General features: G+C 47.5%; 2 protein-coding genes across 14 annotated transcripts in view; one reads left to right on the forward strand and one right to left on the reverse strand.

The window, feature by feature from the left end:
- Positions 1–13,596: 13,596 nt before the first annotated feature.
- Positions 13,597–59,442, reverse strand: EMSY (EMSY transcriptional repressor, BRCA2 interacting). Of its 13 annotated transcripts, none has more exons than XR_014525162.1 (24): positions 59,293–59,442; positions 51,442–51,550; positions 50,035–50,134; positions 48,320–48,394; positions 46,725–46,906; positions 45,122–45,274; positions 43,825–44,084; positions 42,272–42,566; positions 39,141–39,458; positions 37,752–37,901; positions 36,629–36,802; positions 35,456–35,491; positions 34,743–34,879; positions 33,844–34,017; positions 32,342–32,540; positions 30,729–30,893; positions 29,784–29,939; positions 27,721–27,780; positions 25,607–25,753; positions 24,761–24,915; positions 22,739–23,323; positions 17,992–18,089; positions 16,772–17,278; positions 13,597–15,405 (listed from the first exon to the last, which is right to left on the reverse strand). XR_014525162.1 is itself a non-coding variant. In XM_083499231.1 (24 exons), the coding sequence occupies exons 3-24, from the start codon at positions 51,509–51,511 to the stop codon at positions 15,214–15,216; spliced, it is 4,290 nt and encodes a 1,429-aa protein (XP_083355357.1). In that variant the 5' UTR covers positions 51,512–51,550; positions 52,688–52,810; positions 59,293–59,417; the 3' UTR covers positions 13,597–15,213. The 13 variants fall into 13 exon arrangements, 10 of the variants coding, with proteins under 10 accessions (XP_083355357.1, XP_083355358.1, XP_083355355.1 ...); XM_083499231.1 differs by lacking the exon at positions 17,992–18,089 and adding an exon at positions 52,688–52,810 and having other exon boundaries at positions 59,293–59,417; XR_014525160.1 differs by lacking the exon at positions 25,607–25,753 and having other exon boundaries at positions 46,731–46,906.
- Positions 59,443–67,767: 8,325 nt separating this feature from the next.
- THAP12 (THAP domain containing 12) overlaps positions 67,768–70,913 on the forward strand; it is a 17,938-nt gene continuing 14,792 nt past the window's right edge. The window contains exon 1 of the mRNA XM_083499548.1: positions 67,768–68,030. Within this exon, the coding sequence (XP_083355674.1) occupies positions 67,942–68,030 (89 nt within the window). The 5' untranslated portion in view covers positions 67,768–67,941. The remainder of the gene's footprint in view (positions 68,031–70,913) is intronic.

Here is a 70,913-nt window from a genome sequence, read left to right on the forward strand (position 1 = left end):
ATGCCTGGACTAAACTGTTCTCAGCCATTGCATTGGGACTGAGGCCCAGCTCAAGCCATTAGACTTGCAGGACTTAGATGATGGCACGACCCCTTTAAGACATCCTGCAGGATCCGGCCAATGGCCCATTAGTCCAGCATCCTGTTCTCGCAGTAGCCAACCCGATGCTTGTAGGAACCCTGGAAGCAGGACCTGAGCACAACACTACAGTGGTACCTCGGGTTACATATACTTCAGGTTACATACGCTTCAGGAAACACACTCCGCTAACCCAGAAATAGTACCTCGGGTTAAGAACTTTGCTTCAGGATAAGAACAGAAATCGTGCTCCGGCGGTGCGGCGGCAGCGGGAAGCCCCATTAGCTAAAGTGGTGCTTCAGGTTAAGAACAGTTTCAGGTTAAGAACGGACCTCCGGAACGAATTACAGTGGTGCCTCGTAAGACGAAAAGAATCCGTTCTGTGATTCTCTTCGTCTAGCGTTTTTTTTGTCTTGCGAAGTAAGCCCATTAACGGATTAGTGGATTAGCGCTATCAGCGCTATTAGCGGCTTTTAGCGGCTTATCTGCTGATCGGATCAGCTGATAAGCGGCTTAGCAGCTTAGAAAAAGGGGGGGAAAGGAAAAAAACCAGCAGGAACTCGCAAGACATTGTCATCTTGCGAAGCAAGCCCACAGGAAATTCGTTTTGCGAAGCACCTCCAAAACGGAAAACTCTTTCGTCTAGCGAGTTTTCCGTCTTGCGAGGCATTCGTCTTGCGGGGCACCACTGTAAGTACTTAACCCGAGGTACCACTGTATTCTCCTCTCCTGAAATTTCAACTTTGGCTGAGATCCCTGCATTGCAGGGGGTTGGTCCAGATGACTCGATGGGTCCCTTCCAACTCTATGATTCTGTGATCTCCCAAATGGCAGCCGCTCCCCTCCAGGGAAGAAGGGGTGAGGGAAGATCTACACCGGGAACGAGGGGGAAGGAAGACCAACATTGGGATCTGTTGCTCCAGGAAATCCTTCTGCCCCAGGAAGCTGACTCCCCTTGATCATTTGAGTGGACTGCCCCAGTCTACAATGTCTCTTTTGAGGTGCAGGGATCAGAACCCTACACTTTATTCCAAGTGTGGTCGCACCATAGATTTACCATACTTTTCCGTCAATAGGACGCCCCCATGTATAAAAGGTAAAGGGACCCCTGACGATTAGGTCTAGTCATGGCCGACTCTGGGGTTGCGGCGCTCATCTCGCTTTATTGGCCAAGGGAGCCGGCGTACAGCTTCCGGGTCATGTGGCCAGCATGACTAAGCCGCTTCTGGCAAACCAGAGCAGCGTACGGAAACGCCGTTTACCTTCCCGCCGGAGTGGTACCTATTTATCTACTTGCACTTTGACGTGCTTCTGAACTGCTAGGTTGGCAGGAGCAGGGACCGAGCAATGGGAGCTCACCCCATCGTGGGGATTCGAACCGCCGACCTTCTGATCAGGAAGTCTTAGGCTCTGTGGTTTAACCCACAGCGCCACCCGCATCCTGTAAAGAATGTATCTTATGTGAATAAAACAATAAAGGATTTGGAAAAGGGGGGGAAAGAATCTCAGACAGCATCCCCACCTCATCGGAAAGGGACACGTTGTTAAAGCAAACCGTCGTTCTGCACAAATCCTTTCACGTTCCAGAAAAGGCAGACCCCTTCAGGGCCAGGCAAGAGGCACTTCTCCACTGGCAAAACTCGTCAGCGAGCAATAGCGAGCTCACATCCTGTGGGGGCACATCTGGTTCTAGTAATGGAAAAAGATGGTACTTGGGAGCAGGACGCGTGAGTCAGCAGACGACTCAGCGAGAAAGCAGGGACAGGGAAAGGCTGTGGAGGACTCAGAGAAAGCGCAGTCGCTCCTGCCAAAAAGCGACTAAGAGGCAACATGATACAAGCTCATAAAATTCCTCCTCCTCTCTCGATGCTAGAACTCGTTGACCTCTCACAAAGCGGAACGTTGCAAGATTCAGGTCCATAGCTGTCAACCGTCCCTTATTTGGCGGGAAACTCCCTTATCCCAGCGCTGGGTCCCGCTGCTGTCCCTTATTGATGATGTCCCTTAAATTTCCAGGTTTCAAAGGAAGCAGCTCCTCTCCCTCCCTCCCTGCCAGCCAGGGAGGAGGGAGGCTCCAACTGTGTTGCTTGGCTGCGTTGCTCACCCAACAAGGAGTCTAAGAACAACTGGGGGGTGGAGCTTGCATGCCTTGTGCCTATCAAATCGGCTGCATTGCCTGGGGACTCGCCTTTGCTCAGCGCTTCCCAGCGGAGAGGTGACGATGGTTTCCCTTGCTGCATCCCCTTTGCCGGGTTGCTGCGCTGTGGGAACCACCGCTTGAGGCTTCGTTTGGCTGCTGGCTGGGCTTTCTGTCTTTGGTTCGGAGGGGCTCAGAAGTTGAACATACCTGTGCCCAGAAAATCCCTTATTTTGGCTGCAGATACCTTATTTTCAAGGTTGCTGGTCTCTTATTTTCAAATCTGTAAGTTGACAGCTATGTTCAGGTCAGGTAAAGGATAGCAATCCTTCACACAAAGTGGTGTGAATCTACGGAACTCACCACCACAGGAGGCAGCGCCTGCCACCAACCTAGATGGTTTTGGAAGGATATGAGACAAATGCATGGAGGAGATGAGTGCTATGGAGGAGAGAGACTTTTATCTCTTCACTTTCTCCATCCCAAACAGAATTTTATAAACTTGTATCATTCCACGAAAATGTCCTGAATGTTGCGACCTTTGGGGAGAGTCGCTCCATCCTCTTCAACCAAACAATGGTGGAGATGGGCCTTTAAACGTTACAGCAATGCTGTGGGGTGACCCCATTAAACCATTAAAGAATATATATATATATATATATATATATATATATATATATATATATATATATACACACACACACACACACACACACACACACACACACACACATCCACACACCTATGGAGGCCATCACTGCCTTCGGTGGAAGCGAGTTCCACTTGTAATTTGCTGCCAACGGGCTGCATTTGTTATGTGTCGTTGCAGCCTTGGCCAACCTGCCGTTCTCCAGACGTTGTTGGACTACAACTCCCATCAGTGCTTGGGGATGGGCTGATGGGAGTTGTAGTGCAGCTACCTCTGGAGGTTGGTAGCGAAGGCTGTTTTTATAGCATTTCTCTAGCTGCTCAAGTCCCACAGGCAGAAAGGCAGGATATATGTATGCATCTTGGAGAACATCATCTGAACAAAGCTTTAAAACCAGCACTGGAAACCCATTGACTGCACTGTAAATAGGAGTGTGAACACAGCAGCCGTTAGTTAAAATGGAGAGGGAAATGCAAGAACCAGGAGTTGTCTTTTTTCGGAGTCTTCCTTCATGCATGAAGCCCATGAAATGAATCATTAGAACCAAAAAACGAAATTAACATCCCAGGCATGGAAGCCCAATAGGCTTGCATGTACGTTAAGGCAGAAAAGTAAACGCACACATCCCTTTTGGAATTGCAAGATCTGAGAACAGCGAACGTCTCTCAAAATAAACACAGTCAGCCTGGGAAATTGGACATCAAAACAGGAATTTGGCTTCCCATCGCAATGCTCGTCGTCTGCTTTGAAGACAAGAAGCAAAGTTTATTTATTGGCTGTGGATAGACTGCTGAAGCTATTTCTGCAACCTATTTTGGACATAATCCTTTAAGCGGGGGATGGGGGAGAAGTGCGGTTCAGTCTGCATTGAACAGAGAACCTGCTTCATTTGCACTTCCCAGAACGAGACACAAATTGAAACACAGCCACCCCTTGAAAATTGCACTCCTCTGAATTCTGCACAGCTCAGTTCCCCGGCCTAGTAATGTGTTCTGATACGCACAGGCTAGGGAAAGGCACACCTATACCAGCAAAAATAATGATCAAAAATTAATTGTGTTAGGGAAACTTGTGTTGAATGGTCTCTTTAAATGTGAAGGTTCATTCTTGTTCCACAAGATGTGTATGTCTTTAAGGGCCAGAGCAAATAACGAGACCCAGTTTTACAGCTGTGAAACAGTATAGCAGGTGCTACTTGTTGTTGTTGTTGTTTAGTCGTTTAGTCGTGTCCGACTCTTCGTGACCCCATGGACCAGAGCACGCCAGGCACTTCTGTCCTCCACTGCCTCCCGCAGTTTGATCAAACTCATGCTAGTAGCTTCGAGAACACTGTCCAACCATCTCGTCCTCTGTCGTCCCCTTCTCCTTGTGCCCTCCATCTTTCCCAAAATCAGGGTCTTTTCCAGGGAGTCTTCTCTTCTCATGAGGTGGCCAAAGTATTGGAGCCTCAGCTTCACGATCTGTCCTTCCAGTGAGCACTCAGGGCTGATTTCCTTCAGAATGGATACGTTTGATCTTCTTGCAGTCCATGGGACTCTCAAGAGTCTCCTCCAGCACCAGAATTCAAAAGCATCAATTCTTCGGCGATCAGCTACTAAGTTGTGTTAATTAAGCTGTGTCAGCAATTGGGTATAGTATATAAAGAGCAGCTCCTAGCTCTCTCAGTACCCTGGTGGATGGGTCATGCTTGTTGATATATTTAATGTAAAATGAGTTTTTGTTCTTCTTATTAAAACCTGGTTAAAGTTATTTTTGAGTTCCTTGTAATGCGTGGTCTCCCCAGCAAGCTTTCTGCAGCGCAACTAAACTGCAAATAGCCAACAACTTGCACACAAAAATGTATGTAACAGAGACATTCTCAATCTGCAAAATGAACACAAAATTGGGAAAATGCAAAACAGAGAAACCGAAATCAACAAATTCACCCGATCCTTAGCTTCAACCCATGGCAGAAAGTTCTAGAAAAACAAGGCTGTTTTCAGGTGTCACAAGAAACCATGGTTTGCTGTAAAAAGAACAATGTTTGATATTGAAAACAACGTATTTACCGGAACCTAGGAAGGTGTCTAATGGGTCAGACAACTGGTCCATTAAGCTCAGTACTGTCTACACTGGTGGGCAGCAGCTTTCCATGGTTTCAGGGAGGGGGCATTGCCAGGCCTAACTGGAGATGCAGGAATTGAACCTGCAACCTTCTGCATGCAAAGCAGGGTCTCTGCCACTGAGCTATAGCCTGTGAAAATGGCAAGAAAGTACTATGTGCTGGTAAAAAGGTAAAGGGGCCCCTGACCATTAGGTCCAGTCATGACCGACTCTGGGGTTGCGGCGCTCATCTCGCTTTACTGGCCGAGGGAGCCGGCGTACAGCTTCCGGGTCATGTGGCCAGCATGACTAAGCCGCTTCTGGCGAACCAGAGCAGTGCACGGAAAAGCCGTTTTCCTTCCCGCTGGAGTGGTACATATTTATCTACTTGCACTTTGACGTGCTTTCGAACTGCTAGGTTGGCAGGAGCAGGGACCGAGCAACGGGAGCTCACCCCGCCGAATTCGAACCGCTGACCTTCTGACTGGCAAGTCCTAGGCTCTGTGGTTTAACCCACAGCGCCACCCGCATCCCACTATGTGCTGGGACAGTGCCCCAAATGTAGTCACTTTACTGCTGCAAGAAAATGGATTGTTTGCAAACGGATTATTTCTGGAACCAATTGACACGAAAATGAGCTCAAACAAAATATGGATATTAACCATCAGGGAAATGTCAAGGAAATGGAATAAACGGTCGTGGGAATGCAGCCACAGTGCATCCTGTAAGCCTGGGATCTGACTGCCCCTGGTTTACAGTACACCGAATGACAGCAGCTGTCCGGGACCTTTCCCAGTGCTAAGCAGAGAAGGCAGGACTGGAACTCAAGACCCTCTGCATGCATAGCAGATGTCTGCCTCTGGGCTAAAGCGGGGGTGCAGACGCATAAAAGTGTAGAATAATCTTGTTGATAACCACACTCCTTCCTTCAGTTTGTTGTTGTCATGAGGTTAATTGGGTTGTCTTCGCTTTTGAAATCCCATCCAAGCCTTCGAGCTGCAAAGCCCATAAAAACGACCAAGCTGAAGAGATTGTTTAGACTCCATATAAATGCAAACCATTTGTTCCAGGCATGTGATCCTCTTGTTTGTTAACCAGAGTGAAGCATTCCCCCTGCTCCGCTCCTAATCTCTGTGCGCTGCAAGTCTTTGCAAAAAAAGATGCGATTTTTAGCTAAGCTTGGGCATATATCTGATAAGGTTTCTCCAAGAGATCAAGTAGATCAAAAAGCTTCTGTTTTCCCAGAGATGAAGGCTCTTTAAGAAACGAAGCATGACTTAAACATCACTTTTCCCAAACGGAACAGCCGATGCAAAAGTTCTCCCAGATGTGCAATTTTCACAAATAAGAAACGAAGTGCTGTTTTGACGACAGACTCCCCCCAAAGTGTTACAATCCACTTCAATATATATTCAAAAGGCTTGGGGAGGGGAGGAAGGAGTTTTCCAGGTATAAATGGATCAAAGCTGCCAACATGAGGATGGGTTGTATGTTGTTGGCACCTGTCTTGAGAGACAATGGAGTGCGTTTCCAAGGGTGAACTCAGACTGCAGCACTGAAGGTGCAAGTCTGGATGTCATGGGTCTAGCATGAGAATTGGGGTGGGTGAACCTCTCAACTTCGGTTTCTCAGTTTCTACATTTTTGCAACCGCAAAGTTCAGGTCTCCACATTTCCACATCATTTTGTGTTTTCTTAAAAAAATATTTTAAAGCAATCGCAGAAGTCCATCAAACTTTAAGTGTGAATTTCTCCTAACATATACGTTTTTGCAGACCATTTTTCCTAATGTATTTTCACGTTACTTTCACCAACGTACAAAAGTATGCCTTTTTAAAAGCACACCTCACCCTAGAATATGCTGGTCTGTACACATCACCGAGTTGCAGAACCATACTGCAAAATTTGAAGGATGTCTGTATCCTGTATTCTGTGTTCTACCCAAGTTTGCTTCAATTTTTGCAAGCCTCCTCGAGTCCGGATTCTGGGGAGAAGGGCAGGGTATAAATAAACCAGGGTTGCCATACATTTCCAGGATTTCAAAGGCGGAATTGATGTCTGGGAGGGAATTTCCAAAAGGTGGCGCTCTGTCCTGGATCTTAGGCAGGTCAATCTATTTTTTCCCCTGGCGTTTTTGTAAAAAAACAGCTCAACAGCTCTCATGTTTTCCTTTAAAAAAAACTCAACCATTTTGGGGGTTCCTTTAAAAAGTTCAACAATTTCAGGGGCTTCCTAAAAAAAAAAGTTCAACAATTTTTGGGGTGACCTGGCTTTTACTTTTTGAAATGTGGAAAAATAGGAAGAGGAGGAGGGAGATTTAAAGTTCTGTATCATTTGGGGAAAGGGACGCGGGTGGCGCTGTTGGTTAAACCACAGAGCCCAGGACTTGCCGATCAGAAGGTCAGCGGTTCGAATCCCCACGATGGGGTGAGCTCCTGTTGCTCGGTCCCAGCTCCTGCCAACCTAGCAGTTTGAAAGCACGTCAAAGTGCAAGTAGAGAAATAGGTACCACTCTGGCGGGAAGGTAAACGGTGTTTCCGTGCACTGCTCTGGTTCGCCAGAAGCGGCTTAGTCATGCTGGCCACATGACCCGGAAGCTGTATGCCGGCTCCCTCAGCCAGTAAAGCGAGATGAGCGCCGCAACCCCAGAGTCGGTCACGACTGGACCTAATGGTCAGGGGTCCCTTTACCTTTATCATTTGGGGAAATGTGACTGAGGCAGGCTCGCTTCTAAACATTAAGTGTCAAAAGATGTCAAACCTGTGACAGCCCCACTGCACAGTCAAGAGGGTGAGAGGAAGAGCAGAAATGAAAGCCAGGCGAGCATATGAGGCTACTTCAGCGGAGGCGAGGTGTTCAAGGAAGGCTTGGAGAAAGTGGAAGCAGCCCATGCTGTCAGCCAGATATGGACCCCTAAAGTGTGACAACATCATAAGGCCCAGTGAGGAAATTGCAGCGGCTGCTATAATTAGATGCATAGCTGTCAACTTTTCCCTTTACTTGCGAGGAATCCTATTCAAAATAGGGGAATTTCCCTTTAAAAAAGGGAAACGTTGACAGCTATTATTAGATGCTGCGGAGGGGATGCAGTTTGTCAAATTAGGAACCATGCGACTGAAAGCTCTCTGTGGCGGGGGGAAATAATGTTGGATTTCCCCCAAAAGGGACCAATGGTTCCATGTGGCAGAAATTCCCTGCAGTTAAGGGTTTGCCACCTTTCCTGCTGGCCCTGTAACGGCGGCCTGACAGCCAGAAATCGAACGCGAAGCTTTTCCTTCCTCGCTTTTTAACCGCCGTAGGGGAAAAGCATCACAGGTCTGATTTCTTTGCAGGAATCTGGTGGGATTGTTCTAGGGCAAAACAAACCGACAGAGATGGGGCTCTGCAAATATAAGTAACACAAGACAAAGGTTTCAGGAAACAAAGCAACAACGAAATGATACGGAATAGGATGGCTATTTAAGCACGAGCATCTAAGTGCATGTGCACGGAATTGCAAAACGCAAATGACAAAATACATTTGCTCCAAACCACAGCCACAATGTGGAGAAGGGCTATAGATCAATTTGCAAGCAGAAGGTTCAATCCTCTAGCACCCCTTGGGAATGCCTAAAATCCTGGACAGTCGTTGCCAATCGGTGTAGACAATACTAAGGTAGCTGGATCAATGGTCTGCCTCGACTTCCTATGTTTCTATGACCACATTCACATCACACTTTAAACAGCCATGGACCTCCCTCCCCCCAAGAATTATGGGAGCGATAGTTCATTAAGGATGCTGAGAGTTGTTAGGAGGGTTCCTATTCTCCTCAAAGAGCTACAATTCCCAGAGCGGTTCACCACGCTAGGTGCATGCAGCCAGAGCCAATGGCAGGCAGAGAAAACTAAATCTAGCTTTGCCCCCTTGCAGAGTTCTGCAAGGGCAACGCTGAGAGCTCACCCAGATTTGTCCTTGCCCCGCTGTTTCCCTCCAAAGAAAACTGATCTTTATTGCTGAATCGGAGCAAACGTCAATGGGCTTTTTCCTCCAGGTTGACCTGTGCTCAGATTTATCACTGTTGTTGCTGTTTAGTTGTGTCTGACTCTTCGTGACCCCATGGACCAGAGCATGCCAGGCCCTCCTGGCTTCCACTGCCTCCCGCAGTTTGGTCAAACTCATGCTGGTAGCTTCGAGAACACTGTCCAACCATCTCGTCTTCTATCATCCCCTTCTCCTTGTGCCCTCCATCTTCCCAACATCAGGGTCTTTTCCAGGGAGTCTTCTCTTCTCGTGAGGTGGCCAAAGTCTTGGAGCCTCAAGCCAAAGCCCTAACTAGCCTGCCATCCGATAGGGTCACCATTATTTTGGGAGCGAGTTCCATGGATCAACTATGCACTGTGTAAAGGAGTCCTTCCTTTTTGTCTGCCCTGAAGTTCCTAGTGTTTTGAGGGGATGAAGAGAAGCAAACCTGTATCTTAAGATCAGTGTCTGGTTAGCTTTTGATGCCGCAAGCATGGTGTGGTCATGCCGACGGAACTCTAAAACAGTCATGCTAGCTGAGGCTGATGGGAGTTGTAGTCCAAATGATCTGGAAGGCACCAGGTTAGTCTGGGGAACCACAGAACCAGGGGTTTCAAATGATATTCCCAGCCCACGCCAGAGTTACTCTTCAGGGATTCCTCCGTGAGAACATCAGTGGTGGCCAAAAAGCTGATACAACTTTCCCACTGTGACGGATCTTTCCCCTTGCCACGTGGAGCCCCAGAAAGTGCTTGGTGTGTCAAACTTATAAGTCGTGCTCTCCGTTTTTAGACTTAAGGGGTGGGAGACATGGCAAATAGGTTTGTGGTGGTGTTGTTGTTTAGTCGTTTAGTTGTGTCTGACTCTTCATGACCCCATGGACCAGAGCACGCCAGGCACTCCTGTCTTCCACTGCCTCCTGCAGTTTGGTCAAACTCATGCTGGTAGCTTTGAGAACACTGTCCAACCATCTCGTCCTCCGTCGTCCCCTTCTCCTTGTGCCCTCCATCTTTCCCAACATCAGGGTCTTTTCCAGGGAGTCTTCTCTTCTCGTGAGGTGGCCTCAGCTTCAGGATCTGTCCTTCCAGTGAGCACTCAGGGCTGATTTCCTTAAGAACGGAGAGGTTTGATCTTCTTGCAGTCCATGGGACTCTCAAGAGTCTCCTCCAGCACCAGAATTCAAAAGCATCCATTCTTTGGCGATCAGCCTTCTTTATGGTCCAGCTCTCACTTCCATACATCACTACTGGGAAAACCTTAGCTTTAACTATACAGACAAGGTGATGTCTCTGCTTTATATCACTAGAGTGTGGGTTTTCCTGGGCACAGAGAGTGAACTGCTCAGACCTGAGCCTAGAAGGCATGGTAAAAGCAAAAAACCACTCAGACCCATGTTTTCCAGGCTTGAGACAAACAAATGAATCCCAGTCAACTGCCCAGAAAAGTTGGGACATCCCATTTTTCCCTGTGAGAGAATGGCAACCATTCTCGGGCGCCTTGGTCTAGCACGATTTCAGAGCGACATCTTGACCTGAAAAATGAGTGATTATTTCCGGGTCCACGATCTCGAACAGGTCACGTGACTCGCATGGCATTTCAGACCTGGAAGATGGCTTCCCAGACTTGGGCCACGTCGTGTCGGAGGGTGTGGAAGTCACCGCTACCCCCTAGATTGGTTGAAAGTAAGAAGGCAGGGCAAGTATGCACTAGCTAAGAGAGACTTAATTTGGCAAGGCTGTGCCACACTATGGGCCAGACTCCACTGCCTCTTTGTGGGGTGGGGAAGATTGTGATAGTCACCGTTTCCTCTTCTGTAAAACGGTTATTCTGTGATGCCCGCGACAGTTTTAAATTTCCAAACGTACCACAGCTCCCAGGCCCGAGAAAGGTTGGAGACTCCTGCAGACCTATTGAACACTCAGCAGCAGAAAACAATTACAGTGGTACCTCGGGTTAAGTACTTAATTCGTTCCGGAGGTCTGTACTTAACCTGAAACTGTTCTTAACCTGAAGCACCACTTTAGCTAATGGGGCATCCTGCTGCCGCCGCGCAGCCGGAGCACGATTTCTGTTCTCATCCTGAAGCAAAGTTCTTAACCTGAAGCACTATTTCTGGGTTAGCGGAGTCTGTAACCTGAAGCATCTGTAACCCGAGGTACCACTGTACAGCTTATGGAACTGCGTCCACACAGGGCGCAAATGAACTTCTCATAACTGCATGCAAGGCGAAGTGCTAAGTGATTTCCGAGCCAGCCTTTTAAAAATGAAATAGACGCTGTTTTGCAGCCAGCAGATAAGGCGGCTGTTCTTCCTTACGAAGACGCCTCTTCTTTCCAAACCTGCCTACACAACTCGGGTTTAGTCGTTGCAAGAGTGGAGGGGTTTTTGTTTTGCTTTTGGCTATGCCGATTCCGGTTTCCTGAGAAAGGCTGCAACCGGAGGAGAAACAGAAGACAAAAGTCCACCCAACCCACTCATCGCGAGGGGCCCTGCGGTGAACAGCGTGGGTGATGTTGAGAGAAGACACTGATTTAAACGGAGGTAGGAAGACTGGAGTGTCTTTGGCACACCCTGTAGGACAATGAAGGAATTTCAGTCTCAACAAAAAGTACCTAATACCAGCATGATCGTGTTATTTTAGGATAAGGTGGCCACAACAAACACAGTACCAAAATAATGAAGCTGGTGATGATGTATTAGCAGAATACAGAATACATAAAATCTGCTGTCAGGGGATTGGCTGGGCACTGAGAAATAAAGGCCAGATACAGTGGTGCCTTGCAAGACGAAAAGAATTCGTTCCGCGAGTCTTTTCGTCTTGCGATGTTTTTCGTCTTGCGAAGCACGGTCCGTCGCAACTGCGCCTCTTCAAACGGCTTTTTTTAAAAAGCGCAAGAGGTTTTCATCTTGCGAAGCAAGCCCATAGGGAAATTCGTCTAGTGAAGCAACGCAAAACCGAAAAACCCTTTCGTCTAACGAGTTTTTCGTCTTCCGAGGCATTCGTCTTGCGGGGCACCACTGTACTGAGGAGTGGGGCACTGTGAGAAAGGGGGTGTTCGAGACTGACTTGGGAGAAGGGATCAGGAGGAGATGCAAGCATCAGCAGTGGGTTTTACCAAGACAGTGGGGCCCTGGCTTCTGCTTGAGGACACCAGGTCCTGCATTGTGGAATCAACTAATCTACACTTTAGACTGAACTAAAGGTAAAGGGACCCCTGACCATTAGGTCCAGTCGCAGATGACTCTGGGGTTGCGGTGCTCATCTCACTTTATTGGCCAAGAGAGCCAGCGTACAGCTTCCGGGTCATGTAGCCAGCATGACTAAGCCGCCTCTGGCAAACCAGAGCAGCGCACGGAAACGCCGCTTACCTTCCCGCCGGAGCGGTACCTATTTATCTACTTGCACTCGCGTGCTTTTGAACTGCTAGGTTGGCAGGAGCAGGGACCGGGCAACGGGAGCTCACCCGGTCGCAGGGATTCAAACCGCCAACCTTCTGATCGGCAAGCCCTAGGCTCTGTGGTTTAGACCACAGCGCCAACTGCGTCCCTAGACTGAACTAGCCTCCTGTTTGAAAAGGTCCATCACATCTCTGTTTCCTTTCACCAATAACCTTTCCCTGCCCGTACATTTCGCAGCTTTCACTTTGCTCTTATCTCATCAGTCCCTCTCCAGCCCAATCTGTCCTCTAGTTCTTTACATTGGGTTGCCATCCTTTTTAGGCTTATGGGCCAATTTGGGGTTTCAGAGTCTGTCCCCCCAACCCTGCCCGATCGGCCACCCTCCCCCAAGAGATCACGCTGGGTAGGTGCACGGGCTTCGCTTTTCCGAGGGATCTCCGCAGAAGTTGAATCCGGAAGAACCGATATGAGCCTTGAAGTGAACAGAGCTGAAAGAGGAAGTGGGAAGGAGGGTCACACTCTTCCAACGTCCTCTTTCATCTCTACGTACTTTCAGGGGGAGAACAAAGGTAGCTGCTCTCATGACCAAGGGGGCAGTGAGCGGTATGTGCATGTGTGGGTGTTCAGAGCCTTCGTGGGTTTTAGGGGAAGCCTCAACAGCATCCGAAGGAGAAGCCGCGGTTTCTTATTGAAAGAAGCACAACCAGACTCATAAGGAGAGCTGGCCAATCTATCTTTCATAAGAACATGGGTAGGCAAACTAAGGCCCGGGGGCCAGATCCAGCCCAATCGCCTTCTCAATCCAGCCTGCGGATGGTCTGGCAATCAGTGTGTTTTTTCATTAGTAGAATGTGTGCTTTTATTTAAAATGCACCTCTGGGTTATTTGTGGGGCATAGGAATTTGTTCATTTCCCTCCCAAAATATAGTCCGGCCCCCCACAAGGTCTGAGGGACAGTGGACTGGCCCCCTGCTGAAAAAGTTTTCTGGTCCCTGCATAAGAACATGAGAAGACCCCTGCAGGATCAGGCGAATGGCCTTTCTGTTCCAGAATCCTGTTCTCACAGCGGCCAACCAGATGACTGGGGGGAAAGTCGCAATCACGATTCGAACCCGAGCCCTCTCCCCTCCTGTGGTTTCCAGCGGATGTGGATGCAGAACGTAGCTATCCTGCCTAATAGACATTAGCAGCCCTCTCCCTCTGTGTTCCTCACCTGTCCTAGAGCAATAAGGAGGATTATCGCAATAGGGGAGAGCGTTGTTGACTTTTTATAGTGATGTCAACAACGAATGGTCAACAGTGCCACCTAGTGGGGAGAGCCAAGCAATACACACAGATACAAGATGCTTAAATGGACAACAGAGCGTTTTCGGTTATCATACTTCACTTTCCGGAGTGTTCTCTCAAGCGGCCATTTAATTACAAAACACTAAAATCACCATTTAGAAAATATTTGACACAAGTTGTATTAGAGCCTTCAGAGAATATCTACTTGAAGTAGTATTTCAGCACCAAAAAAAAAAAAAACCAGGGCAGTTCAACTGATATGTATATACAGGATACATCAAAAATGCTTATTTATAATGAAATCTATACAAAAAAGAAAAAAGTCACGTTAAAAAACCAGTTCCTATATACAGTTCTTTCTTTCTCCCCCCCTTTTTTAAAAAAGCAACGTCTTCATTACTTAGTTGTACAGACCGTTTCTTACTTTTTACTACAGTTGATTCAGTCGACGCAACACACACACCTTTAAAAAAATTGTATTATTCGTTGTGCAAACAAAAATGGTAAGGCTTGGAAAAGGATCATCTCAGAAACAACAGAAGGTCAGTAATTTTAAGGTGTGTTTTCTTTGTAAAGTGTTTAAGGTGTGTTTTCTTTGTAAAGTCTCTTAACAGTCATAATTAAATTTCCTCTTTTTTAAAAAAGAAAAAAAGCACATAAGACCAAAAGAAATGTCTGGATGTCACAACCCACAACACAGTTCCTCTCTCGGATTATCAATGCCCTTTGTTCTGTTTTTGAGACGTATTTCTCCCACCCTGCAGCTTAAAGATCAAACCGTTTCTCTTTACAAAAAAGAAAAGAAAGTATTGAGGTTGCTGGGCCTGTTTAACAGGACCAAGGAGCGTGAAGCTGGAATTCTCTCTTCAGGTTTTCCTATTTTGAATAAATAAAAATAACTTTAAATGTGGGACGATTTCATCTACGCCTGGAAGAAATGTGATTTCTTGGTGTCTGATCCAGTAAGAGGATCTCCTCGAAGCATGTTTTCCCTGTGATCCTGAGTGTTCCTGGACAATACTGCTTTGTGTTTAGAAGCGGCCGATCTTCATAAGCTTATTCGAAAATAAAATGGCACATCAGTGCAGGGAAGCCACAACACACACCAGACAAAGTTTCTTAAGTGCTTTCCCAGCACCAAAGGACCTAGGCATGCTACGTTTAAAAAAAAAAAAAAGACAAACATCTTGTGATGGGAGTTTCATTCAACTACAAACGGAGAGCGCTGTTGCCTGTTTTCAACCAAGAACGTTTTTATCAGCCGGTCCAGAATGTCGTAGCAAACAAAAACTTCGGTGACGCCTTTAAGAAATAAAAACCGCCGCGTGTTTGTCTTCTTTGCTTGGAAAAAAAATACATTCCCACTGTCGTACGGCAAAACCGGCGCGGCAACACCGTCTACCTCCGAAATCGTTTCGCGACCACTGCTGTTCTCCGCCAGCACCCCGATGCTTGGCGAGCCCCCCCCAAAAGTGCTTCTGGAGAATACTACAAGGGAGTCTTCGACACCAGCAGCCGAGTCTTTGCTTCGCCTTCCAGGGACCGTCATCCTTTTAAAGTGCACGCCAGCATCCCAGGCACGCTACGAGTGTTCGGAGCTCTGCATTGGGCTGGGCTCGGTCCCGTCCTCGTTGCCGCTGTCGAGGTCCTGTTCCATCGCGGTCTCCTCCTCGTCGAGGCGCTGGCTGGTGAAGTTGTTGAGCTCAAGGAGGCCGCTGGGCTCCACAACCACGTTGGAGGTGGAATGGCAGGCCACGGAAAACTGAGGGATCGTCTGGAAGAGGAGGAGGGAAACTGTGCATTAACAGCCATATGAGAAATATGTAAAATAACTAAGCAAGTATTAGACATCACCCCAGAATTGGCCCTACTAAATATCTTCCAAGACAACAATGCCCATTTACACCACAAAGAACTCATAACCCACCTACTTTCAGCAGCCAGAAACACCATAACCAGACACTGGAGAGACCTGTCAGGAGTAAGCATGGACCAATGGTACCAAATAGTATGGGAAACAGCCCTACTAGAAAAATTAGCCAGTAAACTGAAACTGGCACAGGGACAAACTGAAGAAGACGCCTTTATGGCTCCCCTTTATCACATACACAGCCCAACAAGACAATGTCAATCCTCCACCAACAGCATAAAAATCAATATGGCTAACCTGATCCAAAACACCCACCCACCCCACTCACACATGAAAACAAAGACCACCACAGCCAACCACAAATGAACAGCCACACCCTAGGCCAACCCCAACCTCTCTCACCACCAAAGAAACACAAGTGAACAGCAGAGAACCTGCGAGAACGCTGACACCAAACCCTACATACATTAAGCAAAATAGAAACATCGCCCCCCCATCTTTCCCCCCTCCACCCCTTTTCTTCCTAATGTCTCAACAAATGAAACTGATTTGTAAAAATGTTACATGGAAAAAATACGAGACATTACACATACTTCTGTAAAAAAAAACCTAATAAAAAATAAAAACATAGCAAAGCTAAAGGGGAGCAAGGCGAAGAGAGCTTAAAGGCACTTTTTGTGACAGCTTTCTTTTTTTAATTTTTTTAAAAAAATTATACTTCTCAGATACACAGTGGTACCTCTAGTTATGAACTTAATTCGTTCCGGAGGTCTGTTCTTAACCTGAAACTGTTCTTAACTAGAGGTGTGATTTCGCTAATGGGGCCCTTTACTGCCGCTGGCACGCGATTTCCGTTCTCTTCCTGGGGCAAAGTTCTCAACTTGAGATAACTCTTCCAGGTTAGCAGAGTTTGTAACCTGAGGTACCACTGTAAAGTGATACCACGGTTTAAGTACTTAATTCGTTCCGGAGGTCCGTTCTTAACATGAAACTGTTCTTAACCTGAAGCACCACTTTAGCTAATGGGGCCTCACGCTGCCGCTGCACAATTTCTTTTCTTATCCTGAAGCAAAGTTCTTAACCCAAGGTACTATTTCTGGGTTAGCGGAGTCTGTAACCTGAAGCGTGTGCAACCCAAAGCGTATGTAACCCGAGGTACCACTGCATACATTTCACTGATTTTACAATCATTCTGACATTTTAAAATGTGACTTCCTTCCTCCTCTTTCTGCGGTTCCTTAAACTTCTCTTTTATCTCCCCCCAGTTTACCTGGATCAAGATCTCCGCAGGAATCTCCTCCACTTTCTTTGGGGCGATGTTCTGGATGCGAATGAAGTGGTTGCCGGCAGCCGGGGTGCCCTGCTTCCTCTCTGGCAAGGGCAGCCTGACGGCAGGGGGGCTCGAGGCAGAGTCCAGGCGCTTGGGCTGCTGGAGGACCGACGCTGCCATCCCGACCGTGGCCACTCTCAGCACCGAGGCGGGCACCGATTCTGCTTCGCCGGGCGGCCCGCCGGCGGCGGGGGAGGCCTTGCTGTTTGGTGGGTCCGCCGCCACGCGGTCCGCGCTGGTGTCGATCTGGGCTTCCATCATGGACATTTTCAAAATGTCCGCCACCGCTGTCTTTGCAGACACCTGGGCGGGAAAGAGGTTCGGAAGAGGCGGCGCCAGCTTGGGTACCGCACTGATGCTGGTCACCTTGGAGACGGTGGGCGGCTGGTGGCCTTCAAAGGTTATCTTTGTAACAGAGGATCCTTGGGTTATGATGGGCTGGTGCACCTGGGAATTAAAAGGGGGTTTATGCGCGTTACAGGCAGGCTGGCGGGACGGATGGCGCTACTTAAACCTAAATGGCAGTAGTAGATAGGTAGCCGTGTTGGTCTGCCATAGTCAAAATAAAAAAATTCCTTCCAGTAGCACCTTAAAGACCAACTAAGTTAGTTCTTGGTATGAGCTTTCGTGTGTATCTGAAGAAGTGTGCATGCACACGAAAGCTCATACCAAGAACTAACTTAGTTGGTCTTTAAGGTGCTACTGGAAGGAATTTTTTTATTTTGACTAAATGACAGTAATAAACACCAGCAACGGGGGCGTGATTTTGAAAGTCAAAGTGCTGTGAGACAGAATAATCCATAGCAACGTAAGGGGGATAATAAGTTAAGAGGCAGGAGAGGCGTTCAGACTGCGAGGTGCCTTGCTTAGGCATCTACAACCAGCAGTCCCGTATTCCTTTGGGATTTACACCCCCCAAAGCATTTCCCTGCTCAATTCCACCCTTGCCCCCACCTCAAAAGGCTCAGAGAGCCAGTTTTTAAAAGAGAGGAGTGACTTTTTGCCCCTAAGCGTCTATGGCAATCGATACACGTTTTTGTCTGCTGATTCATTTTTTCGTGGTTTTGCACCCTTCCCCAAGGAAAAGGAGGTTTGCTCTTCTCAAAGAAAGCAGTTTTTACTAAGCTGAGGGTGATGTAAAACGACAAAGGAAGACGTACAATGGAGGTCCTTAGAGTGCCGCCGGGCCTTCGTCTTTACGCTCCACAGAAATTAACAAAAAAAGGTATTACGGGGACAGAAATCAATAACTTTATACCTAAAAAGAAGAACAAAACAAAAGTGAAAATGAAATAAAATCAGGAAATCGGTCCATGCAATGGCAGTTGCAAAAGATCTGTATTTAGAAAGCGTCTGAAACTAACAGGAATCACAAGCCTGGTGGGGCTTCTCTTCCTAGCACAAAGAGGGGTCGCTCCTTCCTTGCACCCAGCTCTGACTTTTAAAAAATACACTCCTGGCACAGTATAGCTTAAACGTGAGCTTAATCACCGCGCAACTATTAAGTTAAATGGGTGACCCTGGAGCCAGACACTCCCTCAGCCTAAGGGTCACAGCTCAGATCAGCTGCCTTGCATGCCAAAGCTCCCAATTTAAATCCCAAGCAGCATTCCCAGGTAGGGCTGAGAGAGACCTCTGAAACCACGGAGAGCCTCTGTCAGTCAGGGTAGATAATGCTGAGCTAGGGAGACTCACGGTCTGACTGCATATGAGACAGCTTTCTATGTTGGTCCCTTACCTTTCCCGCCCCGGCCACAGTGAACCATGCAACGGTCACCTCCAGGCTTGACTACTATAATTCACTCTACGCGGGGCTGCCCTTGAAGCTGTCCCAGAAACTCCAGCGGGTGCAGAATGCTGCAGCGAGGCTCCTCACGGGGTCCTTGCCATGGGAGCATATTCACCCAGTGCTTTTCCAGCTGCACTGGCTCCCGGTAGAGTACAGGGTCAGGTTCAAGGTGCTGGTTTTGACCTTTAAAGCCCTTCACGGCCTAGGACCCTCGTACCTACGGGACCGCCTCTCCCGGTATGCCCCATGGAGAGCCTCAAGGTCCATAAATAGCAACACCCTAGAGGTCCCGGGCCCTAAGGAAGTTTAGTTTAGCTTCAACCAGAGCCAGGGCCTTTTCAACACTGGCTCCAGCCTGGTGGAACGATCTGTCTCAAGAGACCAGGGCCCTGCGGGGTCTGATTTCTTTCCGCAGGGCGTGTAACACAGAGTTGTTCCACCTGGCCTTTGGCTTGGAGCCAATTTGATTCCCTCCCCCTCTTTCTTCTTTCTTTTCCTTTCTCCTCCTGCGATGAGGTTTCCATATTTTAATGTTGTATTTCAATTTTGTTTTTAAGTTGTATTCATTCAATTTGTTTTTATTATTGCTTATTAGCCGCCCTGAGCCCGGCCTTGGCTGGGGAGGGCGGGGTATAAAAAAATATAATAATAATAATAATAATAATAATAATAATAATAATAATAATAATGTTCTTCCTATGCTACCTCACAGGACTGTAGCGAGGATAAAATGGGGACAAGGAGAACCAAGATATCTACCTTGTGCTCCTTGGAGGAGAGAAGTCATTGTACATACAGAACGATCACAAGTTATGTGCATTTAACCTGCACAATTTCTACCACTGAAGCCAGGCTGGTTGAAACCGTGCAACTTAAATCCAAGCAAGGTGGAGCATTTAAAAGTTCTTTTGGGCTTCCCTGGCACAGAAAGGGATGTGAAGCTTTCCGCCTTGCTATTGAGGTGGAGGGAGGGCAAAACCCTCTTGGAGCACGGATTATGGGAGGCTCTCAATGTCCCGTAAAGCTATCTGAGACCCGGCAAGATCTCACATAAGCATTGCTGTGTTACTTTTATTGTTGTTAGCCGCTCTGAGCCCAGCTTCGGCTGGGGAGGGTGGGATATAAATAAATTATTATTATTATTATTATTATTATTATTATTATTATTATTATTAATAGTATTGCACTTGGGCAAAAAAAATGAGAGGCACAAATACAAGATGGGTGACACCTGGCTTGAGAGCAGTACATGTGAAAAGGATCTAGGAGTCTTGGTTGACCACAAACTTGACATGAGCCAACAGTGTGACGCGGCAGCTAAAAAAGCCAATGCAATTCTGGGCCTCATCAATAGGAGTATAGCATCTAGATCAAGGGAAGTAATAGTGCCACTGTATTCTGCTCTGGTCAGACCTCACCTGGAGTACTGTGTCCAGTTCTGGGCACCACAATTCAAGAAGGACACTGACAAACTGGAACGTGTCCAGAGGAGGGCAACCAAAATGGTCAAAGGCCTGGAAACGATGCCTTATGAGGAACGGCTAAGGGAGCTGGGCATGTTTAGCCTGGAGAAGAGGAGGTTAAGGGGTGATATGATAGCCATGTTCAAATATATAAAAGGATGTCACATAGAGGAGGGAGAAAGGTTGTTTTCTGCTGCTCCAGAGAAGCGGACACGGAGCAATGGATCCAAACTACAAGAAAGAAGATTCCACCTAAACATTAGGAAGAACTTCCTGACAGTAAGAGCTGTTCGACAGTGGGATTTGCTGCCAAGGAGTGTGGTGGAGTCTCCTTCTTTGGGGGTCTTTAAGCAGAGGCTTGACAACCATATGTCAGGAGTGCTCTGATGGTGTTTCCTGCTTGGCAGGGGGTTGGACTCGATGGCCCTTGTGGTCTCTTCCAACTCTATGATTCTATGATTCTATGATTATTATTATTATTATCATTATCATCATCATCACCAGCATTCCAGAGTGGGCACACCGAATAGGCCTTGCCCCCCAAACATAGAATCAAAGAGTTGGACTAGGGTCATCTAGTCCAACTCCCTGCAATGCAGGAATCTCAGCTAAAGCATCCATGGCAGCTGGCCATCTAACCTTTGCTTTAAAACCTCCAAGGAGAGTCCACAACCTCCCAAGAGAGACCATTCCACTGACATCTCTAACTGTTAGAGCAATTCTTTCTGATGTTTAGTCGGAATCTCCATTCTTGTAACATGAAGCCACTGGTTCGAGTCCTACCATCCAGGGCAGGAGAAAACAAGCTGGTTCTCTCTTCCATGTGACAACCCTTTAGCTACAGTGGTGCCTCGCAAGACGAAATTAATTCGTTCCGCGAGTTTTGTCGTCTTGCGATTTTTTTCATCTTGCGAAGCACGGTGTCGGGAAAGTTTTGAAAAAGCTTCAAAAATCACCAAAGTCTTTAGAAACCTCAAAAAAGGCTACCACACCGCATTCTATGAGTTGCTCGTCGACGTCAAGTCGCGACTGTATTAACGGTGTTAAGAAAAAGGAAACAAACTTGCAAGACGTTTCCGTCTTGCGAAGCAAGCCCATAGGGAAAATCGTCTTGCGAAGCAGCTCAAAAAACCCTTTCGTCTAGCGAGTTTTTTGTCTTGCGAGGCATTCGTCTTGCGAGGTACCACTGTATTTGAAGATGGCGGATATCTGAAGCAAGGCGGAGAGGTTAAAAGCTCTTTTTGCCCTGGGTTTGCATGGAACGAAAAGAGCATTTAGCCTTTCTGCTTTGCTTGGAGGGCAAGACTTGCTTGAAAGGCGTGGGCTCTGACAGTGCTGGGCACATTCTCTGTCTCCCACCCGCCCCACGTTGCCAGACATGAGACGGCTCTAAGGGTCTGAGTTCAGGCGGTTTTGGGGTTTAGTTGGAACCCTTGGACCCAACCCCCTGCAAAAGATGCAACTGTATTGTAATAAAAATTGTAAGAGCAGAGGGAAGGGTGCTTGGGTACAGGAGCACAAGCACGGAAAGCCTCCAAGGCCCTATATATTTGCCACTGATTCTCTCCCCCCTTAGCTCTGTCCTTGCCAAAGCCTCAACCTCCTCACAGGCAAATCATACGAGTGCTACCAAGTGGCGTCCATCGGCAGGAGGAGACGGTGGCTGCTCTGTTCAACACGGCATTACACAAAAGAAATTACTGTGAAAATCCCTGAAACGAGAAGTAATCGACTATAGAATAACAAAAATAAAAAATAAACTAGAATTAAACAAAGACTTTATGAGAAGCCGGCTACAAAACTCGTTTCACTGAACTAATCAGTTTCCTCAGAAGGAAATAAAGAAACAAACTCAATTTCTTATTACTACTGCTTGGTTCTCTTAAATAAGGTTCATGTTTAAAACTTTTTTGCATTTCTGCCCTGTTTTTTGAGTTTGTTTGAAACTTTAAAACCTCAATTTCTTATCACTACTACTGGATTCTCTTAAACAGGGCTATGTTTAAAACTTGTCACTGAGGTTTTCATACCTTTTCTGTAAACTCGAGGAAGCATTTTCAGACCTGCTCTTGTTTGATCCCACTTAAAATCTTATAATTTCTTTATTTCCTTCTGAGGAAACGGACTAGTTCAGTGAAACGAGTTTTGTAGCCGGCATCTCGTAAAGTCTTTGTTTAATTCTAGTTTATTTTTGGATTTTTTGTTATTCGATAGTCGATTACCGTATTTTTTGCTCTATAAGACTCACCTTTTCCCTCCTAAAAAGTAAGGGGAAATATGTGTGCGTCTTATGGAGCGAATGCAGGCTGCGCAGCTATCCCAGAAGCCAGAACAGCAAGAGGGATTGCTGCTTTCACTGCGCAGCGATCCCTCTTGCTGTTCTGGCTTCTGAGATTCAGAATATTTTTTTTCTTGTTTTCCTCCTCCAAAAACTAGGTGCGTCTTGTGGGCTGGTGCGACTTATAGAGCGAAAAATACGGTACTTCTCGTTCCAGGGATTTTCGCGGTAATTTCTTTTGTTTTGTGTCATTTCTTGGTTCCGTGACTGTCTTTTTTTCACTGTTCAACATGGCAGCTTCCATGGGGCCCTCAAGGCAGGTGGAATTCCCCCCCCCTCAACCCCTCACAGCACCCCCAGTGCCCCGAATCCTTTACCTGGCTCGCCGGCTGCTTCTCAGGAGGGGCGGAGAGCTGCATCTGTCCCTGGGGTGGCTGGGGCTGGACGTAGATCTTTTGGGCGGTGGGCGCCTGCTGCAGCTTAGGCAGCTGCTGGGTGGTCTTGACGGCCAGGACCTGGACCACCGTCTGCTGGGGCTGGGCCACCAAGGTGGGCAGCTGCCTCTCGCGGGCTATGGGGTGGTGGGGAGGAGGAGGTGCCGCCGCCGCCGCCGCCTGCGGGGCATCCAGCTTGGGCTGAGCCAGCTCCTGCGGCAGCGGGGCGAGCTTCTGGTGCCGGATGGAGAGCTGGGGCATCTGGGGCAGCTTGTGGGGGAGCTGTTCTGCCTGGAGGTGGATGGTCTGCTTCTGTTTGGCCTGGAAGCACTGGAGGGTCTTGACCTGAAGCTGTGTCTGCTCCAGCTGGGGCGGCTGGCTCAGTTTCTGCTGCTTCTGCGCCTGCACCAGCGCCGAGCGGTAGAAGAGGCCCGTCTGGGGGTCCAAGGTGTCCATCTCCTCTACCTCCCCTTCCTCTGTCCCCAGCTGCTCGCTGTGCTTGGTGAAGGCCGTGTGGCTGCTCAGGGCCTTGATGCACACAAAGGAGAGGGAGCAAAAAGACGTCAGCGTTCAATGTATTCATACGGGATACCACTCCCCATATGAACCAGCCTGGACCCTGCAATCATGATCTGAGTGTTAGAATTCCTGCCCCGTGATTGCAGTCATGGGATTGTTGTCTTTCACATGACGGTGTATGTTTTGACTCCACAGAGTGGGAAGTGACGGAGACAGGATGTTTGTGTTACTGTGTTCTGTAAAGTGGGACTATTGTCTTTTTTCTCTTTGCTGCCTGATGCTAGAGAGAGAGGGAGCCATATTGCAGTGCTCCCTCCTGTGTTTATGTGTAAATAAAGTAGATTAGCCAAAATGCTGAGTTGTTGAGGCCTGTTATGCAAAGCTGTGAAGACTCTGCGGATCCCTAAGTGTGCCGGTGTCTGTTGGCATCGGCCACTGTGATGTTCGGGCAGAAAAAGGCTTTTGAAGCTCCTGAACGATCAACCAGGAGGGAGGGAACATGCCAGTCGTGCATGTGTCTCTGCCAGGGTCCAACTTGAGTGTAGGCTGAACTCCTGACACTGAGGTCCTTCTTCACGTGCCTCCTCCATGAGAGGTCTGGAGGGAGGCAACACGAGAATGGATCTTATCTGAGCTGGATCCCTGTTTGTGCAATGCCCTCCCCAGGTATGCCTGCCTGGTGCCACCCTTACATATCCCCAGGTGCCAGGGGAAAAAAATTCATTTTCTCCTAAAGTTTCGGCTGATTGAACAATCTGTGGTCATTTAACTGTGTATATACGGGGTATTATTAATATTATTACAGTGGTAACTTCGTTCTCAAACTTAATCCGTTCCGGAAGTCCGTTCCAAAACCAAAGCGTTCCAAAACCAAGGCACGCTTTCCCATAGAAAGTAATGCAAAACGGATTAATCCATTCCAGACTTTTAAAAACAACCCCTAAAACAGCAATTTAACATGAATTTTACGATCTAACGAGACCATTGACCCATAAAATGAAAGCAATGAACAATGTACTCCAGTTACACGATCAATCAATCAGTAGCTGAACTGAGTTCCACATAGTCACAAAAACAAAACAAAAAGAGCCAGAAAAATGCAAAATAAATAGCAAAACCAGAGAAACCTCAGGGTAACACTCAAAACAGAAGTGTGGCACTCAAATCGGAAGAATTACACTCAAAACGGAGCATGTTCCGCTTCCCAAAAAAAAGTTTGCAAACCAGTACACTTACATCTGGGTCTGCAGTGTTTGGATTCCAAGTTGTTTGAGTACCAAGGCGTTTGAGAACCAAGGTACCACTGTATTAGCTTCTCCGGGGAGGGAGTTTCCAAATCTCTAGCATCACCACCTCAAGAGGGGAAACACAGCTAGATACCGGAGGCCCAATCACCAGAACCTCCCTGGAGCGAAAAAAGGCTGCGTTGGAGAGACGGTTACCGACCTGCTGCATGATGTGGGTGATGGCGCCCGTGGAGGAGGCTGGGATGGATTTCACGACGACCGACGTTTGCGTTGCTGTCTGGGACTGGGCCACGTGCTGCAGCAGAGTCCGCTGGGGCTGGGAGGACTGCTGGTGAGGCTGGGACCGGTGGCTAACTGGAAGTGAGAAAGGGAAGGAAGGACAGGAAGGAAGGAAGGAAGAAAAAGGTCAACGGTAGCCTCTCAGGGTGTGTCACAAAGCTGCCTGCTCCACTGGAATTTTCATGAAGCCATGGAAAAATTGGTGAGATTTAAAGTATGTGTGTTCAGCAGCAGTGCTAGTCTTACATGCTGGGCGTGGATACCGGCCTTTGCCTCTAAGTGCTTTGAACTACAACTCCCCACAGCCCTAGGGCTGGTGGAGGCTGATGTACAGCTACAGGCAGGTGGGGAATGTCACCTAAAGTGACGGTGTAGATCTGGGAGGGGTGGGTGGGGCGGGAAGGAACAGAGAGCACCGCATCTAAGCAGCCACCATGTTCCAAATCTTGCTCAAGAAGGCCAAAGGGTACAGCACGGAGTGGGGTTGTACACTGCAAGGATCCCAGCCTGCACCTTTCTCCTACGTGCATAGACACACACACACGGGATCTCCGTCAGCAAGTTTCCGGGGGAAAGAGCAGAGACTGCCCTTAATGTATTGTTGACTCCACCTGCAGAGCTTTAACTTCACCCACTATAAATAGAAAAGAAGGTTGTCGACAGCTACTAGCCATGATGGTTATTGCTCTGCCACCACGGCTAGGAGGCAGGGATGCTTCTAAATGCCAGCTGCTGGAAACCACAGAAGGGGAGGGGGGGCACTTGCGTTTGAATCCTGCTTGCGCGTTTCCCATAACGAGCATCTGGTTGGCCACTGTAAGAGCAGAGTGCGGCACTACTTGGGTCATTGGCCTGATCCAGCAGGCTCTTCTTATGTTCTTATGGCCAATTGTTCTTGGCCATTTGTTCATTCCTACGGAGAAAAGCAAAGGGTGGGTGGAATGGGGCCAAATCTGCTCCCTGCCCTGGGATTCCAAGTCTCCTCCTGCTGCGTCTTTTGAGTCACAGTGGAGCTTGGGCACCACAATTCAAGAAGGACACTGACAAACTGGACCGTGTCCAGAGGAGGGCAACCAAAATGATGGTCAAAGGCCTGGAAACGATGCCTTATGAGGAACGGCTAAGGGAGCTGGGCATGTTTAGCCTGGAGAAGAGGAGGTTAAGGGGTGATATGATAGCCATGTTCAAATATATAAAAGGATGTCACATAGAGGAGGGAGAAATGTTGTTTTCTGCTGCTCCAGAGAAGCGGACACGGAGCAATGGATCCAAACTACAAGAAAGAAGATTCCACCTAAACATTAGGAAGAACTTCCTGACAGTAAGAGCTGTTTGACAGTGGAATTTGCTGCCAAGGAGTGTGGTGGAGTCTCCTACTTTGGAGGTCTTTAAGTAGAGGCTTGACAACCATATGTCAGGAGTGCTCTGATGGTGTTTCCTGCTTGGCAGGGGGTTGGACTCGATGGCCCTTGTGGTCTCTTCCAACTCTATGATTCTATGATTCTATGATTCTATGACAGAAAGGTTGCAAGCTGGTTTTCCACAGCTATCCCCCAAACAGGTGGAGGCTTCTGAAGGCTCAGGAAAACCGAGTCCCCGTCAGAATGTCTCGTTTCCCCGTCCTTTGCAGTTCAAGTGAACACACAAGGTGTCTTCCAAAAGCCTACGCACTAGTAAGGGTTAGGAACAAAACCACATTCTTAACACCCTGTGCAAATACACACATGTGGATAACACAATGTTAAGAAAAGCCTGGCAGCTGGGTCAGGTCAAAGGTCCAACTAGCTGAGCATCTTGTTCTCACAGTGGCCAACCGGACGCCTGCCAGGAACCCTGTGGACTCGTCCTGGTTAAAGGTGCCATGTTTTGGGTCTTTTCTATCACCTTCTGTATCACAGCAATGGCACAAGTGAAACTCCCTCTTGAGTAATTGCTTTCAATAACTCTGCCCTCGCAGAAAATTCTGTACACCAAGAAACTCACAAGGAATCCTGGTTAATCATTGTGAGTAGGCAAAGGCCCAGAAATGTTATGCTTTAAAAAAAACAAAAAACTAACGAGTAATTTGTTGGCACAGCACACTCCACTGAGAGAGGAAAAAAAAGTCCTAAATCTTCAAAGGAAGTGTGGGAAATCAATAGGCTCATTAAAATCCAGCAACAGTTACCTAGGAATTTGCCCAGGCTAAGATCCAAACCATCTCCACGCCTCTTCCCCAGTTACATAGTTTACATAGATGCCTTGTGAACAAGCCTCTATGTGGTCAGAAGCCTCCATATGACTATTGAAGCTGTCAATTCTGACAACTGCTACAGTCACCCACAGAAAGCCTCCTTCCAGACCCTAGAGCAGCCTTTCTCAACCTGTGGGTCCCCAGATGTTGTTGGACTACAACTCCCATCATCCCTGAGCTCTGGCCTTGCTAGCTGGGGTGATGGGAGTTGTAGTTCAACAACATCTGGGGACCCACAGGTTGAGAACCGCTGCCCTAGAGCCATCAGTCACATGCTTGCCCACTCCTTGCCAGGCTTTTCTTCACTTTTTGCAATGGTGCAGAGGAACAAGTAGTCACGGCAACGTTCTAGTTCTCTCTGCTACCACAGAAAGGCTAAAACAAAGTGCCCATGGTTGACAGTAGCAGCTGTCATAACCAACAGCCAATACAATCAACTGGAGACTTCAAACTGCTAATCTATAAGCACTTGGGCAAAGCTTTCCAGTGTAAAAAATAAAATAAATTGGAAATGTACTGATCCAGATAAAATAACGAATCCCAATGCTGACGCACACCAGCACTTCCATGCTGTATAAGGTCACTCCAAGGGCCTCCAGAACAGTCTATAAATTTTTTTAATGTCTTTTAGAAATAAAACATCTAACCTATGTGGCTTTGGAGGTATTCTTCCGAATGTGAAGGAATACAGTGCTGTCTTCCTGAGTCTGCAGATAGACAAAGATGTTAGAGATACGAGAAGAGGCGATTTGCTCTGCTCATCTCCAGCCAGCGCTTGCTCTAAAGCAAAGCCAACTATTTATCGTGATCTGTCCAGGACAGGCGTCTTCCCCAGCCCTACCTGTAGACGCTGGGGCTTGAACCTGGGACCTTCTGCATGCAGAGCGAGTGCTCTAACCAGCATGTTGCAAAATGTTCCACAAACGCAACCAGAGTGCCGGCTAGATCAGAACGAAGACTAACCTACATCTAATCTAACACCCAATGCTAGCTTCAGCGCACGTTCTGCAGGAGTCAAGCCATGAAGTGGAGAGGAAGGGTAGGCTATAAAGCCACCAAGGAAATTTTCGAGCGTTAGGGAGGCAGACATCAAATGCTCTGCATTGCAGGGGGTCGGGCTCAAGGACGCTTTGGCTCCCACCCAACTCTAAAATTCTATGGTTCTGTTTGACAAGAATCTGTGGCAAGCTATTCCACAGGCTCCATTATTTGGGCCGGGGTGTGTGTGAGAGGGAGAGTGGGCAAGACGGGAGGCAAACAGCAGCTGAGAAAAGCAGCCACATACAATCTTCCCAGATACACACCTTGGAGACTGCCTGCTTCCCAAATACAATCCATAAAGCCAGGCAAAAACAGGATCTGCTAGGCATGAAGAAGGGATAGGAAATGGAGAGGCCTTCACAGTACTTCCAAATCCTGGAGTTGGGAGTTGGTTGTCCCCGTTTTTCTTGGAGGGGACCAAGTGTGGGTAGTGAGAGAGGCACTCTGCATTTACTCAGAAGCTCCACTAATTCCTGAACGTGGTTCAGCTGCAGGCTCCAAGATGGAGCCGTAGTACAAATGACGCCCCAACTATTCTCTCTGGCCAATTCCCAGAGTTGGTACTTTCTTCTTCCCAAGATCTGTCAGCGCTCAAAAGTAAGAATTTAACAGCAGCCCTGCTGCTCAGACCACAAGGCCTAGGAAGACCTTCATTCTCTGCCCCAAAGTGGATAACCAGCCCACAAGCAGGGCATTAAAGCAACAGTCCTCTTTCCACTGTTTGTCCCCAGGTAAAAAGGTAAAGGTAAAGGGACCCCTGACCATTAGGTCCAGTCGTTACCAACTCTGGGGTTGTGGCGCTCATCTTGCTCTACTGGCCGAGGGAGCCGGCGTACAGCTTCTGGGTCAGGTGGCTGTATGACTAAGCCACTTCTGGTGAACCAGAACAGCGCACGGAAACGCCGTTTACCTTCCCGCCGGAGCGGTACCTATTTATCTACTTGCACTTGACGTGCTTTCAAACTGCTGGATTGGCAGGAGCAGGGACCGAGCAACGGGAGCTCACTCTGTCGTGGGGATTCAAACCGCCGACCTTCTGATCGGCAAGTCATAGGCTCTGCGGTTTAACCCACAGCGCCACCTCAGGCAGGTTGCCTCTAAACATGGAAGTTCCATTTAGCTATCATGGCTACTAGCAATTGGTGCGACTTCTCTTCCTCCAAGGATTTCTCTAATCCCCCCTCCAAACCAAGTGCCACAACCACAACCTGTGGCAGCAAGTTCCATGCTAATCATGTACTCTTCAGTGACAATCTACTTCAGGCACCCCCAAACTCGGCCCTCCAGATGTGTTGGGACTACAACTCCCATGATCCGTAGCTAACAGGACCAGTGGTCACGGGTGATGGGAACTGTAGTCCCAAAACATCTGGAGGCCTGAGTTTGGGGGTGCCTGATCTATTCTCTCTGCCCTGCTCATTCATTCAGAGCTCTACTGCATCAAACCCGCTTCCCCAAGAGGTTGGTTTTTTTGCGGTAAGGAAAGTGATGGGAATGCAGAGGAAAGCAAGGGATAGCACAACTTCTAAATCAGGATGGATGCTCAATGAACTGGTCGTTGGGAGGTCCCAAAAGTCTGTGAAGTTTTCCGCATCCTGCTTGCAATATATATATATTTTGAAGTCCCACCAGGACCTTCTCCCCCTCGCATGTCTCCTACGTGACTCACCAGTGGTGATGTATTCTGCAACCAGTTCTGACTCCACCACGGCGATAGAGGGGCTTTCTGGAGAATGTCGCTTCTCTTGGGTCATCTGGATGGGAACGGCCATTTGGCTCAGATCAATCGTTGGCTGCCTTGGCTTGGATTCCAATTTCTCCTTCACTGCTCCGGCATAAAGGAGAAAAAAAAGGAACAGAGAACACTGTTGTTGCTTTTTGTTTCGGTCTCAAGACTAAGCGCACAAGCCCCCCCAATGACGCATGCCCAAATTTTTATTTATTTATTTATTGCATATCTTTGCCACTTTGTAGTTCAAGGAGATGTACAGGCAACCCCCCATTTTCATGCGCAACTGCACACACGTGCATTGCTGCAAAGGGGCACGAAAGGGGCAAAGCGGGCCTAAAAGAGCACAAAAAGGGCAAAAGTTGTGCGAAAACGGCGTCTAGTAATCCCATAAGCCTTTGCAAAGGCAATCCCAGGAGCCTTTGCACCGACACTTGAGGCTGTGGAGAGTTGGAGCTTGAGCAAGGAGGTTTGGAGGGAGCGAATATGTTGCTTGCAGGCTTTTTCAACGATGTTCCAAATATACGCAATTTCACTTAAACATGCGGTGCCTCAGTGCATAACCCCCGGGTAAATGGGGAGTTGTCTGTACATGGTTCTTGCTCTCCTCATTTAATCCCCACAACAACCCTTTGGGGTAGGTTAGGATGAGAGGTAGCGACTTTCCCAAGGTCACTGAGAGAGCTGCATGGCCGAGTGGGGATTTGAACCCTGGTCCCTCAGAATCCAGTCAGACAATCTAACCACCACGCCACACCGGCTCTCTAGGCAAAGGGGGTGAGCAGCACACCTAGACAGGACCAAAGCCTTTTCTGCCACTGAAATAAAAACGCAGGCTAGTTGACGCAAGGGAGCCACAGACGCTCCGGGATCAAGAGCGCCCACCTGTTGTTTGCTGGAGCTCCAACAGCGCTTTAATTGTCGAAGTGGCCGACTGGGATTCACTGGAGACGTCCTGGTAGATTATGGTAGGGCTGGAGTCCACAGCAATCTCGTGTTCTGACCAATCCTGGCTTCGGGAGGCAATGACGTGAACGACAGGCTGGGAATCTGAGACACAAAGGAACATAAGATCGTAAGGAGAGCCAGTGGTTCTCGCAACAGCTGAATAGATGCCTGTGGGAAACCTGCAAGCAGGATTCGAGCATAATTGCCGCCTCCACTCCTGCATTTTCCAGCAACTGGTATTCGGACGCACTGCTGGCTCCAACAGTGGAGGCAGAGCATGCTCACTGCGGCTCATAGCCATCGACAGCCCTCTCCTCCATGAATCTGTCTAATCCTCTTTTAAAGCCATCAAAGGTGGTGGCCACCACTGTGTGTTCTATTATTTTATCTGCCCTGAATCTTCCAACGTTCAGCTTCACTGGATGAAAAAATTATCTCTATCGATACGATACAATAATCTTGATTGTCATTGTCCCATATAGAACAACAAAATTGAAAAAATCTACAGCAGACATTCAAAAACCAACAGGCCTGCTATCCCAACCTGGTTAGCCCCCTAAAAACTCTGATACCCCATTTTTAAATACAATATACTCCCATATACTCCTTACACTGCATTTAAAACCAAAACCACATTTGGATAGAAATTGTTTCTCAGGCGGCTAGTCCTAGTCTTTATAACCCTGTACCTTCTTCCAGAAGGCAGAAGCTGAAAGAGATCATTTCCATGGTGAGCACTATCCTGCGCTATCCCTGCAGCTTTCTTATGGCACTTGGAAGAATAGATTTGATCCAAGGCGGGAAGAGTGCATCCAATTATTCTCTCTGCAGTCTGGACAGCACTTAGAGAACGGGGGCATCTCTAATGAATTGCTTTTGATCTTTACCCTAGCTAAGCTGCAGGCCCATCTTACAGCTTGGGAGCTTCTTGGATGCTAACTCTTCCAAACGAATTTCATATAACTTCAGGGATGTCAAAGCTGCTGTTCCTCCCACCTCCTCCAATTTGCACTTTGCTGCTCCCTGTTGACCATCAATCTAGGAGGCCATGTTCTCTTACAAAAATGATCACAGGCGAAGACGGAAACAGGAGGCAACCAAGTACCATTGCATTAGCAGGTGCACGGGCTCTGTCGTGGGTGTGCATGGAGCTGCATGTCCTTTTAAGGCCACTGTGCTTGCATGCTATGATTAAGGAAACGTGGTAACTGGGACTAAGGGGCTGGCCACCAACGGGAACTGTCCAAGCCGTAGGATTTCATGATTCTAACTCCACGGACAGATGCACACTAACAACATATGTTCAAAGGACATCTTATGAGAACGCAGAACAGTTGGGGATGCAGAGCTCAGAAGCCGAGCTCATGAGGCCCAGCCAAGGCCAATCTGTTCCCAAAGCCTGAACCACAGAATCGTTTTGAGTTGCAAAGGAACCACTAGGATCATTTAGTCTCAGCTCGGAAGTCCCCAAAACGTGGGGACGCAACCTCCGGGAAAATATAAAAACCAACCCAAGCCGCATTACGCTAGGAGATCTATGCAGGTTTAACCTTGGGAACCCTGTGAGGATTCTGTTGAAGAGGAGCTGCTGTCTGTGTACGCCTGGGGCTCCTCTTTCACCTCTGGCAGCAAAGCGTTCCCCGCCTCCACCACCCGGGAAGCCTGCTGAAGGGTTTCAGTGACCAGTTGCCTTGTCTGCTCACTCACAACCGTTGCCTGGAAGGTCACTGGCTTTGGCTTGATAAGGACCTGAAAAGAAGGGGGACAGTTTACAGCAGGGGTGCACATTTGTTCACACCAAGGGCAAGGTTATCCCCATGCAAAGTTCTTGGGGCCCACATGCCGGAACTGGGTGGGACAAGACCCAGACCCAGTTCTTCCCACAGAAACAGAGGCATATGTTTAATTCCACTAAAGATTCGGCTTTCGTTTTTTCAGGCTTTTCTTTGGAAAGGCTTCTTTTGTGGGAGGGGGGAAGTGCTCTCCATCACCCTTTATCTCTCCCGATTGTGCACTCAGCAATCGAAGTGGAAGAATATAAATACAGTCAATGCACAGCTGAACTACAACCCCAGACCCACAGTCAAGTCAAAGCCTCAAACTTCAAAATGCAATTGTGTCCTGGAAAACTGGAGGTTGCAAAATGCATGGACTAGTCTCTGCTTCTCAGTTTCTGTTGTATTATTTTATGCACTGCGCCTTGCCGTTGTTTTATTGATTATAGTTTAGAAATTATTTATCGTAACTGTTAAGGGTGAATTTCTGTTTAACTTTTATATGCTGATATTATTTTATACTATTCTAAACAGAGAGCCAGTGTGGTGTAGTGGTTAAGAACAGTAGTCACGTAATCTGGGGAACCGGGTTCGCGTCTCCGCTCCTCCACATGCAGCTGCTGGGTGACCTTGGGCCAGTCACACTTCTCTGAAGTCTCTCAGCCCCACTCACCTCACAGAGTGTTTGTTGTGGGGGAGGAAGGGAAAGGAGAATGTTAGCCGCTTTGAGACTCCCGAAGGGGAGTGAAAGGCGGGATATCAAATCCAAACTCTTCTTCTTCTTCTTCTTGTTAAATGTTACTTTTTTGAAGTAGGCTGCTTATTTTAAAGTTATGTTTTATTATCACATTTTTGTATTACATTAGATTGTTATAAGATGCACATTTTTTGTTTCTTCAGCTTGTAAACCGCCTTGAGTATTGTAAGATAGAAAGACGGTATGCAAATTAAAAATGATGATGATGATTACTTGTTGCACACAATATGATTTCAAACATATGCAGTTGAAGGATGCTGGCTGATATCCTGCAACTTAAACTGGGCGAAAAAGAGATGTTTAGGTCTCCACCTTACTGGGGAAGCAAGACTCTCTCCATACGCTGGCTCCAGAACCCAAGGGACGCTCTCACGAGATCTAGTGGCCACAACCCAGACCCAGTGCGCAGAGAAGGCCTTGCTCGCTAAAGCAAGGCAGAGAGTTAAAAGGCTATTTTTATGCTGGTGGTGAAACAGGTTTGCCCCACCCCCACCCCGCCGCCCAAACTTCTTAAGCTTACCTGCGTTTTACCCTGCTGCCCATAAACAATTTTGGTCGGGATGATTTTGGTAGCTGGCTGGACGGCAGACCCGATCCCTTTTGGCTGCGTGACGATCATTTTGGTAATGGGCCTGGTGGCAGTGATGATGGCTGGCTTCGCTCCAGCTGGCATCGCTTGGATCGTTTTCTCTCCCTGAGGACAAAACTTGCAGGTTTACCTCGGTGAGGCTGGGCCAGAAAATTAAAAAAAATCACACGCATCACGTGACTTAACTCACTTGCTCTCATACTCCACCTGCACGGGACCAAGCAATTTCGCCCTATGCAATGCAAAGGGTTAAAAGCCCTGTAACTGCATGCTTAAAGGTAAAGGGACCCCTGAACATTAGGTCCAGTCGTGGCCGACTCTGGGGTTGCGGTGCTCATCTCGCTTTACTGGCTGAGGGAGCCGGCGTACAGCTTCCGGGTCATGTGGCCAGCATGACTAAGCCGCTTCTGGCGAACCAGAGCAGCGCACGGAAACGCCGTTTTCCTTCCCGCCGGAGCGGTACCTATTTATCTACTTGCACTTTGATGTGCTTTCGAACTGCTAGGTTGGCAGGAGCAGGGACCGGGCAACGGGAGCTCACCCTGTCGCGGGGATTCGAACCGCCGACCTTCTGATCGGCAAGTCCTAGGCTCTGTGGTTTAACCCACAGCGCCACCCGCATCCCTACTGCATGCTTAGTGGAGAGCAAACTATACACAAAACGTAAGCTGGACCATCCGAGTAATACATTTGGCACCAGCTTGGCTGCAGGAGCTGCCGGAAGGAGGGTCTACTCTTTAGCCTTTTCTTCTCTCAAAGGCATCTCCCGTAAGGCAGTGGGTATTGATGACGATGATGAAATAGCAATAATCACATTTCCTCTCTCTCACCCCCGCATTTAGCAACGTCGTGACCACGTTTTTGCCCGGAAGCCCTTGGATGGTGGTTCCTTTCCCCGTCGTCTTCTGCACGACTATCACGTTGGGCTTGGACGTCACGGGGATGGTTGTGATTTTGGTCGTAGTTCCTTGGTTGCCCGAGCGGGAGGGGAAACAGAAAGGAGGTTCGGTTAGAAGCAGCAGTGCTTGCCCCATTACTGCTGTGGTTCCCCCATGGCATTACAATTTAAAACGGCCTCATCCAAGCACCATTTAGGGGGCACCAAGTACAAAAAAACACCAATGACGCCCCCCCCCCCCAATTCCAGGCAGGGAGACCCATAACCACTTCTCCACTCAATGCAATGGAGGGAGCTAAGCTGGCCAGCAGTCACTGGGGAGCTGTAGCTACAGGGGCTTCCAGACCATGCACCAGAGGGCACAGGGACCCTGGGAAGGGGACAGTTTGCTAGGCCAGGGGCACAACCTCATATCAGGTCAGGTCCAACTGGAAAAAACTGACTGGCAAAGCTGTTTTTTACCTGCCAGACCAGATCTCAGTTAAAAACAGGAGACCGTGTCATCTCATGTGGCTTTGCAGCTTCTCATCGGTAAAACACCAGCAAAGTCACAGGGTGAGGGGTACTGTGATACCTCATGGAGGGGGCTGGGCTGGGGCTGGGGAATCATGCAAAGGTTTCTAGAGCATTGCAAGTTTTGAGTACCTTTTTGTTGGAAATAGGTCTTCATCAAGGAGTTACCTTTCAAAAAAAAGCGAAAATACAACAGCTTGGTCTACACGCAGTGGTATTTGCTCGGAACATTGCCAGCTTCCAGGGGAGGGGGTGTTTGAATTAAAATACAAACAGACTACAAATATGCCACTGTTACAGATCAGCATTCATTTGTCTTTTTGACTACGAAGAAAAATTGAGTTTCCATGTGCACGCCAGCGACTGCCGTTACTGCAAAGACTTATTGCTGCATTGCACGGGAAGCAGGGAAAGGCTTCCTCTATTTCCATTTTTTAAAAATTTATTTCGTTTTGCGACAAAAACAAGACAGCGTATATCATCATAAATGTACGAGTAATATATAGTCAAGAGCATTGGTTAAGTCTCTGTCGTACTGTGATACATTTGCTCTTCTTTACTTATGACCGGAATTCTCCTTCTTTGTAAACAAAGACGACACTGTAAACAATCATATTTCAGAGCAGGTCACTTGCTGCGGTGGCCAGTTACATTCCTTTTGTGTTATGTATTTAATAAACGTGGTTTGCAGCTTTTCTTTGTCATTCTTAAACTGTTCCTTGTACTTCACCTATTGTGTCAGTTTTCCCCTCAATGCAATTGTTGGTACTATTCAGACAGCAAGTTGCCTCCTAAATCTTTCCACCTTCTAGCTATTGTCAAGCGTGCCGACGGCAAAAAATTTTAATAAGTCCTTATCTGTAACATTGTGACTTCCCTCATCAAATTTGAGTCTAGGATTTAAGTCTAGTTTCTGACCAGTGACAAGTCCCATTTCCTAACAGATACTTTCCCTGGAATTTCTCTATCTTTCCACCCTGGGACTATCTATCTATATCTATATATCTATATCTATATTATGTGTTGAAGTGTGTGTGGTTTATTCAGCTGTTTCTGTTTCTATTTTGATTGTGTATTTTGTATTTTTATACTGTAATTTTACCTTGTGAACTGCCCTTAGACCTGCGGGCACAGGGCAGCATATAAATATAAATTCATCAATAATTATAATTCCTTCTTGCAGCCTACTGTTGGAGCCCACTGTTCAAACATACAGCAGCAACACACAGACAACCCGGCCAAAGCTCCACTGACTCCAACTGACCCATCTGGTCCCTGCGTTTTTCGAGACACAGGTCTACCTACCAGAAACGATATTGCTGCTGATTATCTTGCCTCCCAGCGTGGCAAGCGATTTGGGGACGACCGTGATGATGCTGCCGCTGGTGGTTTTGACGTAAGTGGCGGCGCCCGGCGTGCCAGTCATGCGTGTCCCAATGGACGGGCTGACTGTCGGACGAGTGTAGGTCGCCTGAGTTCCTGGTTCAAAGGGGGGGGGGGAGGGAAAGGAAGACAGCAGAGGCATCAGCGAGAGGAACCGATACCGTGAGCTGAGAATCAGAGCTCAGCCATTGTATGAGCCGCTGTTCAGAAAGTGGTGCCTGAGTTTTGATTCTTCTCCTCCCGCCCTGTCCCTTTCCCCTTGTGTGTTGTGCTTTTTAGACTGCAAGCCTGTGGGGTGCGACGGCTTTGTTTTGATTGTATCCAAGCTGCTCTGGGAGCCTTTTTGGCTGAAGAGCAAGCGTAGAAATGCTTTAAATGAACAGACACCAATGGGAGGTGAACACTGCCCAAACTGTGCGCATGCACATTAGCACACACAAACCCTGGAGAGGTGGCAAGCCTAGGGTCTCGGCGAGGCAGACAGGGGATCGCAGCACTTCAATGTCCCTCTGCGCAAATGCCAAATCCCTGCACACAGAAAATCAGCATGCCAGGGAGAAGGCTAAAACTGTGCACGTTATATGCACACGTTTATTCTGTGAACCGCCTTGAGAGCTGCGGGTATAGGGCGGTATATAGATTCAATTAATAATCAGCATCATCCTCATCCCTTGCAAATTCTGTACAAGTGGAGAGGTGTCTTGGCTGTTCCACAGGACTGAATGCACCTCAACACAAACACACAAGTCTTTGGAAATTGAAAATCAGCAGGTCAGGGAGAAGACTGGGTAGGAATCCTTGTCTCTGACATGTTAATTTGGCAAAGTGTGGACCCCACGTCGTAACAGAGAATGGAGGAATCGTGTTGTTGTTTTTAGTACACAAACTTACTTGTATTCTCATGTAAGTAGGCTAAAAATGATTCAACTATGTCAAACAATCGGTATTGTATGATCATCTTCACTGTGCCCTAGATACATCACCATTTAAGCTTGTTTCCCAAGTTTAAAATGCTTTCCACCCTCTATAGGAAAGAATCACTCACCAGCAGGGGCTGTGACCAGTTTGGTTGTCATGATGGTCCCATTACTGCTCACCACCATAATAGGGGAATTGCTACTGCTGGGCAAAGTTGCTGTGACTGGCTTGGGGAGGATTTTGCTGGGCTGCACTTGCTGGGTGATTATTTTGACCCCTAGGAAAGAAAATAGGCATCACGAGTGGGAGGTGGACGTAAGAAGCAAACATTAAAAAGGCCAAATAGCTACAGAAAGACAGAACAAATCATTCCCCGCAACACAGGGGAGCCGCATCACAAAAGCATTTAACTCGTGCAAATTCAACGGTATATGCTTAGCTGAAGCTCCATTCCAGATTAATTCTAGTCGTTTTCTTCTGCCTGCACCTCTGAGACCTGCCCCCTCCTTCTGTGTTTGTCTCTCCTCCTCTGTTTGATCAAATGAATAAATGCTTAAGTCAAGAAAGAACTTAGCATATGAAGTTGAATGTATGTAAATACACCAAAATCTTGAGGGAGAATTTCCTGAAGAAAGAAATTAAATATTGTAGCTTAATCTAAGAAGAAATGTAACATGTGGACTTGAATGCTTATAAATATATCAAAACGTGAGAGAGAATTTATTGAAGAAGCCTGAGACTCTTCATGGGCGAAACAGGTGACAAACACCGGCACCCTGTCTAACTCTTGCGCGTAGCATCACTGACACTTCGTTTGATCAAACTTGTCCTCGCTGATATCTAACTCTCGATTGCAACATCGCCGACACTTCGTTTGATCAAACTTACCTTTGTCGATATCTACAGGAGCCTGGCTAAAGGAAGTTTAAAGACTGAATCTTCCTTTTGGACAAAATTTGAATGAGTTTTCTGTTTGTGGCTTCTGTAGTAGATTTTGTACATAGCTCTCTCCATTTTTGGATTATTAATATGAGATTTAGAACGTAGAATGGTTTGGCAGCGTTTTGTGCGCCGCTTATGTGCTGCTTACTTTAAACTGGTCTACTATGTGAATTACAGTGGTGTCCCGCAAGACGAATGCCTCGCAAGACGGAAAACTCGCTAGACGAAAGAGTTTTCCATTTTGGAGGTGCTTCGCAAAACGAATCTCCTATGGGCTTGCTTTGCAAGACGACAATGTCTTGCGAGTTCCTGCTGGTTTCTTTTCCTCCCCCCCCCCTTTTCTAAGCCGCTAAGCCGCTTATCAGCTGATCCGATCAGCAGATAAGCTGCTAAAAGCCGCTAATAGCGCTAATCCTCTAATCCGTCAATGGGCTTGCTTCGCAAGACGAAAAAACCGCTAGACGAAGAGAATCACAGAACGGATTCTTTTCGTTTTGCAAGGCACTACGGTATAAGCATAGGTTCCTTTCCTCAATCCCTGACATGGAGGCCGGAGCAACCCATTGATCGGTACCTGATTCCTGCTTGATCTGGATGGTAGGCTTGATGCCTGGCGGAAGGGGAGACTGCTGGGGGTGCAGGCCTGGCTGCTGCTGCTGCTGCTGGGAAGGCTGTTGTTGCTGTTGCTGCTGCTGCGCGGCCACGGGGGAAGCCTGGGTTAGCTGTTGCTGCGGCTGGGCTTGCTGAAGCTGCTGCTTGGGAGACGGCTGTTGTTGTTGCTGCTGCTGCTGCTGTTTAGGAAACGGTGTCAGGATCTGGGTCGGCGCCCCCACCAGGGTCTTGGGCGAAGGCAACCGGGCCGCTGCGACTTTAATGGCCGATGTGCAGACTCCTTGAAGAGAGGAGGAAGGCAAGCATTTGGCGCTTTGTCCTTTGTTTTGGATCGTTACCAACCTCTGAGTCACAGCCAAGGCCCCCTCCCACACCGAGTTCACGTGACCCGAGTAATAATAATACAGTCAAACCCTGGGTTAGTCGCTTCGGGTTAAATCTTTTCAGGTTGCGTCCCGCAGCGACCCGGAAGTAACGGAACGGGTTACTTCCAGGTTTCGCTGCTTGCACATGCGCAGGCGCTTAGAATGACGTCAGAACATGCGCGGCAAATCGCGACCCGCGCAGACACGGGTTGCGTTCTGCTCATGATGCGAACAGGGCTCCGGAACGGATCCCGTTCACATCCAGAGGTACCACTGTAGTAATAATAATAATATAATAATAATTTATTTATACCCCGCCCATCTGGCTGGGTTTCCCCAGCCACTCTGGGCAGCTCCCAACACAATATTAAAAACATGATAAAACAGCAAACATTAAAAGCTTCCCTAAACAGGGCTGCCTTCAGATGTCTTCTAAAAGTCAAGATAGTTGTTTATTTCCTTGACATCTGATGGGAGGGCATTCCACAGGGCGGGCGCCACCACCAAGAAGGCCCTCTGCCAGGCTCCCTGTAACCTCACTTCTCGCATTGAGGGAACCGCCAGAAGGCCCTCGGAGCTGGACCTCAGTGTCCAGGCCGAACGATGGGAGTGGAGACACTCCTTCAGGTATACGGGGCCAAAGCTTCCCAAACTGCAGCCATTGAGTTTCATTCGCGTGGCCCGCAGCATATCTGGGGGTTTGTGGCTGAAGACGTCCGCATCCAGCACCCATTTATACAGGCAACCCCCAATTTGCATGGGGATTACATTCCAGGTCACAGGATGGGATGGTAGAGCACGCATAAGCCAATTTCCCCCCCTTTCCCGGCCACTTCCAGGTTGTAGTGATGCACATAGAGGCGGTCGCATGTTGACTAGACATATGTAACTCTGTCGTCGCCTTCAGTTGCGTTTTCACCACTTCCTCTATTTCTTATATTGTTGTTGTTTTTAACGTATTGCAGATTAGAATATGGAAGAAACAAAAGGAGTAATAAAAAGGCGACTGGAAAGAATACTGCACCTAGCGTGGCGCTTGACTGTTTCTGCAACAGCTAGAAGTTATGGGACATGCGCAGAGTGGAAATGAAGCAGTGCGCTGCCCCAGGATTTTTGCAGCACTGAAAGTGGGGTTGTCTCTAACTGCCCCATTACCAACATTAGTAAGTACAGTGGTACCTCCGGTTACATACGCCTCAGGTTACATACGCTTCAGGTTACATACGCTTCAGGTTACAGACTCCACTAACCCAGAAATAGTACCTCAGGTTAAGAACTTTGCTTCAGGATGAGAACAGAAATTGTGCTCCGGCGGCGCGGCGGCAGCAGGAGGCCCCATTAGCTAAAGTGGTGCTTCAGGTTAAGAACAGTTTCAGGTTAAGAACGGACCTCCGGAACCAATTAAGTACTTAACCTGAGGTACCACTGTACAACTCATCATTACCCTGTTTCCCCGAAAATAAGACAGTGTCTTATACTAATTTTTGCTCCCAAAGATGCGCTAGGTCTTATTTTCAGGGGATATCTTATTTTTTCCATGAAGAAGAATACGGTACACATTTATTGTCTAATTGCGAGTCAGCCAGACTCCGTCAGGGCAGAGCGAGCAGCAGGCGACAGCTTGTCCTGGCGGCGCCGCGGGCTCTCTGATTTAAAAAGACCTCGCACTGCCTGAACAGCTCTGGCTGCGCTGTGGCCAATCAGTGAGCTGCGTGGCGGCGCCCACCGCTATGGTCCAGAGGAGTCAGACGCCTTACGGTAGTTTCGGGGGCCTTATATTCCGGGCAGGCCTTATGTTCGGGGAAGGCCTTATTATCGGGGAGGTCTTATTTTTGGGGGATGCCTTATATTACAGTGAGAGGCAAAACTGGAAGTATGTCTTATTTTCGGGGGGTGTCTTACCGTAATTTTCGCTCTATAGGATGCACTTTTTCCCCTTCAAAATTAAGGGGAAATAAGCGTGTGTCCTATGGAGCGAATGCAGGCTCCTTGGCTTCAGTGATAGCAACGCGAAGCTCCCAAAGCGCAGAGGGAGCGTTCCCTCCGCGCTCCTTGGCTTCACGTTGCTTTCGCTGAAGCCTGGAGAGTGAGAGGGGTCGGTGAGCACCTCTCTCGCTCTCCAGGCTTCAGGGATAGCCGTCTGAAGCCTTTGGAGCACAGTGCGAGGTCTCGCTACGCTCCAAAGGCTTCAGGCGGCTATCCCTGAAGCCTTTGGAGCGCAGCAAGAACTCGCGCTGCGCTCCAAAGGCTTCACAACCTTGCCGCTGCTCCCGGACCTGTTCTGGGGGCTGGGGAAGCTCGGGCTTCCCCTGCCCCAGCACCGCGGCTAAAAACAAAGCCAAGACTTGGCTTCTGCCAAAGCCACACGCAGCCTCTCCCAGCTGGAAAGGTTGCGTGCGACTAAAGAGGAAGCCAAGACAGCCAGCGGGATGGATCCCGCACGCTGTCTTGGCTTCTTTGCTCTTTGGGGCTGGGAGGGGGAAATATATATTTTTTCTTGATTTCCCCCCCCCCCCAAAAAAAAACTAGGTGCGCCCTATGGTCCGGTGCGCCTTATGGAGCGAAAAATACGGTACTTTCGGGGAAAGACGGTAAGTGCAGCACACAAAGGAAGCCTGGAAGATCCTAATGAGATGTAGCACGCAGTTTTCAGCTGCACCTGTCTTTTCACCCGAGGCAGTGGGTGTCACAATCTCAGAACCTTCCCCATGCAAAGCCAACGTCTCACCCTGTGCAACTGTGGACATAACCACGGAGGGCGTCGAGGAGACCACGGTGGTCACAGCGACCGTGCTGGGAGCGGAGGAAAGGGTGGAGCAGCCCCCGGTGGAGGCGCTGGTAGAGGTGCTGGTGGAGCTGCTAACCAAAGAGGACTGGGAAGCGGTGATGACCACCGGCTGCTTCTGGGTGGTGGAGGCAATGACCGACGTCGGGACGAGCTTGGTGACGGCCGCGTAGTTGTGAGACTTGGAGAGGATGTTGGGGACAAAGGTGGAGCTGGGAGATGTGGTGACTATGATCACCTGGAAAAGGGAGCACACAAAAAGGTTTCGATCATCACAGTGCCGACAGCCCCTCACTGCTCCCTAAAGGAGCACTTGCCCATTCAGAGTAAGGGTAACGCTGCCATCGCTCTCAACTGGCTTTATGGCAATAAATCGTGTAGCCCAAACTGACTGGTTATTATTGCCTTCGCTATCGATATGTGATTGAATGAGAACCTCCAAATTGATGCCACAACAGCCAAACGTGGATGAGGCTTGAGGTTCACTAAAACTTATTTACAGCCTTCCATTTCTCTTGGGAGCAGCTCTTGAGGTTGCACCCGCAGACAAGGCTATCTCATTTCCCTGCACAGCCACCCTATGAGACAGTCTGTTAGGGGAGTTGGCGGCCTGTGACTCTGCCCCATTTCTGGGACCAATCGTGTGCTGGTCCACAGGCAGCACTATCTTTTGAAATGTGGTGGATGGGGTTTTACTGAAGTGGAGAAGACATCAGCACATAACAGAGGAATTCCGGGAGAAAAAACGACAGACAATTAAACAGAACTGGTGTTGCAGGGTGGTGTCAATAGCAGTTTCCAGTCTGTAGACTGGGACTGGGCTTAGCCTCTACCCTGGTTTTGGGGTGAAACAGCCTCCCCACATTTGTGAGTGGCAAACTTACTGGAGCTCCTCACACTTCTGATTGGCTGGCCCCTGCTATTCTTTCCCAGACTGGGAAAGCCAAAATGGCAACAGCAGGTAGCTCTGAAGGGTCACCTGCCAGAAATATATGCTCCTCAATTTCACAGTGGCTGGGATTTCACAGGGACTGTAGACCAGGCACCCCCAAACTCAGCCCTCCAGATGTTTTGGGACTACAGTTCCCATCATTCGTGACCACTGGTCCTGATAGCTAGGGATCATTGGAGTTGTAGTCCCAAAACATCTGGAGGGCCGAGTTGTTGTTTTATTGGAAATTTCAACGCAGTGGTTTTATCAAAAATACATTATCCACATTATTATTATTTTCCCCCTCCATTTCCCCCCCTCCTCCCTCAACAAAAAACCCCAACCTCCCACCCCATCCCCGGACTTCCCTCAGCTCCTTTCTCTGGTTTCTCAACACGTATTTCTAGCTGCGTGTTATAAAATTGTAAAGATCCTCAAGTTGTCTATCCATATATTACAATAAACAGTTTGTGAATGTTTATTGGAGGGCCGAGTTTGGGGGTGCCTGCTGTAGGCTAAGGAAACCTCTCGTTCTCAGCCGCACATACTGAACATCCCTACTCACCTTCTGGGTTGTGGTGTTGGTCGTCTGTGTTGACGGCTTCGTGAAGGTGATCTTCACAGGGGACATGTGGGGCGGCAAGGAGTTGGCTATGCTCTGCATGATGCTGCTCATCTTGGGGCTGCCGCTGACAGGCACCGTGATGGTCTTGGTGACCGGCGTGGCGGCCTTGGGGACCTCCTTCAGGAGGACTGGGGAGGAGCTGGAGGAGTTGGTGCGGCGCCGTTTGCGGGGCTTCTCGTCGTCATCTGAGCAGCTCACGCCTGCCAACGAGAGAGACGCCTCAGTCCGGTAGCCTCCCCTGCACTGATGCACCCAGAGCACTGCTCAAACCTCCCCAGCCCAAGCTGGCCCACATGCCAAGACACAACCTGTTGACCACTGACCTCTTCAACTGCTACTCTCTGGGGGGGCGGGTGAGCTCTTAATATGTCACTATATTTGTATTTCAAGTTCGATTTGGTAAATCTCCCCTGGAAAGGCTAATGTTTGGTGCAACCGGTCTTGGAAAATTAATGAGCAGACGCCTAGAATTGTTTCATTGGAACTGAGAGAAAACGGCGGCTGCCAGTAGCGAAAAGACTTTTGGATTGATTTGGCAGAAATACCAGCATGTGAGGAGATGTTGCATGGACAGAGGGGTATCATACAATTAAATCCACACAGAAACGTATCATTTTACTTCAGCTCGCTTGTGGAAACAACTCAGAGGCAGTGAAAGAAGGAAAACGACAGGAAGAATTAAAGGAACAATAAGAAATGACGATTAAAAGCAGCAGAGATATGAGATGATCAGAGCCCCCCCGAACTCGAAGCATGGAAAGCCCCAGCAAAAAAATTATAATTCGGCAGAATATTTGGATTATTTGAAATGTATATGTATAATTTGGAATATTTAATGTGATTTGATTGGATTGTTAAAATGGAAAACAATATTATTATTTTTTTAACTGCTACTCTCTAGGTGGTCATTTGGAGACACCCCCCCCCCCCTGAGCTGCAGGGCCCTGGACTTTGGCTGCACTACTGACCAGGAGACTGACCAATGCTTACCAATCAACATCTCTGAATTTACCCATTTACACAGCTCAAACTGCTGGCTGTTTCAAACACATTCTTACATTCATCCATTCATTTTTGCCAAGCCCAAAGGGCGGCTACCAAGGCTTGCAGGACATTGTGAGCAGTGGTGGGGAAGGCCTGGCATATGGTGTTCAAAATCAAAGACCCGTCAGGCCATGCTCGAGACCTAGGCTGCCTCTGGAGGAGACTGGCCCTCCTTTTCCTTGGTGTCACTTACTCTTGACGTAAACGGCGCTCCCACTTGGCAAGACGACGACGTTGGAAGCCGGGCTGGCGGGCCTGGGGGATTTCACGGTCGCGACACTGCCGCTCGGGACTGGGGTGGACGTTGGGGTTGAGGTGGTGCTTGTGTAGGAATAGCAAACCACCACTGAAGAGAGCGAGAGAGAAGAATAGGATGATGCGTAAACTGAAGCCTTTTCATCTGTCTACTTCATTCATCTCCAGCCTACACTCCAAGGGGCTAGAGGTGGCATACACACTCTGCCTCCACAATAACCCTGTGAAGTATGTTAGGCTGAGAGGCAGTGACTGGCTCAAGGATACTGCCACCCGCCAGATGTCTTGTGGAGGAAGCAAACGATAAAGGGCCTGAGATGATGATCACAGGGTCCAGTTTCGATCATATGGGGAGAAGCAGTCCTGAGCCGTTTAAGACAATACAGGTCAAAACTACCACTTCGAATTGGGCCCGGAAACTAATTGGCAGCCAGTGCAGTTGGGTCGAGGTTGGGGCCTTCTATACAAGTAGTAAGTGGGGCCCTGATATAGGTGACAAAGGTTTAAGGAGCGAGAGTCCAGCTCCCATCAGCCCCACGGGAGGCAGTGATGGTTATGATGGCTTTAAAGGAGGATTAGACAAATAAATAATAGCAATAATAATTTATTATTTTTACCCTGCCCATCTGGCTGGGTTTCCCCAGCCACTCTGGGTGGCTTGCAACTGAATATTAAAAACAATACAGCATCAAACATTAAAAACTTACCTAAACAGGGCCGCCTTCAGTTGTCTTTTTAAAGTAAAATAGTTGTTTATTGCCTTGACATCTGTTGGGAGGGCATTCCACAGGGCAGGCACCACTACCAAAAAGGCCCTCTGCCTGGTTCCCTGTAACCTCACCTCTCACAGCGAGGGAACCACCAGAAGGCCCCAGGTGCTGGACCTCAGTGTCCAGGCTGGATGATGGGGTGGAGACGCTCCTTCAGGTCTACTGGGCCGAGGCCATTTAGGGCTTTCAAGGTCAGCCCCAACACTTTGAATTGTGCTCGGAAACATACTGGGAGCCAACGGAGGTCTTTCAGGACCGGTGTTATGTGGTTTCAGTGGCCGCTCCCAGTCACCAGTCTAGCTGCCGCATTCTGGATTAATTGCAGTTTCCGAGTCACCTTCAAAGGTAGCCCCACGGAGAGCATGTTGCAGTAGTCCAAGCGGGAGGTAACTAGAGCATGCACCACTCTGGCAAGACAAATTTCTGGAGGAGAGGGCTATTGATGGCTACTGGTCATGAGCGCTCTGCCCTGCCTCCACAGCTGGAGGCAGCAAAGCTTCTGAATGCCCAGTTGCTGGAAACTTGTGGATTTCCCACAGGCATTTGTGAGAACAGGAAGCCAAAAGAGATGGGCCATTAGTTTGATCCAGCAGGCTTCTCTGATGTTCTCAGAGGCCATCATCAGGGTTGCTGGGACCTGTATCCCAGCAACAGCTTGAGGAAGCGAGGTTCCACATCCCGGGTTGAAGGCCTAAGCACGGTGTCCCTTTTGAAGCATTAAGAGCATCCTTCTCCCATTCCCAATATCTGAAAGAGAGGAAGGCCACCTACCCTCACCTTCTTTGCTTCCTGTCTCTGCTGGGGAAGGGAGAGCTGCGTTGTGCTGGAGCGCCGCGTTGGCAACAGCGTTTGCCGTGACGGTGAAAGCGGTTTGGGGAACCAGCCGGGGCATCAGAGGGACGAGGCGGCGGCCTTCAATCGACCACTCAGAAGAACTGTTGGGTCCGGACATACTAAGGAGAAACACACAGGTCTGTAAACTGTCCGTTCCAAGTCGTTCGCCCATTGCTAAATAGGTCTTTCAAACCAGAAAATCTCTCTCCAGACAGGTATCGTGAACCTCCCCGAATCCACTGCCAGGTGGGGTGGACTGTAAATTCACCCACAAATGGAAAACATTTAGCTACTGGGTAGAGCACACAACTTTGTTGACAGTCCCGGATCCTAGAACCTTCTGCTCAAAATTGATCTCCATCATAGCTGTCAATGTTTCCTCCTTTTTAAGGGAAATTCCCTTATTCCGAATAAGATTCCTCGCAAGGAAAGGGAAATGTTGACAGCTATGATCTCCATTAGCACGGCGTCTGACCGAAACCTTGGTGAGAGGTCAAAGTATAATTTACTGGGTGAAAGAGACCAATGGGCTTATTCAGAATATGGTCATTTCATGGGATGGGAAGGGTCCATAGCTCAGATGCAGGGCACCTGTTTTGCATGTGGAAGGTCCTTCGCTTTTCCGGTTAAAAGGATCAGGTCACAGGTGCTGAGCACTTTTTTTTATTTTTGAGATATTCCGAGAGGGAATTGATCAAGTCCAAATGTCCTGGGTTCTAGTCCAAGTACTTCAGTGAATACACCATAGTTTAAAAGTGCACTGTTTAGTGGATTGCAAGTGTCAATTACCATGGGGCAAAATACACTGAAAAGAAACAATCTAGAGATGTCCCTTTTTATTAATTGAGAGTAGGTTTGAAAGAACCAGAAGCAGTGTTCTTGCAGAAAAACTGGCCCACTGGAGTTAACCAGAGGTAGAGCCAAGCAATGGTAATGCTAATGACAGTTCTCAATCATTTCTTCTCTAAAAAAGTCGCCGTCTATCACTCAAACCTCATTCTGGAAGGACATAGCTGTATGTATTTAGCTTATGCTCTCACCCCTCCTAAAACCTGCTCCCAAGGTTCAGTTGGCTTTTACCAGGGGCAAAGCCGTTAGTGTGGCAAGCGCTGGGTCTGCGAAACTCCTTGCCACTAGAGGTTCAGCAGGAACCATCCTTGCTCATTTTCAGACACCTTCTAAAAACTGTGTTATTCAGATGGGCCTTTCGAACCTAAGATTCCTCGTCCTCACAGGCGTGCCTGCTTTTTTTTAAATTGTAATACTGTTACACCTTGTGATATTTTATATGAAAACGTGGCTTATAAAAACAAACAAATAAAGCAATGGCGCAGCAACTCATTTTTCCAAATCCTAAATATGCAGTGTTATTTTTGTGATATTACCTGTTCATGCACGGCTGCAGGTTTAACTTTTGAAAACCAAAGGTGGTATTCTATTTGTTCATTTCAGACATTTGTATATCACTTAATTGTTTGCATTTCTTAATTTTAAAAAAACTTAAAGGGATTATAATATGTCCCCCTCCTTACTTGTGAGCAATCGTCGTCAATCGCTCATCATTGACGGCCCTTCGAACTTCAGCTCGATGCCTTTCTGTTGAAATGCTGTTGAAAGACACCGAAGTGTTAGACACAGAGGTACAGGCCAGAAGCAAGACAAGGCTTTGAAGGCCTTAAAAATCAAAGTGAAATGGACAGCTGTCAAAAGCAATGCTATGATGGGACTTACTGTATTTTTTGCTCTATAAGACTCACTTTTTCCCTCCTAAAAAGGAGAAATGTGTGTGTGTCTTATGGAGCGAATGCAGGCTGCACAGCTATCCCAGAAGCCAGAACAGCAAGAGGGATTGCTGCTTTCACTGCGCAGCGATCCCCCTTGCTGTTCTGGCTTCTGAGATTCAGAATTTTTTTTTCTTGTTTTCCTCCTCCAAAAACTAGGTACGTCTTGTGGTCTGGTGCGTCTTATAGAGCAAAAAATGCGGTAATTAGCCTTGCCAGCAGAGGCTGGTTCACCTGTCCAGACTTCAATGCGATATATCTCGTCTCCCAATGCCCTTCTGTTTCGTCAGACAAACAAGCTTGTCTCTGCACAAAAATAACGAGTGGAACAAACCTAACATTCAATAGCCCAGGGCACTCTGTGGCCAACTTGGAAGTCATCATTCTTCAGCAAAAGAGCTTCCCTGAGATTGCTCAACTGGAGTTCTGAAAATACATTTGAGTCTATGCATTTTGTGGACCTTTATCGAGACCGAGTTTGTATTCCCCATCTAGTCTTCTTGAGTACCATGTGGTCCCTTTCTCCTCAAATGGACTTCTGCAAGTTTCCATCGCCATCAACAACCAGCCATTGCCTTTGGGTCGCATCAACAGCCGAACAGTGGATTGTATCCAACATAGTGCAAAATACCGCATTCCGTCAATGTAAAGATTTCTGCTTGCACCCCAAAATCTGTTCTGGGGTTTCCACCAACCCTCTGGAGCAGATCTGGAAAGGGCACAGGGTGCACATGGGGAAAGGAAGGCGAGAAATTATCGCTGCAGAAGCATAAATCCTTGCACTGACAGAACCACTGGATACTGCTGACTGCGTTTGGGAAACTAAATAGACACCATGGTTTGCCAAGGATTCACCATCCTTAACGGACACTGTCTTCCTTTATATTGTTATTGATGGTCATGTTTAATTTTCTCAAGGTCAGCAATTTTCTCAAGACAGTACCCGCTGGGAGCAGACAGCTGCACTTAACATCTTCTAAAAAGCGTTTTGCCCTGAATTGGGTTTTGTGCTGCACTGGCTGCTCTTTTTGTTTTTTCCTGTAGTGTGTTATTCTATGATGTTATTTTAATTGACCATTGTGCATGCCACACTATATATTACTTAAAGGGGAGGTTCTAAATTTAATAAAGAGAAGCTTTCATATGGCATCTGCCAAAGTCAGGCACTGTATCAATAAATAGGAAAGAAAGGAAAAGCAGGGCCTTTTTGGTGATGGCGCTTGTTCTGCGGAACTCTCTGCTACCTCCTATTGAAAAGAACAGCAATCCATAGCAAACTAAGTTATTCTGCCAGTCCGTTGGCTGTTAGATATATGTGCTTATTTTTTGGTGCTGTTCGTTGCAGCTTTTAAACTTGAATGAGTTAATGGGTTGCAAGCATTTAAGGTTTGTAGTACTTTGCTGTATTGCAAGCCACTCCTTGTGGAGTTGAATGGGCAGGGCACCAATGAGTACGTTCCATCTACCTAAGCACTTTGGAGAGTTCTCCAAGGATGTCTTTCTTGTCCTTTGTGAGATCCCCCTGAGCGCGCAAGGCACTGATGACACCGGCATATGCCTCCAATTCTATAAAAGAAAGGAGAAAGATTAAAAGTGAACAATACATGGGAGGGGGGAAGAGAGCTCAATAAAAAGATCACAGAACCATAGAGTTGTAAGGGACCTCAGAAGCCTTCTAGTCTAACCAGGTGTGGAAAAATCTGCCTCTGCAACATCAGTGGGGAGCCTATGGCCCTCAAGGTGTTACCAGACTATAATTCCCATTGCCTCTAACCACTAGCCATGCTGGCCGGGGATGAAGGAGTCCCCCAACATCTGCAGGGCCCTAGGTTCACTACCCGTGATCTCTGGCATCCCTGATAAGTGGCTGTCCAGCTTGTGATTGGAAACCTTTAATGAAGCGAAAATACAGTAGTGGGGAAATTTTCACCACATGCTTACTGTCACTAAGACAACATAATATCCAAAAAGGGGACAATAATAATAATTTATTATTTATACCCCGCCCATCTGGCTGGGTTTCCCCAGCCACTCTGGGCGGCTTCCAACAAAACACTAAAATACAATAACCTATTAAAAATTAAAAGCTTCCCTAAACAGGGTTGCCTTCAGATGTCTTCTAAAAGTTTGGTAGTTATTTTTCTCTTTGACATCTCGTGGGAGGGCGTTCTACAGGGCGGGTGCCACTACCGAGAAGGCCCTCTGCCTGGTTCCCTGTAACTTGGCTTTTCGCAGTGAGGGAACCGCCAGAAGGCCCTCGGCGCTGGACCTCAGTGTCCGGGCAGAACAGTGGGGGTGGAGACGCTCCTTCAGGTATACTGGACCGAGGCCATTTAGGGCTTTAAAGGTCAGCACCAACACTTTGAATTGTGCTCGGAAACGTACAACAACCCTCAAAGCTTTTCTGATTAACATAGTGTCAGCTAGCACAGGGAAAAGTCCCTACTGAGACAGACTTACTACAGTGGTACCTGGGGTTAAGAACTTAATTCATTCTGGAGGTCCATACTTAACCTAAAACTGTTCTTAACATGAAGCACTACTTTAGCTAATGAGGTCTCCCACTGCCGCTGCGCCACCGCCACACGATTTCTGTTCTCATCCTGAAGCAAGGTTCTTAACTTGAGGTACTATTTCTGGGTTAGTGGAGTCTGTAACCTGAAGCGTCTGTAACCCAAGGTACCACTGTACTGACATCGATTAAGATGAAACATTTTTTGGGGGGTCCTCTAGCATTACCCTAGAAGGTCCCTTCATTCCTACAGTCCATCTTGGGGACCCAGGTCTCATTCAGACATGTGTAGCAAGTGTCAGGTCAGTGTAAAGAAGATGGCCCACCCCCCACCCCCCAGCAAATAACCTCGTAGGCATACCGAGTTTGCGAAGGATCCTTTTGCATTCATCCCTGCTGAGATCCAGCAGGGTCGGCCACACCACAGGCATTGTTCCCCGGTCGGTTTGCTCCCACGGAGCTCAGCCTCCCTGTAAATGGACACAAATCAAGGGAAGAGAAAAACAGGCTGATGTTGCAGATTCCAAACGCTAACCCACCAAAGCAATACCAGGCGCCTGTGCCACTTGGAGGGGGGACCAAAGTTTGAAGAATTTAACAGTGGTTAAAAAAGTCCCTGGTGCACAAAGGTAAAGAGTTTCTCTGCCTTGCTTTCTCCAAGGGCATGTTGGGACCAGAAGGAAGTGGGCTGCAGAAATCTGGTCTGCGTAGACTCTCTGGGACTGGGGAACCACCTCAAAAGGGGTATGTTCCATAAAAACTTGAGTTAGAGAACACAGGAAGATGGCCTTATACTGCGACAGACCATTGGTCCGCCTAGCTCAGTTACCAATATATGGACAACTGTGGCCAGATTCTCTCTCTATCCAGGAATGGGCACAGACGTAAAGTAAGTCACTTTCATTATCCTCCAAACTGCAGATAGGAAGACAGAGGCAGAGATGCAGAGAGAAAAAGACAGAGTGAAATTGGCTTGACTAAGGCCACCATGTGAATTCATGATAGAGGCAAGATCTGAACTGGGACTTCATCATTCATGGCTCAGTCTATGAGCCTCTATGCTACACCAGGTCACAAGCCAGGAAGGGGACTGAGGCACATGAGAGGAGGAAATCAAGTCAAAAGCTCAGGGCACAACTGGCTGCTACACCCACAAACCAAAATTGTGATCCATCCTTTGTACTGAGATTTATCCGTTTGTGCAGTTTAAATGCTGTACCTTCACCCTATGTTTATTTTCCCAAGGCAGCTAGCAGAGCAGTAAAAACAAGAAGCGTACTGTTTCAAATAAATGAATATGAAGCATTAAAAATTAATGCAGCAAATTAAAACAAACTAAACAAAAAATAATGGATTTACCTAGAGCAGGAGGGCGGGATCATTTGTCTCTTTACTTTAGAGCTTTTCATTGGGTTGGTTATATTATATATTAGATTAGATTGTAAAGCCGGAATGGCAAATCAGTGGGCCTCAAACTTCCATCAGCCCCAGATCAGGAGGAGGTGGTGATAGCAGTTGCAGTCCTGCTTTGTTGTGCAAGGTCACAAGTCCCTAATTTTCTTTCCTTTAATTCCCACACAGACACTTCATGTAGAAAATATATATACCATTGCTTCTTGTTCATGTACCATCATCATGCTTATTTCTGCTCAATCAGAGGAGGGAGGTCAGAGGGGTCAGATTGGAGCAGGAACAGCATTCGTTTATCAGAAGTGAAAAACTGGGCTGCTCTGAAACACCAAAAGACTCAATTCTAAACCAATTAAGAAATCAAATCCCAAAACAATCAATTATTTACAGCCAACAATGTTGAGGAAATAAAACACTGGTGCAAATGAGATGCAGGAGATTTAACAGGCCTTGCCTGCCTTTTATCTCAAAACTCAGGGGGGTGGGAGGGGGGAGAGAACTAGGGAGTTATAATATTTCTTAAGAGGAAATTAAAGGCATATATAACATAGAGAGAGAAAATGGAGGTGATGAGACTATTGCTGTTTTTGAAATGGTGCTCCAATGGTGCTTTAGGTTGGGTCAACCTAAAAGACCTGTTTTACATGGCACCAGACTCCCAAAGGGTTGGGGAAGCAAGGAGACCCATCTCATGTCCGCTCATCTTACTTGGACCCCCAAGACGGCAAAAGAAAAAGAAAAAAAACCCCTCACAAAACTAGCCACTAGAATGCAGGAAGGAAATGCCAGCAACAGGACCGATGCTGGAAAGGTCATCTAAGGCCATCTAGCCCAAAGCCCTGGCTCACGGCAGAAGTCTGCAACTGCGGCATCCCTCGCAGATTGTCATCAACCTTCTGTCTGGTTCAAAACCGCAAGTGAAAAAGAGCCCATCGCCTCCTGAAGATAACCGTTCCACAGCTGAATAGTTCATACCATTAGCAGGTTCCCCCTAACGCTTAGCCAAAATCAGATTCCCTGCTATCTTCCACCCATTTGGTCTGGTCTGGAGCAACGAGTTTGCTCCATCCAGGTAAGGACCTCTTGACCAGATCTCCCCTAAAACTTTTGTTCTCCAGATGAAAACCATGCCCAGCTCTTTCAACCGCTCCCCCTGGGACTTTGGCTTCCAGATACCGCAGCATCCTAGTCTCCCCCTCTGGACACACTCCCTCCTAACACGACTCTGTCTGCAGGACACACGACCACATCAGGACTGTTGCCCTACAAAACTCTGAGGAAAGCCAGTGACAAGTGTCTCATGGTAGGGAAGGATTTGTTCATTAATTTTATTAAGACAGCAGTCTTGAGGCAGCACACGAGATATAAAAATAGAGTGCATCAATAGAGGCGAAATACAATGCAAAAGAAACACAGCTGAAAATGGGCAGTGGGGTGCAAGCCTGGGCAGTGTATATGGAGGTCCTGGACTGCCCAGATGACAGGGCACCCCTCTCGAACTCACTGATGTGGTCCAAAGGAAAGGCAAGCCATTCGTTAGGCACCAGCTTGGCTGCAGGGGTTGCCAGAAGGAGAAGTACAAGTACCATCCAAGCATCCTAGGGACTCCACTCCCGATTCGTGTAGGCTTTTTACTCCTTAACCTTTTCTTCTCCGAAGATATCCCGCAAGACAGAAGAGGTTTAGGATCAGAGTTTTCCTTCCTTCTCTAAGATGGGCTCCCTTCCCAAGAAGGCAAGCCCCCAACTGCCCCTCACTTCCCTCTACAGCAGGAGTTGTCTACCTGGTCCCTACCGCCCAGTGGGCGGTAGGGGTTTCTACGGCACAAGCTGAATCCTCCTTCCATCGAGCACTGGTGGGCGGAAAGGAAATTTAATTTTATTATTTCGGTCACAGACCAGTTCCAGCCCACATACAATATCAAGCAAGTCATAAAACACGATAGGGGTACATTTGAATTTGCAATTAGGTATAACAGGGGCACTACAGATATAGCAAGAGTTAAAAAATATGAATTAAAACTTACGTTACTAACATATAACCTAAAATTATCATTTAAGGCCTTAATCATTATGATAGCACAGCTTGTTCCCTACATTTTATGGCAATCGCACAGAATTTGGCTACCCTTAACGTGATCTCAGGGTCCTTGTCCTCTACCAGGAATTTTAGACATTAAAGTTTGGATTCATTTGGAGATTTATGCATAGCAGGGATAATAAATATAAAGTGTATATCCCCATAGAAATGGCAGCGCAACAAGGCATGAGAGACAGTTTCTACCTCCATCAAGCCGCAGGGGCAGACTCATTCCGCGTATGGTTTATCCTCAAACCTGCCCTGCAATAAGGCAGATGGCAGCACGTTGAATCTAGCGAGGGTAAATGACCGTCTGTATTTAGGTATTTGTAATTTTGACATATACGGTAATTTGCTGGGGTAAGCAAAGAAGACAAGCCCCATCTGCCCCTCACTTCCCTCTACAGCAGGGGTTGTCAACCTGGTCCCTACTGCCCACTAGTGGGCGTTTCAGGATTCTAGGTGGGCAGTAGGGGATTCTATGGCACAAGCTGAATCCTACTTCCATCAAGCACTGGTGGGCGGAAAGGGAATTTTACCATCAAGAAAGATGCATTAGTGGGCGGTAAATATAAAAAAGTTGACTACCCCTGCTCTACAGCACATGCAGAAAATGCCTTCTTGACAACTGGACCCACTACTGGCCTCGTCCGCTCGATCCACCAGAGCCTGTCTCCACATGCAGGGGAAGTCCCCAACATACCGAGGGTTTGACACCCATCAGCTACCCTCACCTGGTTTAGCTGGTCAGTCAAATCTATTTCCCATGGTGTGGCCGATGTCACATGCTAACAGCTTCTAAACGGCCTCGGTCCTGTATACCTGAAGGAGCGTCTCTACCCCCATCATCCAGCCAGTACACTGAGGTCCAGCGCCAAGGGCCTTCTAGTGGTTCCCTCGCTGTAAGAAGTGAGGTTACAGGGAACCAGGCAGAGGGCCTTCTTGGTAGTGACACCTGCCCTGTGGCGCGCCCTCCCAGCAGATGTCAAGGCAATAAATAACTATTTTACTTTTAAAAGACAACTGAAGGAGGCCCTGTTTAGGGAGGTTTTTAATGTCTGATGCTGTATTGTTTTTAATATTCAGTTGGAAGCTGCCCAGAGTGGCTGGGGAAATCCAGCGAGATGGGCGGGGTAAAAACACTAAATAATAATAATAATAATAATAATAATAATAATAATAATAATTACTCTAAGAGCCACAGGTGGAGGCTGAGTGCAGGGTGGGGACCAAAGGTGGACAAGGTACCCCTGAGAAGCACAACATGTCCCCCACCAGAGATACTCCCCCTCCCCTGAAACCCCATACACCCTACCTTTTGATACTAACATAGTACAATCACAGTCCTCATTAAGCCACTGCAAACCTGGCTGGGGCCCTCCTCCACAAAGCAATGAATTAATGGTTAGTTCGGCCTTAATAGCCCCCCTGGAGCTATCTAAACAGCATATCCACACCCACACACTGGCAGCAAGGCCCTCAGGTCACGGATAAACGTTCTGGATTTGGCAGCGCAAAAACAGTTACCACCAGGAAAGCAGGTGACGCCAAACTGGTTTGTCAACCGATCTAAGGATTTTGATTTTAAAACAGATCAGCTACATCTTAACTAGTTGAGCAATTAAACTTGAATACATTTGCCTGTTTTCAAAACCTTCTTTATGACACGTGGAAGGAAGAGATGACTTAATGAACAAGATGCTACTTGTGCAGAGAAGAAAAGGTCAGCTTTCGTATTTGCCATTTCTTCTTCCCATTTTTTAAAATGTAATAAACCAGAGCCAAAGCGAGTGTCAAAAATTACCGTATTTTCCCATGTATAAGACACCCCCATGTATAAGAATCCAATTTAGGGACTCCAATTTAAGAAGGTAGGGGGGAGATTGCCCTGTGTATAAGACGACCACAGTTTTTCACATAATTTTTAAGTAAAAAAAACCCTGGTCTTATACATGGAAAAGGACGGTAATTGTGTGTCCTTAATTCCAAGCCTTACAGATTCAAGTTTACCCTCTCTGAATACCAATTACCGTATTTTTCGCTCTATAACACACACTCGACCATAACACGCACATAGTTTTTAGAGAAGGAAAATCCGTAGGCATGCCACCTGTAGGCATTCCCTCCATAACACGCACAGACATTTCCCCTTACTTTTTAGGAGAAAAAAAGTGAGTGTTATGGTGCAAAAAATACAGTAGTTAACAAACAGTGCAATTCTGTGCATATCAAACATTAAGCCCATCTGAGTTCAATGGGACTTACTCTCTGGTACGTGTGGTCAGGATTGCAGCCTAATTAATACTTTTAATTGAAGGATCTCAGAAGAGTTTGCCACTCTTCCCTACCCCAAATTTATACATGTTCTGTTCTGGACAGAACCAGAAAACAAAGCAAAAAAAAAACTTTGATGAGAAGAGGAAGAGGAACACACAAACTGTACGTGCAGGACAGGAAACGTGCCATCTGATTGATGTTGCTGAACTACAACTTCCATCAGGCCCTGCCTGGAAGGTCAAGGGTCAGGAAAGATGGAAGCTGCAGGCCAATAACATCTGGAGGACCACAAGTTTTCCATCCCTGGCCTGGTAGGTCCATCATGCTATGTAGGAACTGGCCGCTGGGGCATTAAAACTTGATGGCCATAAAAACTGACGCCCAAGATGGAAAATGAACCACTGAATTCGTGCAGAACCAGATCCTATTTTACTTAAGAGTCAAATCAACCAAGAGCAACACAACTTCCTCACAAGTAGGCAAACTCAAGGCTGCAGGCTTGGTGAGGAAAAGGGTTCAAAATGGGCTGCCACATTGAGAATGAATCTGTCAAAGCGGGGAAAAGGGGCATATTTCATTTGACAACAGACTAACTACCCACTACTATTTGCAATGGTGGACAATGAGGATTAAGGGGAGAAGGAAAGGGGCCAACAAAAAGCAGACCCCAGAGAAGACAGGCCGGAAAAGGGGGCAGGGAGGAGGGGGTGCCACAGAGGAATATCCGCTGGGAAAGAAAGAAATGGGTCCACTTGGCAACAACCCCTTGGAGGAAAGGGAAAAGAATTAGAGGCAGGAACAGAAAAAGCAGCTAAGCAAATCAATCAAACGGCGGGCAAGGAGGAGGGAGATGGGACACAGAAAAGCTCTTTCTTTCCTGCTCTTAAAAACAAGATAAAAACCACAGAGATGAATTGGGGAAGAGGGAGGCAGGCATGCAAAGTAGCACCTACCAAGGAGTGCTAAACAAGGGGGGGGCAGTTATTTCCTTATTGCACCCCACACAAAGGTGTGTGAGAGTATAGATATATATGGGAAGGGAAAGGGCTGGGGAAAAGGAATGCATGTAAAGATCATCAGATGGGGAGGATGAAGAGAAGAAAGGCAGGGAGAAATGTAACAGTCACAGCTCCAAATTACTCCCCACCACCCCACTTTTTTTATGGGGAAGGGAGACACATGGGAAAGGAGGAGAAATAATCCAAAATCAAGGAAGAGGAAAAGGAAGCTGGGAGGAAGGGAGAGCAAAGGTAGCAAGAGCCCAAACGCACATAAATTGAGAAGCAGGCACCAACCAATCAGCGGTGGAATCCGATGAGAGACGACGCCAAACAACAATATACACAAATATTACATGATATGGAAAAGAAGGCAATGGGGGGGGGAGAGTCTTGAGAGGTGGAGAATATCAGTCAAATTGAACAGCTGGAAGACGGAGAAAGATGGGGGGGCAGATAGAGAAAATTACAGTTCTCCGTCTTTTTTTGACCCTCCTCCGAAAGCAGAGGGTGGGAGGCAGGGATGAGGAAATTACAGATAACCCACATATATTCTCTTCTGTGCCCCACTAGCACACCCACAACCCAAAAAAAAATTCAAGGGGGAGGGGAAAGGAAATAAAATAATAAAGCAGCCAATCAATGGGAAGGGGGGGTAGTAAATAGAAGAGATGGAAAGGAAAAGAGGGGCGATGGTGTTTGTATCTCTACTTTCTCTTCTTCCCAAATATTGGGGGGGGGGGTTGAAGAGAGCCAGGCGGAAAAGGAGCGGTCCTATATAATTGAGGGTAATGAACTCCTTCGATGTAGGAAGGGAGTCCCATCCACCTGGAAACAACGGGAGATGATGTAGATGCAAGAGGTGGAAGGAAGGAAGGAAGGAAGGAAGGAAGGAAGGAAGGAAGGTGGCCATTATTTCTCCCCCCACACACACACACACAAAAGAGACGAGGGAAGGAGGGGGATGAAGAGAGGCTTGCAGAGGAGCCGCCACCACCAGTCCTGGAACTGAGGCAAATCAGCTCCCATTCAAACTGGGGATGAGATGGAAATAGGGAGGCGATCCTTTATTTCACACACAAGAAGGGAAATCAAACCTCCCTGCGAGAACAGGGAGCTGCCTATTATCCCACTGAGACTGGAGGGAAGGGAAAAGCGAATTATTATTATTTACTTTTCTCCCACCACCCCGCCAAAAAAGGAAAAAAGACGAGATGTTGTAAGCGAAAAATAGCTTATCTCCCGAGTTTACGCCAAGGAAACTCAGAAACGTGAGGAGAGGCAAGCAGGGGAGGAGAGACCTGAGGAACTCCCTGCGACAGGCCTGCCCTTCCCCCCTTTCAGAGGAGGAAGAGGAGGGTCTTGCTCTTCCTCCTCTTCTTCCTCGCTCTCTTCCCTACCCCCCCCCTCAATTCCCTCCTCCTCCTCCTCCTCCCCGGGAGACCCACCTGCCGCTCCTCCCCCGGGGAAACCATGGGTCCTCCCGCGCCGCCCGAGCTCGGCGGGCACCTTCGGCGTCTGAGGCGGCGGGTTTGTTTGGCGTCGGCGCCAGCTGAAGGGAGCCAAGATGGCGGGCAGAAAAGGGCGCCGCGCGCAGGCGCGGGGAGCACGCGCAGAAGGGAGGGGTGGGGAAAGGAGGCCGGCGCCCGAGGCATTCTGGGGGGTGTAGTTTTCTCGAGCCTTTGCTTCGAACGCCGGCGGGTTGGAATCAACGAAGCGCTTCCGGCTCCCGAGCGCAGCGCTTTGGCTGAGGGCGGCTGAAAAGGAGGGGGGTTGGGAAATCATAGAGCTGGAAGGGGACCCCCAGGGGCATCTAGTCCAGCCCCCTCCACCTCCTACCAATGCGGGGGTCTCGGGGCTAAGATCATCCGTGGCAGGCTGGCCGTCCAACCTCTGCTTTGGAAACCTCCAAGGAAGGAGGATCCAACACCATCACCACCACCTCCAGTGGCGGGCTGTTCCACAGTCGAACGCGGTGCCGGATGTACGTATAAGCTAAACAAGCTATAGTTCAGGCTCCCACTCTCTTGCCCCCCTCCCCCAAATTAAAGATTAAAAACAGTGGATGTACATTTCCAAAATATAAGATAAAAAACAAATGAAATAAAAGCTACATGCAGCAACAGTGTTTTGTGTTGTGCCATCACCTCCTGGCAAATAGAAGGGGGAGAAATGGAGGCAGTGAGAGATTTTACTTTCTTGGGCTCCATGATCACTGCAGATGGTGACAGCAGTCACGGAATTAAAAGACGCTTGCTTCTTGGGAGAAAAGCAATGACAAACTTAGACAGCATCTTAAAAAGCAGAGACATCACCTTGCCAACAAAGGTCCGTATAGTTAAAGCTATGGTTTTCCCAGTAGTGATGTATGGAAGTGAGAGCTGGACCATAAAGAAGACTGATTGCCGAAGAATGGATGCTTTTGAAATATGGTGCTGGAGGAGGAGACTCTTGAGAGTCCCTCTTGAGAGCAAGAAGATCAAACTTATCCATTCCTAAGGAAATCAGCCCTGAGTGCTCACTGGGAGGACAGATCCTGAAGCTGAGGCTCCGATACTTTGGCCACCTCATGAGAAGAGAAGACTCCCTGGAAAAGTCGTTTAGTCATGTCGGACTCATGTCGGAGTGCAGTGTGCTGTTGTTGTTGTTTAGTCGTTAAGTCGTGTCCGACTCTTCGTGACCCCCTGGACCAGAGCACGCCAGGCACTCCTGTCTTCTACTGCCTCCCGCAGTTTAGTCAAACTCATGCTGGTAGCTTCGAGAACTCTGTCCAGCCATCTCGTCCTCTGTCGTCCCCTTCTCCTTGTTTCCCAACATCAGGGTCTTTTCCAGGGAGTCTTCTCTTCTCATGAGGTGGCCAAAGTCTTGGAGCCTCAGCTTCAGGATCTGTCCTTCCAGTGAGCAATCAGGGCTGATTTCTTTCAGAATGGAGAGGTTTGATCTTCTTGCAGTCCATGGGACTCTCAAGAGTCTCCTCCAGCACCATAGTTCAAAATAATTCTAATTTCATATATATATTAATTTTTTAATTTCATCAGATTTGCTATGTCCACCCTGTGCACACTGGCTGCAGCCGGGGGCTCCTTCCGGATAATGCTATGACCCCCCCCCCCCGATTATGTTCCAGATGTGTTCCTCTCTCCCTCTCCCAGTCCAAAGTGCTGACATCAGGCACAACGGACCAGACATTAGCCATGGAAGCCACAGATCAGAGAGCAATGCACAATGCTCATTTAAAGCAGAGGGGGGAAGCCCATCTCGCTGACAGCTTCTCGGTGTCGGGTTTGGCTCAGGCCAATTTTTTTCCATGGAAATTACCAGATTGGGGTTCCCTGCAAATGCTGCAGGGACCTCAGCACTAATGGAGCCTGGAGGAAAAAGCAATAAAATTAGGAAGCGCCTGTCAAAATCCTGGAGCTCAGCAACTTCTCATTCCTGCCACGGGGCGAGTCTTTGGTTCACGACTGTCATCAAGCTGTCAGGCAAACCGGTTTTCCTTTCTTAGAAAAACAGTGAAGGATCCGTTACCCCCCCCCATCACCCCGGTTTTTCTCTGTGTGCATCGCTCACAATAGCATGTTGAAATTATCTGCAATTTTCCACTTGGATTGCGTGTACAGGGAAGAAAACGTATAGCTTAGCTACAGCACAGGGAGAGAATGCTGTTCCTCTTCTCTGGTTTAAATTCAGTCCTTGTTTAAGTTTAGGTTTAGCCTCTTAATGGTAAGACCACCAGTGTTGCAATACCAGCTTTTTGTATTTGTGTCCCGGGTGATTGTTGGAATGTTGTGTTTGTGCAGGTGTCCCTACTCTCCAGGGACAGTCCTGGATTTACAGAAGCTGTCCCAGTTTCTGAGTTGATCCTGAAACGTCCCACTTTTTCTTAAAAAGGTAAAGGGACCCCTGACCATTAGGTCCAGTCGTGGACGACTCTGGGGTTGCAGCGCTCATCTCGCTTTATTGGCCGAGGGAGCCGGCATGACTAAGCCGCTTCTGGCGAACCAGAGCAGCGCACGGAAACGCCGTTTACCTTCCCGCCGGAGCGGTACCTATTTACCAACTTGCACTTTGACGTGTTTTCGAACTGCTAGGTTGGCAGGAGCAGGGACCGAGCAACGGGAGCTCACCCCGTCGCGGGGATTTGAACCGCCGACCTTCTGATCAGCAAGCCCTAGGCTCTGTGGTTTAACCTACAGTGCCAGCTGCATCCCTCACTTTTTCTTAGGGCATCCCTATTTTCATTGGGAAGGTGTTGGAGGGTATGGAGTTTTGTGGCCCCCCGAGCCAAGCAGATACAACCTTTAGAAGACATCTGTTTGCAAAAGAGAGAGAGGGAAAGGACAGATTTACCAATTTGTTCTTTCCTCCCGCCAAAAAATAATCGGGTGGCCTTGACAAAAAAACCACCATTCAGCCTTGAGCTGGAAACAGGATGCAGCTGTTAAAGGATGTATTTGAAGCACCGTATTTTCCCCAAAGATACCTGCAAACTGTAGCTTGTTAAGCGTGCTGAAAATTGTAGCTCAGTTAGGGGAGAAACTAGAGTTCCCAGGATCCTTTGTTGGAAAATAAAGTGCTTTAAATGTATGGTATATGCTCTCTGGTGTAAGTTTAGCCCATGGGTCAGCAAACTAAGGCCTTTGGGCTGGATCAGGCCCAATTGCCTTCTAGATCTGGCCCCCGGGCGGTCCGGGAATCCAGGCGCAGTGCGTGCATGCGATGGCTTTTTGCAACTCAGCCAGGCTTGGGGTTCAAAAGTGAGGTGGGACAAACCCCTTCTCCAGCTCTAGCCCAATGGTTGCCATTAATTTTATTTGAACTGATTTTATAATGAATTGATTTTAGAATACTGTATTATTTTACTGTTGTCAGCCGCTCTGAGCGCCCGGCTTTGGCTGGGGAGGGCGGGATATACACAAACATTAATTAATTATTATTATTATCCGTCGCCTGTGTGCAGCAATCTTTTCTTCCGGCGTGGGGGAGAGGGTATAGGAGCCAGTTTGGATTTTCACCATGGAGCTGCCGGCGACTGACCTCAGGAAGGGCTGTTGTGGCAGCAGGGGCTTGGAGGCTTGGAGTTTTTTTTTTTAACGTATCATTTTCAACAGGAATTAAACATACTTATTCAAATTTTTGACTTCCATCAGTCCTGTCTGAAAAATTTCCAATCCAATCTCTCAGTATGCATTTCTTATCCTCCCTATTACATTTCAAACTCATAACCAATATCTCTCTCTTTTTCTACTTTGTAACACTTCGTATATTTCTCCTTACGAAACTTCTTGTAGTCCTACTAGCGTAATTTGTTGATTTCAGTTGCTCTTCAAATAGTTCATATACTTCTTCCAATCTTCTGTAAATCTCTGGTTTCGAATCCTTCCTGTCATTTTGTCCAATTCTGCATAGTCCATTAATTTCGTCTGCCATTCTTCTTTCATCGGAATTTCTTCTTGCTTCCATTTCTGGGCTAACAATACTCTTGCTGCAGTTGTTGCATATAAAAACAATTTAACATCTTGCCTATTAATGTCCTGACCTATAATACCAAGTAAAAATGCTTCTGTTTTTTTTTAAATGTATATTTCAACATCTTTTTCATCTCATTATATATCAATTCCCAGAAGTTCTTTACTTTTTTACATTCCCACCACATATGATAAAATGTTCCTTCTTTTTCTTTACATTTCCAACATTTATTATTTGTCTTATACATTTTAGCTAATTTCACTGGTGTAATATATACCATCTATACATCATTTTCATCATATTCTTTTTCAAAGCATTACAGGCTGTGAATTTTATCCTTTCATTCCACAACCTTTCCCATTCTTCAAGCTGTATATTATATCCAAAGTCTTTTGCCCAATGTATCATTACCGATTTCACTTCAAGGAAGATAAAGGAATGGTGCACTTAGCTCAGACCCCCACCCCGCCCTACGAGAGAAATAATAACTGTCAACACATAAAACGCAAAGGAAGCAGCGTGGGTGTATGAGGGGAAACCCCACCACCAGAAAAATCACATTTGGGCAACGCTGGAGTTCCAAGAAGGGCTTTTGCCAAAAATGCAGGTCATAATCACGGCAACATATAGTCCAGCCCCCCACAAGGTCGGGGGGACAGTGGACCAGCCCCCTGCTGAAAAAGTTTGCTGACCCCTGGTTAGCTTTCTGTGGTTACTGGTTCCGGTGCTGAATAGTCATATATTGTTGGAGAGAGACTTGAGTTGAGAAATAAGACCAAGGGTACGTGTTGATATAGGAATGTATTAGATAAAATGTAAAGAAATATACAATAATAAGAGCACATTCACTTGTAAAAAAGGAATATACAACGGGACAGACAGGAAGTCCAAAGTGTTCGTACATATATGATTTTGGAATAGTTTTTTGTCCTTGTTTTTTCCCTCTTTAGGTATATAAACTTCGTATTGTGGTGAGAGAGTCAGGGACAGTATACATGCTGAAAATTGTATTATAATAAGACTTGTAATGTAATATGATAACGTTTACCGATGTAACATAAGAATGTTAATAAATAAAACTCAAAAAAGAATAGTCATATATTGCTTGTGAATGGATGCGTGTGTCAGAGAGAGAAAATGAACAGAGAGAAATTAAGTTATACACACGTACAAATTTATGCAGTTCTTATTTCTTTATGTCTGCAGGAGAAATTCAGGAATGGAAATTATCTACTTGTGGCCACTGATCTCTCACTATTATCACCTGTATGTGGCTCCGTCAGCATGGTAGGAATTGCACGGCCATTTTAATATTAATCCACACAACAAGGAACTCTAGCAGAATTCCTACTCGCCTGCCCCAGAGGAAAGATAGAAACCAATAATGTTCCTTGGACTGTGCCACGATGCAGCTCTGAGCCTCCCAACACACCAAAAACATAAAATTAAATGTAAATGTACATCTGGAAAGCTCTTTCGAAAAACATACAGCAAATGCATATTTGAATGCTAAAGGTTTCAAAGACAGAGACGTACTAATATTAACAGTATGCACGTAGAGGGATTTTTTGAAATGTAAAGGGGGATTCTCTCAGTTAATCTAAAGCACGCATATACTTAAAAACTCATTACCAAACAGGAAAAAGTCTTTTTAATGGATCAGCTCTGGATATTTTATTATACAAGAGCCATTTCCAGGACACTTGGGGTGAGTGTGAATGTCTGGAAGCTTTATCACAAAGGAGTTTTGTTTGTTTTTTAAGTTGGGTTTTGCCCTGGTCTCTTTGCTAAAACAATGGGATGGAGGCTGTAATGGAACAAATCCTTAAAAAAAAAAAAATCAGGCTGGGTGAAATGGGAATAAATAAATATGCGGCAATAAACTCCAGAGCAGATTTCTGAAGGAGTTCAGCTCGCCACACTCTCAGTAATCAAACCTATATTTCAAACTGCATTTCTCAGAGGACTCACATACCCTGTGGGATTTTTCAAAGGAAGGAACCTTCCTTCCTTGCAACCCAGGGCAGTGAATGAAGCCTCCATCCAAGCCTTCTTCAGCACACACAAACGGCTGCAAGTTTACTTCAGCATAAGCTTCCTTGAAGACAGTGGGGCTTGCTTTTGAGTGAACACGGTTAGGAGGATGTCAAAAAAATAATACTGCCTTCTATCAGGAAAAGCAGGGCTGCTCTGACTTCCCTCAAATTAGCCGAAGAATTATTGTTCAGTGGATTATTATTATAATACATTTATTTATATGCCCTTTTCCCTGTCCAGGGACAAGGTGACTTACAGATCCAAGATCATAAGCAATCCCCTTTCTTACCATCATCTAAAACTAATAATCAATAAAATCAATAATTACTTATTAAATTTGTATACCACCCTATTATACCCGCAGGTCTCGGGGCGGTTACAGCATAAAATCAGAATATAAAAAGCAAATTATCAAAATGAAAACACAAAATCAATATCCCTTCCTCTCTCACTTCCCAATGTAGACGTTGGTGTGCTCAGCCCCCTAAGTGTCCAGGATGAGCTTGGTGTGTCCCAAACCTATTCTTATTATTATTAATTAAATTTCTATACTGCCTTTCATCCAAGGACCACAAGGCAGTTTTCAAACTAAAAATATTGGTGAGAGCCTGTTGGGCTTTTGCACATTCTACTGCTCCTCTGAATTGTGGTAGTAGGACACTGCAAAAGTCCATCACCTTTCTGCTGTCCTCGACCTCGTCTTACTATTGTATTATCCCCCCTGCTCCGACCATCCATTTGTCTGGTTTGCCTTTAAAAATCACGTTATTTTCTAGCTCTCCCAACCCTCTCCTTGCGCATGCGCGCAACCTTCCCGCTTCAGGCTCCTCCAAGGCGCAGGCGCGTTTGAACGTCCCGCGACAGAAGAGAGGGGCGGGATTCCTTCTTATTTGCATAGAAGAAAGCGCGCAGGCGCAGGAGCTCTGCATCCGGGTATCCCGCGGGAGACCTGAGTACGCACTGTTAAAGAGAGACAGACGGAAAGCTCCACAGGCAAAGGGCACCAGGGGTTATGGGAATCGTGAGATAATTCCGGTTGCCAGTCAACAACGCAAGTGGCTGTACCACTTGCTTTCCTCTTCCCTCCCCGTTAGTTTTTCCTCTTATGCGGTGTTTTTTTTAGGTTCCTTCACATCCTTTCTCCCTTTCCTTTAAAAATAAAGTAAAAGCATCGAGTTATGCTGAGCTAAAGAAATATAATTGTCTGGTGGGAGGGACAGGGAAGGTTGCAACTTTAAAAATAAAGTAAAAGCATCGAGTTATGCTGAGCTAAAGAAATATAATTGTCTGGTGGGAGGGACAGGGAAGGTTGCAACTAAAGCACCAGGCATCATCATCATCATCATATCTAATAAATACGATAATAAATAATATCAGTGCCAATTCCAACCACCCCTCCTGTCTCCTTCTGCTCTGTGCCTTGACAGGGACTCATGGCGGCTTGCTGATAAAAGATAAGGCACAGAGTTGTGGGGGGGAGGAAGGCAACAAAATCCATTTTAAATAAACATTATTATTTACTTTCATTTATTTATTTCATTTACATAAAACCTTTATTGTCCGAGGGTCTCAAGGCTGGTGTACATGACTCTTCCTCCTAACCATTTCATCTCCGCAATAACCCTATGAGGTAGGCTAGACTGGACCAAGCTCATTCAGCGAGCACAGAAAATCCATTTTTTAAAAAAGAAAACTGAAATATACTAGGAGTCAAGAGTGGATTTCATGCTCTTTATTCAGCTCATAGTAGTGAGGAATGGAAGTTCCCCCGAAATGTCTGCTTTATATACATTATTTACACAATGGGCCCCACGTGATTGGCTAATTCCGGGATTCTCCTGTAGGCCAATCAGGTTGCAGATTCACTTCCACCTGGAGCTGGATTGGGTGGCTCCTGCGGACCAATCAGACTGCTGCATTCTGGATCCTATTGTTCTGGGACCAATCAGACTGCTGCATTCCGGATCCTATTGTTCTGGGACCAATCAGACTGCTGCATTCTGGATCCTATTGTTGTGGGACCAATCAGACTGCTGCATTCTGGATCCTATTGTTCTGGGACCAATCAGACTGCTGCATTCTGGATCCTATTGTTCTGGGACCAATCAGACTGCTGCATTCTGAATCCTATTGTTCTGGGACCAATGAGACTGCTGCATTTTGGATCCTATTCAACTCCGTACATAACAAAAACCAACCAATCAAACATCGGCAGAATTAAAACCATACGTGTTACTGTATAAATTTATTCGTAATTATTATTCAGCTCCCCGCACATGGCGGCGCTCCGAAAGGAACCCAGAAGTCTGGTTCTCCTTAACCACTCTAAAGGGCGACGTCGCAGCGGAGGCGTGGCTTGCGTGGGGAAAAGGGTGAGGTCTTAGAGATGGTCTTCGCTGTGCGCAGGCGCCCGCGCCTCTCTGCGCCTGCGCGGCCGCCTCGATGGTGGTTGGTTCTCCAGAGGGGGCGGCGCGGTGCATGGTGGGAAGGAGGCGGGAGGGCGGGCGGCGGCGGCGGCAGGGTTCCCTCGCTCTCCTCAGTCCGCGCCGAGGGCCGCGCTCGCGGGGCGTCCCGAGGAGCCGCCGCCGAGGATGCCGAATTTCTGCGCCGCCCCGAACTGCACCCGCAAGAGCACCCAGAGCGACTTGGCCTTCTTTCGCTTCCCGCGGGACCCCGCCCGGTCAGTTTACTTTTGGGGGGGGCAAGAGGATGGAGATTATATGAGGGGGGTCCCACGGCAGAGAAACCGCGGGCCCGTGCCTGGGTCGGCGCGGAAGCGCGCTCACACGTTACGCAGCGGCGGACACGTGTTCGTCCTGGAACACGTGCGTGCGAGAACGGTAAATCCCAGTCCCTGGATGAGCCCCGCGCATTCTGGCCGTATGCGTGTGTGTGCCGCGAGCCTGAAGGTGGGGGTGCGTTTAAGCATCAGAGGCGGGTTCACACGTTACGCAGCGGCAAACCCGTGTTCACCGTGGAACACGTGCGTGCGAGAACGGTAAATCCCAGTCCCTGGTGGCCGTATGCGTGTGTTTGCCGCGAACCTGAAGGTGGGGGTGCGTTTCGGCATCAGAGCCAGGTTCACACGTTACGCAGCAGCAGACCCGTGTTTGTCATGGAACACGTCCGTGCAAGAAGGGGGAATCCGATTTCTTTTTAATTTCCTTTATTGCAAAAAAATTTACATATAGAACATAACAAACAACACAAACGAACCAGTACAGAACCAACATACCAACTAGACATTAACAACACATCATTTAACATCAGACACACTTTTGACTTCCGATTCACCTCCTTGTGCTTTTTACACGTTATTGGTCTTATATACGCACTTCCTTTTTTTATCTGATATGTATCAAGAGAGATTTATACTTTTGTAGTTTCCTTAATATTCAAGATGCAATCTAGACCCGTCAAGAGATTTGCAATTATCACAGTACTTTTTTAGATATTCTTTAAATATTGTCCAGTCTTTGCTCACTTTCTGTTTTGAGTTTCCTTTAATTCTCCCAGTCATTTTTGCAAGTTCCAAATATTCTATCTTCTCCTGCCATTCAATTTTTGTGGGGATTAAGTCACCTTTCCAGTTTTTTGCTATTAAAATTCTAGCCGCCGTGGTTGCATGCATAAAAAAGGTTCTAAAATGTTTTTGAATTTCTAGGCGTATGCGTGTGTTTGCCGCGAACCTGAAGGTGGGGGTGCATTTGGGCGTTATTCAGTGGCGGACACGGGTTTGCTTTGGGCAAAATTTAGCTCCCCTTCCCCCATACTTCTTATTTTCCCATAATTCCTCTGGGTGCAGTTGTTTTGTTTTGGATCTTTTCAGAAGATGAAAATATACGTGTAGATTTTATTGTCATTATTACTTTATGCCCCCTCAGCTCAGCATCCAAAACTCTCTAGACCCAGTGCTGCTGCTTCACACATGTGAGGGCTGTGCCCTCAAAGGCAGGTTTGCAGACCTGTGTGCATCACTTTGCGTCGAAGAGTAGGTTCACACATGGGTCCTTGATTACTTAAGGACAGAAGAAACCTGCAGCCTCCTCTGTAAAGTTGATGGACTGCAATAACCCCCTCCCCCCCTTCTGTGACCACTGGCCATGCTGGCTGGGACTGGGGGGGATCTGGGAGTCCAGCGACTAAACCAGCCCCCATACTCCCATCCCTTTCTTGAAGGACAGGCTCACCTGTATACAGTCATACCTCATGTTACGTCCGCTTCATGTTACAGTGGTGCCCCGCAAGACGAATGCCTCACAAGACGGAAAACTCGCTAGACGAAAGAGTTTTCCGTTTTGGAGCTGCTTCGCAAAACGAATTTCCTATGGGCTTGCTTCGCAAGACGACAATGTCTTGCGAGTTCCTGCTGGTTTTTTTCCCTCCCCCCTTTTTTTAAGCCGCTAAGCCGCTTATCAGCTGATCCGATCAGCAGATAAGCCGCTAATAGCGCTAATCCGCTAATCCGTCAGTGGGCTTGCTTCGCAAGACGAAAAAACCGCTAGACGAAGAGAATCACAGAACGGATTCTTTTCGTCTTGCGAGGCACCACTGTACATTCTTTCAGGTTACGTCCCGCGGCGACCCGGAAGTACCAGAAAGGGTTAATTCTGGTATCGCTGCTTGTGCATGCGCAGAAGCACAAAACGACGTCACACACATGCGCAGAAGCGGCAAATCGCAACCTGCACGTGCACAGATGCACTGCTGCGGGTTGCGTTCTTTTCGTGTTGCGAATGGGCCTCCGGAACGGATCCCATTCTCAACCAGAGGTACCACTGTATTTGCTGCTGCACACTTGTATACTGCCCTTTGGCAGTATCACTGGGCAGTTCGCCACACACACACACACACACAAAACAAGAACACACGAATACAGTGGACGCTCGGGTCGCGAATGTGATCCGTGCGGGAAGCATGTTCACAACCCGCAGTGCCACGTCTGCGCATGCGCAGGTTGTGATCGGGCACTTCTGTGCATGCGCGAAGCGCGATTTAGCGCTTCTGCACAAGCGCTGAAACTCAGAAGTAACCCGTTCCAGTACTTCCAGGTTCAGCACAGTGCGCAACCCCGAAATCGTGCAACCCGAAGCGGCTGTAACACGAGGTTTGATGTGCATCATTAAAAACAAGACAGAAGATCAAAAACAGACCAATAACCTAACCCCCCAAAAACACATTTAAAAGGTCATTTAATGCCTTCACTGCTAGATTACTGTTCCCCTTAGGGAAGCATTCGAAACTCCCATTGTTCCAGGCGCATTTTGCGACAGGGAATTTCATTGGCGTGAGCAGTTTCTCAGCTCTGTGCACCTAAGATTTCAGATTAAAACTGCAGAGTGGAAGGTAAGGAGGACCCTTTTCTGCCTCCCAACTTCCAGCTACTCCCTGAAGAGTGGAGAAGAGATCCTCTTAGGAAGATTAGGGGGGTGCGCAGAGGAAGGACTAGACCATGAGGAAAATGAACATAGTATTTTATCTGCAGTTCATTCGTTTTCAGCTTTCTATATTATAAAAAAGTGCAGCTAGGCATTCTGTTGTTGTGCCCGTAACCTCTGTTTAA

This window comes from Podarcis liolepis, assembly GCF_965112155.1.
Source record: "Podarcis liolepis genome assembly, chromosome: 4".
NCBI classification, from domain to species: domain Eukaryota; kingdom Metazoa; phylum Chordata; class Lepidosauria; order Squamata; family Lacertidae; genus Podarcis; species Podarcis liolepis.

What these genes read in the sequence shown, in the direction of transcription:
- EMSY (XM_083499229.1), bottom strand. Translation starts at nt 51,511, where the DNA reads ATGCCTGTGGTGTGGCCGACCCTGCTGGATCTCAGCAGGGATGAATGC. An exon ending in GACCTATTTCCAACAAAAAG is followed by an intron (nt 34,880 to 35,455) that starts GTACTCAAAACT and finishes CGGGCAACCAAG; the next exon opens with GAACTACGACCAAAATCACA. An exon ending in GGAGCTCCAGCAAACAACAG is followed by an intron (nt 29,940 to 30,728) that starts GTGGGCGCTCTT and finishes ATGCCGGAGCAG; the next exon opens with TGAAGGAGAAATTGGAATCC.